The sequence below is a fragment of the Passer domesticus genome, chromosome 6 (assembly GCF_036417665.1).
Source record: "Passer domesticus isolate bPasDom1 chromosome 6, bPasDom1.hap1, whole genome shotgun sequence".
Lineage (NCBI taxonomy): Eukaryota > Metazoa > Chordata > Aves > Passeriformes > Passeridae > Passer > Passer domesticus.
In genome coordinates this window covers 5,595,458-5,667,060 of record NC_087479.1, presented here as the reverse complement: position 1 = coordinate 5,667,060, position 71,603 = coordinate 5,595,458, and the positions used below count along the sequence as shown (strand labels likewise).

The following is a 71,603-nucleotide window of genomic DNA, read 5'->3' as shown; positions in this document are numbered from 1 at the left end:
GTAGATGGTAAACTAGAGACATTGCACTTATTTTTGCCGGCGTAAGCTGCATCTGTACCAGTCAGTCAAACAGGGCCAGGTGTGGAGTTGTACACTGGAATATGGTCATCCACATTTTCAATCTCTTTCTGAGGTTCCTGGTATGGCTTTGCACACAAGCGTTGTCCCCAGGAATGTGGGGCATGTCTGAGGGACATCAGCAACACACACAGTCCAGGTCAGTCCAGCTGATCTCAGTACTAGAAAGCTCAAAGATTGCTTTACTTGCTAGCAAAGACGGAGCAAAGGTGGTTACACAAGTCTTTGCAGCTGTTTAGATAAGTGAAGTGTAACTGTGAGTAAATCATTCTCTCCTCCTCTCCCCTCCTTACACCTCACTGTTTGCTCCCTCAGAAAAAAAAAAAGAAAAAAAAATAGATAGAAAAATGTCTTATAACAACAGAGCACCACAGAAAAATACAAAATAGCAATACAAAATACACATGGGTAAGATAATGCTTGTTCAGACAGCCAGGACAAAAATAGGAGCATCCTCTGGCACAGAAGATGGTTCCTGGGTGTTGGTCAGTGACTTTCCACCTTGTACCTGGTGTGATATTTGTGTTTGAAGCAGTAAAACCCTGCAGCGATCCCAGCCACCTGCAGCTCCACTTGGCCCTGCCCTTCTTCCCAATTTCACATCCATGACTTTTCAATTTGATTATAAACTGCTTGGCTTTGGGTCTTGTTTGCAAAGTGCTGTGTGAGCATTCACTGACACCTGCATTAACTGTATTTGTTTTAAAAAGGCACATTACTTTCAAAGGACAATGTTTGCCTCCAGCCAAAGAATTCCTGCACATCAAGTCTCCCCCCCCACCCCGACCCAACAGGATATTTTATTGTGACTGAAGTGATCCAGATGTGTCCTTCACATAAGGGTGAACTCAAGCCAGGTCTGCCTGAGACCTGCACATTCCTCCAGACCACTCTATTTTGATTTCTCTTCCTGTTTATTGACATTAAAAGTGCTTTTACTCAGAGAAATAATAAAAAGAGAAATCCAGAAAAACTTCAGCCTTGTTTGCAGGAGATGGGCCATCTCTATGAAGATAAGATTTGTTTATTATGAAGGGACAGTGATGGAACCCAGAGTCCTTGAGTCATATTATCCATTTCCTTTTTATAACATACTTTTTTTTGGTTTACATTAGGTGACTTAATCACCTGTGTTTATTTAAATAACAGAAATAGAGAACATGTTCAGGTAAATTGAAGAAAATCCCATTTCATGATAATAGTATTTTGTTTGTGTGACATTTCTTCTACATAATTCTTTATGATTATTCAAAAGAAACATTAGAAAAAGTCAAGATAGAAGTTGTTAATTCTGTTTTGCTTTAAAGGAACAGCCTTCTTGCTTTCTTGCTACAGAACAAACCATCTTCTCATGGTGAAGAGGCAGAGAATATCATTGTTATTTACACTCTGATTCTTAGGTCCCTGTTTTGTGTCTATCAGCCTGGGGTGGTTTTTCCAAGGTCACCAAATTTAATGGAAAGGTTCATAATCCATTTCCACATCTGGATTTTTATATATGTATATATCTCCACATATGTGTATATATACAATATTTATTCCATTTAAATCTGCTGTGATGATTCTAGAAGGGCTTTTTGTTTTCTGTGTGGGCTCTCTCAGTGCACTAGAACTGAAAGGATTCCTCAAAGGGAACAGGCAAAACTTTCTCTCTTGCAACATTGAATATTGAGAGTGAGGGGCAGGAGGAGAAAAAGGAGTATTTCCAACAGGCTGATTCTTCAGAGTGTTGCCTCACTAGCCACCTGCAATAGTCAGCAGAAAAAAACTCCACCATGGAGTTCCCCGGGGTGGCCAGGGAACATAAGCTGGGAGCCTCCTCTAAATCCTGCACTGAAAGAAGTTTTCTTCATCTCCTGACACGGAGATGGAGTAACTTAAGGAGCTGCTTGTGGAGGGAATGTCTTCCAAAAAAAAGATACTTCAAGGAATCATCCTTTAGTAGATCTTAGCCAATGACAGAATTATATAATTAAAATTTCTTTCCTGACTGCCATTTTTTTTTCCTTAATAATTAGTACTACTTTTTGGACAGCCTCTTAATAGTTCCTAAAACAGCTACTGTCCCTTCCTTTTCATAGGTGTATTCTGCTTCGGCTTTAATAGATAAGTAAAATAAAGTGGGCTGTTTTGGGTTTTTTACGCTGATATTGTTCACAACTCCAGCACAAATCTGGGACGGGGTTTGCTCTCTGGCTTAGGCCCCCTCTGCTGGTCTTCCCAAAGCAAAACACAAAATACCAGGGATTTTTCATTACCAATGAACCTTTCTAAGAGAAAATTCCAGATTTCTCTTTCTTAACCTTTTACTATCAGAGATTAAATCACAAAGAAGATCAGCTTTGGGGCTGTGAACTCAGCATAGGGGCAGTTTTTTAAATGAATTCAAGAAAATAATTGCATAATCAAGCATGTGAACCTGTGGAATTTCTCAGGCAAAAAGTCCAAAAGTGAACATGGCCTAAAAAGCCGATCCCAGCCTGATCTGGCTCTTAGCAGCACCCTGTGATTGGCATTTTAATGAAGATATTATGTAAGGAGCTCGAGAAGCATAGGCTGCTGGGGATGGGGTTTTGCTGTGCACCTCAGCTAACAAAATCCAGAGGCTGCAGTCCTGCTTAGACAGCAATATTTGAAGGAGATAAACAGGTAAGGAGGTGGCAAAATATTAACACCCACTCCAGCAGCACTGTAAAACAGAGATGAGATTATCTGGGGAAATCCCTGGATCTCAGAGAAGTGAATTGAAGCTCAGTGCTTTCTTAACCAGGTGAAGGGCAGGACACGCTGGCACTGGGACAAGGGAAGTTTGGTGCACCTGGTGTTCCAGGAGTTCCTTTCTGCTACCCAAAACAAAGGAAAAGAAGCTCCAAGACTGCTGTAACTAGTACCAACACCTAAAAATGTTTCCTGCATTGCCCAGGATCAGGCAGAAAAGGGTGGTAGCACAGGCATCAACCCAAAGACGTTCAGAAGAGTCACAAAAGACAGTAAGGTTTATTTTGCATGGGTTTGCAGGATTTTTAATTATGTTTAAAAGCATTTCACATGTCACAGCAACAGCCAAGACCCTGGCCATGGGTATTTAAATCAAAGCTCTTTAAGCAGCCTCCTGTTACCTGCCCTGGGTAAGTAAATTCATGAATGTATTGGAGAAAGTGCAGTGGAGGCCAGCCAAGGTGGAGAGACGTAGAGAGCTGTCATTGCTCAGCTGTAAGGGCAGAGGGACAAGGCAAGGTTTTATTGCTGCCTTCAATCACAGACTCTTTTCAGAGATACACAGTGATAAGAGACAACACAAATTATAACACAGGAAATTCTGGTGGGAAACAAAAACAAATGCCCAGTCAGGTGAGATTTCCATTCTCAAAGATATTTGGGTTGGATGTTAGGAAAAGGTTCTTCATCCAGAGGGTGGCTGGCACAGAACAAGCTCCCCAGGGCAGTGGTCACAGCACCAAGGCTGACAGAGATCAGGGAGGGTTTGGACAATGCTCTCAGGCACCGGGTGGGATTCCTGGGGTTGTTCTGTGCAGGGTCAGGATGTGGATTCCATGATCCTCCCAACCCAGGATATGCCAAGATTCTATGGCTCAGCTGGACAAAAACCTAAGCAACTCCTCACTGGACCCGCTTTGAGCCAGGAATTGAACCAGGTGACTCCAGAAGTTCCTTCCAACCAAAAATATTCCATGATTTTATGGTAAGTGACTACTGGATCATTAATCCAGCTTAACCTGATGGAAGTTACTTTGACAGTTCTAATGAGTGAATAAGAAATTTAAACCCAATCCAGACTCACTGAAGTCAGTGAGGGAATCTTGTGCTTAACTTGAAAAGCACTGGATCAACTTCAATGCTTTTAGGCTTCATGTTCAGAAAAGATACTTTAAACTTTAGCTTTGTAGGTGACACTAGAAATTGCTGCTTTTTTTTTAACTATGAGTTTCTCAATAGGATGTCTCTGCAGTTAGATGAGAACTGCCCTTCTTTGAGAAGTCACAAATCCTGCCCAGAGGGTCACCAGCAGAGCAGGAGTTTGCTCAGTGTTCTGTGTGGGTGTAACTCCACTTTTCAGTTTTGCACTTGCAGGAAAATTCCCATTTGCCAGGTGTTGTTGGTAATGAGCCTCTTGTCTAACGTGGGTTCAGCTCAGGTCAACTGCTGCTTTCGTGTTGAGACACTGTCTATAATAATTGAAATTTATGTCATAGAATGGCAATCCTGTGACCTCTGTAGAGTGAGCTAATGGTTCCAATCCTTTTTCCAGCAGACTGCTGTGAATTAACATGGCCACTGCTTTCCCTTTTTCACCTCATCATTTTTCTTTGTAAGACAAGCTTTTCCACTCTTCCTTCCTTATCTTGTCTCTTACAAGAGATCCTATTATTTATCTTCAACATGAAACAGAGGAAAAAACACAAGGGAGTAATTACAACACAATAAATGTCAAGTACTAGCCAATTATTTTGATTATTCCTATGAAGGTTAAAAATTCTTATAAAAGAAAAAAAAGCCAATGACTTTGTTAAAACATAGTGAATGCCTTTACACACACAAAGAGAATGGAAACATAGATTTATCTTAATAAATATGGGAGCCATATACTACAAAGACAGAAAACAAGCAAGGAAACATACTTGTTTCAAATCCTTAAAAGAAATCGCATTCACAATCCCTCAAGAAGAAGCTGTCCTAATCCCTTGGATTAACTGAAATTTCCTGAGAAGGAAGGATACTTTTCTGGTTAGGGTGGAGACTTGGATTATCTCCAAGTAGCATCCATGTTTTGAGCAATGCTCTGATATGAAGCTGCACCTCAAATGTTCTCCAAAAGAATGTATGCTAATGTGACCTGCAATACAGATCTTCCTTTCCTGATACCTCTGGGATTAAAATGCACAACGAGCACTTTCTTTTCATAATGGCCCCTGTTGTTTTGCTAATATTTTATTATGCACCACCCCCAACAAAACAGAACACCGTCACTGCAGGGTGAGGGTTGTCATAAAATGCTAAGAATCTAAACTGCTGCTTGTTTTGCTTTCCTAAGAAAGCCAACACATGGAACTTGTGATCTCATATCCATTTTTACCATGTCCCTTATGCCAGCAAACATGAAACAATGTCTTTACTTCTTAGTCATACCCTTTCAGCACCTATGTAATGAAACTAAATTTAAACTTTGGTTATCCTGTCAAATAAAAAAAAAAAAAAGGTCATAGGTGGCAAAAATCCAGCTCCAGACCAGGATTATCCTGTCAATCTGGGACTCTCCAGAATCCTTGGTACTGTGGAAAACTTATTTTTCAAAATACTGAGTAATGTTTAGATTTTAAACATCTCCCTGCCTTGGTTATTTGACTCGGAGATGTTGCTTTTAGCTTAATTTAACTGTTTAATTGACACCAAAAAAAACCAAAACATCTGCTCAGCTGTGTCCCAGACAACTGATTAAAGGCATTTATGTGAATGAACGTAGCAAAGCATAAGTTGTGTGTGGCTGTACAAAGAAGATGACTACACATTAAGAGAAGAAAAGGACTAGTAAGACAAAAGGGGAAAAAAGGGAGTTTACACAATATAAATCTTATCCTTTCATCCAAACTAATCTCCCTCACATCTGGAAATTTTAATCTTTATCAAATTTCAGAGTCTCTTGCCTGGATGTTAATAATCATAAACCCCTTAAGAGCATCATAAGACTCTCGATGACTCAGGATGAAGTATTCTTACGCATCGTCAGTCTCTCATGTAATTTCAGCCGTGATTGCTAAGCTAATTCTTAGGTTAAACAACCGGCAATTGTGGGCAGGCCCATTACAACCGGCTGGCTAAGAGTGGTTTTACAACGCGCTAATGACTGGGGATTGATCCTGCGACGCCGAGGTCAGTGGCAGCTTTGTCACCGGCTCCAGCGGGGACACCCTGCACGGACCAGGAGCAAACAAAACCAGAAACTTCTCTCACATTTTGGAAAGAGAAGAGAGTCTAATAAACAGAATAGGCGAAAGCCTGGCTGATAAAGTGTTCTGGGTGTTCTCCACAACTGTAGCAAAAGAAGGTCTTATCAAGAGAATCAGACTTTGAGAAATGGAATACCAAGGCATAAGCATTTCTGGGTGTCCAGTGATGAAGATTAAATGAAGTGTATCCCTGTATGCTGGAAGGAACTGTGGAAGGTATCCCTGCTGGAGCCCTGGTGTGTACTAATCTGCCCCAGCCTTTTAAATACTTCAAATCAACTTATGCTGCCTCCTAATGTGGCTTTAAGCTGATTGATGGTTTCTGTGCTGCGGAGGAGCACAGATGGTCCCAGAGAGACCATATGCATTGTACTGCTGAGAAACTGGTGGAGAGCTCAGCGACAGGGGCCAGGATGGATTGGCACAGCCAGCCAAGCCATGCCAGCACTCCTTCAGACATCAAACGTGGTTATTTCGTCCCTTTCTCCATAACAAGTTCAGGACACACACAGGCTTTCTAGCAAGGCTTTTCTATTTCAACTACCAAGGCAGTAGAGATTCTAAAGGGAGGGGGGAAAAAAAATTACTGTTTAAAACTTTTTCTTCTTTCCCCCCATTTTTAATTTTCTTTAAACTTCCTGTACACTATCCTGATATTCTTTTTTAATTTCCCCATGTCACAGAAAAAGAAAATTTTTCTAGGCACTGGGTCTTCAGTGACCTTTTGCTACAGATAGAAGGAACCATGTGAAATGCAGGTGCTTTGCAGATGAGCTCTGAAAACCTCCATAAATTGCATTTCTCTTTCTGAGCTGCCTGGATTTTTGTCATCTTTGGACTTTTGAAGAAATTGGGAGATGCCATGCTTTCCCCATATTTCATATACAAAAAAGAGAAAACTGGAGGGATGAGCCTTCCCCAATATTTTAGAATATTAATAATATTTTATATAATAATTTACATTAATGGTAAATATATTACCTTTATTCTCCTTTTAACATTTTACTAATTTATAATATAAATTTTATATGCTTGCATTTTATATTATTTATTTTGTAATGCTTATGTTTATTATGCTTTATATTTTTCTTGTGATTATTTTACAAGCTTTGTATTTTTATTATGTTTCTACATTAAATATGTTTTATACTAATTTTCAGCATAAAAGGATTTTGCTTCTGTTGATATTTTGCTCTTTACTGTACTTTGTTTTTGCTGCTTTTCTTGAATTATAGGTTACACCCATCAGCAAATTCTCCCTGGAAAAATAAAACTCATGACTGAGCATCACTTGCTTTCTCTTACAGCTAAAATAAGAAAACCACATTGTGATGCCCTAATGACTTTGTACCTAATTTTGTAGTTTGAAAATTACCAGCATTTGGTTTTTAAATGAGGTCATAACTGTTGTTTTTAAAAGCGATCAGCAGAGCATGGATCTGGTCTCAGAGGCAACAAAGTATGGCAGCTTGGGAAGCACTTTTCAAAAGCCCAGCAGAAAGAGAATTAAATCAAAAGTGCTGCATTTCAGGAATGCAAAATGTTTGTATGTGATGACCAAAATCTTTGTGACATCCTTCAGATCAGTTCAGGCTGGATGCAGGATCCACCCTAGGTGTGTGCTTTTGATGATTTAAACATCATGTGATTATTAATCATCACCACAGTGCCAGCATTTTCTGGAGTTCCCAAAGGCACAGCTGCCTGAGCAGATCCCTACGGGTGCCATCGCACCAGGGTGCTGCAGGAATAGCACCAGGAAGATGGAAAGCCTGCAGGGTAATCCAAAAATAGGTGCAGCCCCCTGGAGAAGGGATGGGGAAGGTCATCAGTACTTCCCAAGCCAAACATAAAGTTATGGCAACATGCCACTATTACAGGTCACACATATCATTATTATGAAGATTTCTGTAGATGACCTCTAAGCATCTCTAAGATTGAAGGTAATTAATTAATTTTAGCTATCTAAAAATTAAGGATCAAGTCTAAGTAGTCATTTTGGCTTCTTCTGAACTCACAGAAACTACAGAAGAGAAAAAAAGTTACCTTCAAAGGACTCACCCAACCTGCTCCAGGCACTGGCAAAAACATGACAGTAATGATCACCTGTCTCCTTCCACCAAACCAAGGCAACCTGGACAACAGCTTGATTATACAGCTAATATTTAGATGAGTATTACCAGGTGATACAAATCCTTTTCCAAACAAAACCCCACAGTTTACCAACTTTTTAGGCTGCAGAGTAATTTGAAATGTATTATTTCCCACCTACATCAGATATTCATGGCAGACCGTAAAAGAGAGGAGGAAGGGGGATAGTAAGTAAGGGAAGCTGAAATTAAGGTTTAGATGAGAGACATTCAGATTTTTTCTCTGAGAAGTCAAGAAATCTAAATGGTGCAATACAACAGTTCACAGTTACAACAGTGATCCTCCACCTCTACTCTGCCCTAGTGAGGCCACATGTGGAGCTCTGTGTTCAATTCTGGTCTCCCCAGTTCAAGAAAGACAAGGAGCTACTGGAGAGGGTCCAGCAGAGGCCACAAAGATGATCAAGATCGTGGAGCATCCCTCTTATGAGGAGAGATGAGGGAGCTGGGCCTGTTTAGTTCAGAGGAGACTGAGGGGGGATCTCATCAAGGCATACAAATATCTCAAAGGTGGATGCCATGAGGATGGTACCAGATTCTTTTTGGTGGTGCCCAGAGACAGGATGAGGAGAAAAGACCATGAACAACAAGGCTCACCACCACATGAGGAAGAACTTCTCACACTGACAGTGGCAGAGCACTGGAGCAAGCTGCCCAGGAAGGTTGTGGAGTGTCCCTCTCTGGAGACATTCCAGCCCACCTGGATGCATTCCTGTGTCACTGCTCCAGGTGACCCTGCCCTGGCAGGGGTTTGGACTGGCTGATCTTCAGAGGTTCTTTCCAACCTGGCTGTTCCATGATTCTGTAATCCTGTGATTCTGTGATATTGGTATTTCAAGTCCCTTGTTTGAGGAAAACAGACAAAACTGTGATATTTCATTAAACACCTTACAATAAAAGAAGTTTAATCACTGGTATTAAACAAGGAAGAGTTAAAAGGAGTGTTGGGCAATGGAGCAGGCAGAGATTACAGCAGGCTCGTACAGAATATGGCCCCTGCAATGGAAGCTGATTCCAAAGTGCAGTTACACTGCCATGTGACCCCAGTAGCAACTGTGGTCCCATTTTCTCTTTTTATGGGAAATGATGTCATTGGGAACAGCTTCATCGGGCTAAGTGTGGAATTTTCTAAATCGAGTTTTAAGGAATAGACAGGACAAAGTCATCCTCCTGCCTGCAATAACTGAGTGTGCATTGGTGACAAAAAGCTGTTTATTTAGATACACAGGGGTTTATGGGTTTTTTTTAGAAATACTCTTGGCAATTACCATCCATCTAAAGACTTTTAAAAAGCTGTAACAGGAAACAGAATTAAAATTGTCCAAAATAATATTTTCCAAAAATAGGCTGGGGAGCAGCATATAATTTTAAATATGACTATAATGCTAAAAGAATTTTCTTGTTCCAAACAGTGAAATATAATCCTTCTCAATAACTCATAAATGATTTATGATACAGAGTTGAGTTTCACAATGGTTCTTGTTACTGTGGTGCTAATGAGTGTGGTGACTACAGGTCCCAGCCATCTGTATCACAACTTGATGTACAGCTAAAGAGAAAATAAATAGTTGTATGCTGGGAGATATAGTCTTATCAACTACAAATACATTTAGTAGAGGGATATTATATACACAGATGTTTTATCCTAATTACAAGTGATGCTTGAATTTCTTGCAAATACTTATATTAACATTGGCAATGCAACTAAATAAAAGTTATGCTTTAAGACAATGTTGTAGTAATTTGACTTAGTCCAATTTCCCCTGAAAAGTGTATAAATAGCAAATGAGAGCAGCAAACTCTCTGCTGTCATTACATTCTTGCAGCTCAAAATGAGGGCATCGCCAAAAAGATATGGGGCCATGTTTTCATTCAGTTTTATTTAAAAAAAAAAAAACACTCAAAACGCAGATGTAGGTAACATGGAATCTAAATGAAAACCATGATTGTATATAATTTGAAGTGCTAGGAGAGCTTTATTAAAGTGGAAAAGAGGGGTGAAAAATTAAATGGAGGTGATAAAGAAACATGGCACATGCCTGCAGGAACAACTCTGCAATCTTGGGAAGGGTTAGAGCTTGCATTTAAATATCTCTAAAGGTCTGTTTCCACCAACAAATTTCATTTAACTATAAAAGCCTGAAATTTCTAAACTAAATGCCCTTAATAGTTACCAGAAGACTGAGCAGTGCTTGGTATCATGATAAGGATCATGATCAGGCTGAATACATTGAGATTGGGTCCAAACATTCCATCCAGCCACAGGCAGCAATGGGAAATGGAGATTCTGCAATCATACCAAAACATGGTTAGTTCATCTGGCACAGGAAAGCCATAGAGGAATGAGGTTTGGTTGTATTTTTCACAACTCTTCTATCTCTCTTGGCAGGGTTTTGCTGTAAACTGCCCTGAGTCACTGATGAACTGCTCTAATGGTTGTCAACAGTAGGAACACAACCTGCAATTGGAGGCCTCTCCAAATTGGAGGTCCCCCCCTCCTTGCCCTCTCCAAATGTTCGGTTTAGGGAATGCTCTGGTTTGGAATGGACCTTAAAGACCATCCAGTTCAACCTCCTGCCATGAGCAGGGACACCTTCCACTACACCAGGTTGCTTCAAGCCCTATCCAACCTGGTCTGGGACTTGCAGGAATGGGGCAGCCACAGTTTCTGTGGGCAACCTGTGCCATGGCCTCAGCACCCTCACAGTAAAGAATTTCTTTGTAATTTCCGATCTAAAACTACTCTCATTTTAAAGCCATTAACATATGGCTGTTTGCTGTGATTACTGTTCAAGATGGAAACTAGCTGGACAACCTTGCCAAGCACCCACTTCACCTTTCCCAGTCCTCAGCATCTCTGCCTCTGTGTTCAATTCCTCCTTCACATCCTCAGAGCTACCTAATGTGGATTCCTAATCCTCCCCTTGAAGCACTCCTCCTGGCACCCACTCCGCCTCAGAAATCCCCAGCCACAAGGTTTAACCCTGGCTTGCTGGAATCAGCCATTCCTCCAATAATCAGCCCCTCTCATCGCAGCCTCCTTGAGGTCTTCCTCCCCTCCTTGAAACAAGAGGGGTTTGTCTAAAAGCTTCTCCTCTCCATTTGTTCCCCGCAGGCTGATGGGGGAGTCGCTTCATGAACACATTTCTATGTGTTCATGTCTTTTGTCCACAGGCCAGCGTTCATCAAAGGGGGCTGAAACCCGCGGATTATTAAACCCATTATGCGTTCATTACTGGTAATCCGCTGCTGGTTTCGACAGCGGTTGTGCTTCCAGCGGGAAATCCCGCGGGGATTCTGTGTGAGTCCCTCAGGAGCAGAGGACAGGGTCACAAGCTCTGCCAGGTTGGACATCAGGAGAGATTTATTCACATAAAGGGTGATTAGACATTGGAACGGGCTGCCCAGGGAGGTGGTGGAATCGCCGTCCCTGGAGGTGTTTAGGGAACGACTGGACACGGCACTCAGTGGCTGACACGGTGGTGTTGGACTCGATGGTCCCAGAGAGCTTTTCCAACCTAAATGATTCTGTGATTCAGGGAGAGAAGCTGATCCCGCCAGCGCCTCGGGACCCACTGTGCGCGCCATCGTCCTCAGGTGGGCTGAGCTGCTGCCGCCACCGCACCGGGACCGGGATCCGGATTGGAACCGGAACAGGACCGGGATGGGATGCGGATCGAGATGCGGATCGAGATGCGGATCGAGATGCGGATCGAGATGCGGATCGAGATGTGGCTCGGGAGGGGAGCACTCCCCTCCGCTCTCGCGCCAGCCTCTCGCCCTCAGGGGCCGGGGCGGGGCCGATGACGTCACCGCCCCGCGCGGCGCGGCGCGGGACCCGGGGCGGAGGGTGATGTAATACCCGTAACGGCCCTGCTCCGTCCGACATCCGGGTACCCTGCCGGGGTGCTGCTTTTTTTTTTTTTTTCCGCCTTATTTATTTTTTTAACTTTTTCTTTTTTTTTTTTTATCTGAAAAGCTCAATTTTCCGCGTTTCTGGGCTGTTTTAATTATTTGAGGGGTTTTTTTTTTGCTCTTTTTTTTTTTTTTCCAAACGGGGGAGGGAGGCGGCGGGGAGGGAAAGGGCGCGGGGGCGCGCGCGCGCGCTCCCGCCTCCCCTCCCCTGCGGCGTGCGCGCCTGCGCAGAGGGGCGGCGGCGGCGGCAGCGCAGTGCGAGCGTGTCCGTGTGTCCGCCCGTCCGTCCGTCCGTCCGCGGCCGGCGCTCCGCGCGGCGCTGCGCGGGTGGGCGCGGAGCAGCTCCGGCGGGGGACGGGGACGGGGGGGGGCGCCGGCGGCGGCGGCGGCGAGATGAGCGCTGGGCTCCCCCTGGGCACTGAGCCGCCCTGTGAATGAGCTGAGGCGAGGCCGCCAGCCGGGTGCCCCCCTCCTTCTCCTCCTCCTCCTCCTCCTCTCCTCCTCCTTGTCCCCCCCTGCTCCCCCGCGCACCGCCGGGAGCGCGGCCCTGCCCGCAGAGCCGGCGCCGAGGCCGCGGCCGGGGGGGTAAGTGTCGCTGCGCAGTGCGGGGCCGGGCGGGCTGAGGGGGCGGCGGGGCCCCGGGGGCTGTAAACAACCGGGGGCGGCGGAGCGCGGGAGCTCGGCGCCATCCCCGGCGGCACGGCTGCGAGCGGGTCGGGGGGCCGGAGGGAGGGAGGGAGGTGGATGGGGAATGGGGAAGGGGACGCGGGGAGCGGTCCCGCTGGGATGTGCCGCTGCCGGGAGCCCCCCGCATTGCAGGCGCCTGCTGAGGGCGGCGGTGTCCCCGCAGCCCCCCGGGCACGGCGGGAGGAGGGTGAGCAGGGCCTGGCTCAGGTAGGAGCAGCAGCTTTCCCTTTCTCCCTGCCCCCCCTCCTTTCCTCGCCCAGAGTTCATTTAATAAAGGCTATAAACAGCCTCCTCTCCCATCGCCACCCTATCGCTCGGGGCACGGCGCTGCCTGGGAGGGAAAAAAAATAAAACCAAAAATAAAAAAAAAAGAAACAACAACACGCATCTATTTATAAAGCACCCCACCCTGGTGAGGGTCGGAGCATCAAGCGCTCCCCAAATAGTGACATTGTGAGGCAGCGGGCGGCTTTCCCTCGCCAACGCCTTTCGGGCGTTTAAAGTTTGTGAGAGATTTCGGTGCCTTTGAAAACAATGTCGTGAGCAAAGGTTGCGCTGACGGTCTGTGATCTGTCACGGCGTGCGTGGTAAAAGTCCCTGGAAGAAAATGCTGTCCTCGGTGAGAAAGTTGTGCGGCGATGTGCTGGGTAATTGGTGTGAAATGCCAGAGGTTCTAACCTTTTTGTTACCTTAGATTGTATTCTAGTAGCTGTGATACAACAGCTTGACGGTTTCAGGAGAATTGATTTTGCAGACATCTGTTCGATATGTATTTGTATTTATTTGGTACGGCTAAAATATTTCTTCTTAGTGTTGCCATGTGGATGGCAAAATTTTGTGGGTACAGAACTAATGTCTAAGTTTACAGTAGCACTTGGGAAAAGCTAAATTTTTTGGAGCTATATCTTCTGTCAAATGGAAAAGTGCTGTGCACTGGGGTGGCCTCTGTAGTAACCTTAAAGTTTCATGTCCTTAAGGTATTTCATCCAAAGGAAATTTTTATTTTGTTAAGCAGAAGGCAGTTTTAGATCATGAGAGCAGTAGCTGGAAAGAAGGTAGGTGATATGTTTTCCTTAGACTGTGATATTTAGCATCAGGGTAAGCAGAATCAATTTATGAAGTAGAAGTTCTAATTCTTGTGATTCTAGGAAATGAATTTCCAAATAGGAGCCCTTGTAGCACTTTGCTGAGCCGTTTCAGTGATTAGGTGGCTGGAGCAGATTTTGTGAAGTACTGGTGGAATTAGGGCTGGATGGCTCCTGTTACTCAGGACCCTGAGTGCATTGCCAAATGACCAAGAATTGTGCAATTTCTACCCACATTTCTTCTCTGATAGCTTCCCATCTGTTGCTATTCATAGTTTCTTCTGTGAAAAACATCAGAGAAAACGTGGGCCAGGGAAGTTTTGCACTCTACCTCTCCAGTCACAGCAGTGTTCAAAGGGAAGGTGTTACAGGACAGCAGCATTAGCTGCTCCTAAGGTTTTCACTCCCAGGCCTTTCTGGGTCTCCCTTTTGTACATGACACTGGGCTACAAGACTTGCTGATGCATTTTGCCAGTTATTGATGTTTCCTCACAGAGATCTTTGTTAAAATCCTGGGATGAACATGGAGGGAGTTTGTCTGGCTGGCTCTCCTCTGGCACAGCCATGTTCTTCTCATACACAAGCAAGGCCTGGCTCTGGTTTGCAGGTCTAGTCCTCTGCTCCTCGGTGGTTGTCAGGTAAATCTCTCCCCTGGAGGTGCAGTAGAAAACTTTACCTGTTTTCCAAGTATTTCCTTAACTGTCTCCAGGTATGCTCAGGATACTTTTGTTGAAAGCGAGGAGAGATGGAAATGCCAAATGACTGGTGAAGCTTGCAGGTCCAAACAAGCAGAACTCACTCAGAGCAATTTGAATTAAAGCAGAATACTAAAAAGTTGGTTTTGTTTTTTTTTTTTTTTTCCCTATAAAATCAAGCTGGTTGCTTCTTATCTGGAGTGCAGCTTATACAGTGGAGTTGAGTCATTCTTGCTGAGATAGCATTTTGAGAACTGTCGTTAAAATGCTTAGATATTTAACTCTGGCACAGTATAATTTGCAAACTTATGTAACTGGTATGTTTTTGAATGCAGCTGTCAATAAGAGATCTTGCACTTTTCGTTTTTAGTGGAACTAGGGAATCTAAAGCAGCTGCTTTTACAAGATGACCTAAATATAAATAATTCAAGAATAGCGTATTTCTTACTAAAATGTTGACATTGCTATTGGCTTAATTTTTATGTGTTCAGGTCAATTCTGATGTACAAAATACTTACGTAATTGGCTAAGCAGAACAGCATTGCAATTAAGTGATGGAATGATGCAGGTTGTGCTAATAAATAAACAAGTTTTAGAATGGGAAGTACTGTAAAATAACTGCTTTCATTTTACCTTTGCAAACCAGAGACATTTTAAAGACTTGAATAGTAGTAATGTTTGAAGTCAAGACAATAGTGGTTTATCATAGTTAAATCTGAGCCAAACTGCATTTATTCTTACTATAGCATATGGACCTTTGTAATTTTTCCTCCTCTTTTCTCATAAATCGTACTTCAGTTTTAGTTTTTTATTTAAAAAAATTATGTATCATCTGTTTCTTTCTAAATGATGCAGCTTGTAGTCTTATTTGTTATTTTGGAAATTAGTCTGTTTTTGGATAATACTTGGTTGCTGAACTCTTACTGATCTCTGTAGTTTTAATCACATGATCCAAATTTCAGTTTAGAATAGTAGGATAAGAAATAAACTTCTGTTACATTTACACATGCTTAACTACAGTCCTCTTCATTCAATGAGTGGCAAATGCAAAGTATCAAGTCTGTGTATACGATATGTAATCCCTGAAAAAATGACAGCGTTCTTAGGATATTTGGAAGATCCAGGGAACGTGCATAAATGTACATTTTATGGCATTTTATGTGCATTCCATTCACCAGCGCGAAAAAATATTTTTAAGGGAGGATTCATATATTTGAGCCATGATGTGGTGCAGATCACAGTGGAGATAACGTTTCCTGCTTGGAGCTTCCTTATGTTGCTCTCTGTCTGTGAAGGAACAATTCAGCATTTAATAAGATTTAGTATTTCTAGAGTAAATCACTTGACTCTTAAGACTGGGAAGAATGTTTAGGCTAAGGGAATTGTAATCAGGGCAGGAGGAGAAAGCAAGGGTGATGCCATGGGAGTGAACAGGCTGATTTTTGTTCCTGGGTAGAGGCAGTAACCACTGGGTGTTACTGGTGCTAAGCTACTGCTGCAAGGTCTGCTTTTCTGTATTTGCGTGCTAAACTCTGGTCTGTGTTAAGCCACATACTGAGTTACAGATTTCTGTCAAGTTGCTATCTTTTTTCTTATTTATTTTGTTTGCGTTTAAACACAAGTACCAGTACAATTCACTAATGGATATTTCAGCTGCCTGTTGGAGTCTGCAGAACAGAGTGTGTTTATAAATACATGAAACAGTTGCTCAGATTTTTTTTAACAGCTCTTCTCGAAAGGTGTTTATATGTGACTAAAACAACAGAATAAAAACTTCTTTCACTGTCAGACAGTTCCAATGAAGTACACTTCTACTGTTTGGAGTGTAAACTTTATAGCAGTTTATATGTATCTATATGTATCAAAAGAGCATCTAAGAGTGCCATGAAGGAAAAAGCAAAACTGGCTAACCATGTTTCAATATTGAAACGTAGAGAAATGCAGCTTACAGAGAGAGGAAAAAGTACATTAGCCTCTTCATTGCTAGCAGGTTATTTCTCAAAAGTAAGAATATTTTAGTAGATAAAAAAGTCTCTAAAGTCTTCTAAGATAATAATTTACAAACCTAACAAACTCAAGTGTGACATGACTTGTATTTTGATAGCTGCAGTTTAAATAAAGCAAAGCACTTCAGTGTGCTTGTGGTGATACACCATGTGCAGCTGAATTATGTGGGACTACTCAGATTTGTGATGTTGCTCTCATCTTCAATGCCTTGCTGGATTGTGACCTAGAGAATGAAATGTACTCTCATGTTTGGGTCTCAGCTGTAATGTGAAGGATTTTCTGTGTCTATGTGTACAATTCATTTTTACTGCCAACTGTCCTTGTCATCTGAAATTCAAATGGCAGCCTGTATTCTTCTTGACCATATGTCATAGCTATTTGTCCATTAAGTTCTGTGGCATTTTTTCCTTAGAAATGCTCTAAAATGCAGTAGCTACGAGAACTGTGTAAACTGTGCCTGAGCTCTTTGTGTTTGGAGATGAGTTTAAGGAATTCTCCAGCTGTTAAGTAAAACCCAGTCTTTGGAAAGGAGTGCAGAATGTGGAAAAATGTGGGCGGTTAAGCAGCTAGCATTAAATTGTAGGAAAATTTAATGAAGAAAGAATCAGTTGCTGTCAGTAAATAATTTTCTAGTTCCCTCAGTCAATTACAGTAAGTATTTGGACAGACCCTTGTTAAAAATCAACTGCTGCTGCTCTCTGTAAAAAGCCATTCTGAGGCTGCAGAGCAAGGCCCTGTAAGCTTAGGAAACGCTGGCATTAGCCCTGCTTTGATTTTTGAAGAGCAGGTGAATTCAGCATTGTCCTCATTAAGTGACCAGGATGTTTAGAGCTGTCACGAACTCTGGTTTGGAGTGAGAGGAGCACCTTTACTCCTTGTTTATCATGGGCAAATCACCTCTCTGCTGGTAGTGATAGAAGTGAACTTGGCAATCAGTGTGCCCTCAGAGGAAAGCTTCTGTCTGCATAAAAGGCTAAGGACAAGGGTTGTTTTTTTCAGTGGTTTCTTTTTTATATTTTATGTAGTCTTGAGTGAAAAATCTGTTTTATTGCAGCAGTCATCCTCTGTCCTTGTTCTTTTAATGAGATAGGAATGCTGGGGACGTGAGGGCAAAATAGCTTTGTAAATAAAAGCTCTGTCTGTGTACAAATGAGCAAACTCCAGCTTTTCCTAAGCTTTGAGGATTTAACTTCCAGGTCTTAATGTGCTTCTGGCATAGTTTTGATGTCATTTCCTTGCAAGCAAAGCCAGGTTCCAGCTGTAACTTCAGAACATTTCCTATTTTATTGCCATTTTAGTCCCGTGTGTAGTCATCAGGTTTCAAGTCTCTGCTGTATGCTGCATTTCCTATATCCTTACCAGAATAGTGTTAATGTTGCTGAGATTAGAACCCCACAAATGTTTTCATGTGAAGTGAAGGGTCTGGGAAACTGCTTGTGTCTTATTTCATAATATTGAGTGCTTGACTAAACAGGAAGTTTTGGGGCCTCCATGCAAACATCAACTTCTAATTATTGGGCACACGCATACTGGTTGTGTTTTCTCAAAATCGTTTATTTTTATTTTACTCCCAAGCTCTGTCTGTATAAACTTTATTTTCACTTGGGTTTCATTCAGCCATATTGTTAAAATAAATTGCTCATAAGACAAACCATAAACAGTTGACTGCTGCTTCTTGTTGAAGTTAGGAAGATCTGAAGTTGGAAAGCTTTAAATAATTAGTTTTTAAAAGGAGCAGTGACATTGGTGAGGAACTGGAAACAGAGGAGAAATTAAGGAGCAGATAGAGGAATGATTCCATGTGTTCAGCTTTCTTGAACTATTTAGGACTGTATTAACTAAATTGTTAAGATGTTTGTGGTGAGGTTATCAGTGGAACCATACAGCAGAGGGATGGTGGGGTTCTGTAAAAATTTGTACACATTGCCACAGGCAACAAACAATATCAACTGTTAAAAAATGGCAGTTTCCTGAACTGAGAGTGGCTGTGTGAGTATAATTTTCCCCCTTTATTTCAGGAATAGTTCAGTTAATACAGTTGCTGTTTTGTTGTTTTTTAAATTATTGTTATTCGAGCCTCCCTTTGTTTTTGGAGTCTCAGAGAATAATCCCACTGGGACCTTTTTCCATGGAGCATCTTTTTCCTGGATTATTTTAACACTTAGCTAAAACACTGACAAAGACAAATTGGCAGTAGCTTGACTTCAGGTGCATTTGAACAACCAGAACAATCATGGACAAAACCCATTCTGGTCTAGAGGCTTTTTACCCAATATCTTCACTCTTTTGGGTAGGGGCAGGATGGGCTAGGACTCCCCAGTTGTCTTGATTTTTCTGAATAGATTTAGTTGAACTTGATAAAAAAAGTAAATGCTTTTTGTTTGGTTAGGTTTGGTTTTTTCCTTTGACACAGAAATGGCAGGGGAATTATGTGAGCCTTCCTCTAAAGAAAACATTACTCTGTGAATCTTTAACTTTCTTTTTTGTGGCAGGTATTGTTTGATTGGTAAAACTGACAGTAAATGAAGATATTGAGGCTTCAAGCTGTAAATAAAATATAAAAAAAATAGAGAAAAGGAGGATTTTAGCTATTATTTGAATAATTTGATATGTTCAGATTTGTTAAATTCTTGCACTCTGAGTGGCTTGTACTCAAATAGGAATTTTCAATTAGGCCCACAGTGTTTAGGAGTGGGGAAATGATCTGCAGTGATGAGAAATGACAGTGGCAGGGCACTCGTGGTATTACAAATACTGGAAAAAATTGTAATTCAACTTTTATGACTTACTATAGCTCCATTCTTCTGGGTTGTCTCTTTCTGTTTCCTTCTCACCCATATTTTCTTTGTGGTGAAACTTGCTGTGTGCAGTTCTGTTGGAATGACTGTGTAGCACTGTGTACTCCTTCTGTCATGAGCAGCTTGGTTGGAATCCTTAAATTCACTTGTTTGCCTTGCTCTTTCAAAAAATTTGAATCTTACTGCATCTCATTGATATAGGAACTGAAGCAAGGCCTGTCTTTCTCCCAAATTCTGTCTTACACAGACTGCAGCTTCCTTGGATCTTCCAGTTCTTTTTTTCTGTTGTTTCAGTGGGGCTCTGAATTTTGGCTGGAGCCTGCAGGAATTTCTGCACTGTTAACAAAGCAGTTGTCTAAGCTTTTTGTCTAAAATGGGTGCCTTTTGTTTATACTCCAACACTTCTAAGTAATAATTCTTTGGAAAATGAAGTATAACCAGAGAGGTGCTGAACTCAGCAGCAGCATGGACATGTTTTCTGCTTATTAATGCTTTCAAGCAAGGACCTTGGCGTTTTCATTCTCATGCTGTTCAGACAGCAGCACATGAATTTATGCAGAGCTACCTCATTGATTTTCATAGTTCTTGTTAGTGCCATTTTGGTTGTCTACATAGTTTTTCATAGTGATTGGGCTGCTCATACTTTGATGCTGCTGTGGTTTTTTCTCTTATGCCTTCCCACTTCTAATTTGTAGTACAGATATTTAGAAAGAAGCAAGAATTCTGTCTGGGCCAATAAATACTCACTTAATGGTGTTCTGAGGGTGCCAGTCGTGTTAGGATCCTGATGAGTGACTGGCACTCACGAGTGCAAATTGTATCTCCTCTCAGAATCAGTGTAGTGGTTTTTAATTCCCAGCAGTACTCTTGGTGATTCTGGAAAGAACATTTCTTCCATAACTGACCAGATTACAAAATTAACTCCATAAAGAATTCTTGAAATTACATCACCATCTTTCAAACTTCTGAAGGAACAATTTGTTAGAGGTGAATTATCTGTTTCAATGTCCAAGGCTTCCTTTTGCAAAAATCAGATTACACGTGTCTCTGCTGGAGAGAGTTTGAACCTCAGCCAAAATACACTCATATTGAGAAGCTTCTCATTTAACCTTGGAACAGGTTTAGTTGTCTGCAGGAAAGGTAGGTAGGAGCAGAAAATAATGTTTTAAGAAGAAGCTGAAACATGTTGTTGGAGGGAGGGTGTTAACTCAGAAATGGTTACCTTCTGTGTTCCAGAAGGCTTTAATAATCCTCTCCTAAATCCTACCTGCCCTGCCATACTCACGTGGGATAAAATATTTTGCTGCTTAGTACAGGGAGGCATTTGGAAAGGCTGTCAGCTCCTAGCAAGGAGAAGGGATTTTAAGCAGAAGTTATGTTTAAAAAAACAATTCTCCAAACAACTTAGCTCAGTGAAATGGCAGTGCCTGTGGACCAGCTGTTAAGAGGTCAGAGCTCATAGATGTTTGTATCAGAGGTGCAGTGATTTAGTATTTTCTGCTGTGCTGTGAAGTTGTAATAGCCATCACTGTTGCATATTAATTCCTAGAAGAGAAGGAGGGTAAGTTGGGGAAATTTGGAATAGTTCATACTTTCCTTCATACACACAGTTAACTTGCTTCCTCTGTTGTTTTGTTTTTTGGTTGTTTTTTTTATTTTTAGTCTGCCACAAGCCATACCTCCTACATCTGTTCTAAACCAAAAGTTCTTAATGTTATTAGAAATTTTCTTACCCATATGGGTAGTTTATATTCTTCCTTTTGCAGTTGTCATACTGAAATAGAACACACACTACAGGTGCATCCCCAAGAAACAAATGTTCTGGTGGGGAAATGGTGGGTTAGTCTGTGTTTATTGAAATAGCCCCAGTTCTGTATTTTATTTTACTTCTTTTACATAAACGGTTCATGTCTCCTAGCTGCCATATATTCCTGTGTCTGAAAGTACACGTTCAGAAACATCAACTGTAATTTTTTGGTGTTTTATTAATGTTTCAAAGCATGAGTGCCAGAACTCAGTCATATAGCCTCCAATAGCTTTTAAATAGTTTCATTGGCAAGAAGCTTTTTCATGACTTCATTCAGCCCATGACTGTGGTGTAATTATGTCTCCTCATCTGCGTGTTCTGTTTTATTTTAGTCATTCTTCCGATCCCTGGGATGTTCTCTGACATGTTGTTTGTTAAAATTAATTGATTTGGGGCATCCAGTATGTACTGTCAGTTTTTCATTCACCAGGCTGTAACTTCTGAAAATGTTTCCACGTTTGCACAATTACTTGCTGTCTGCTACTGCATCCAGCCTGCTTAAGGCAGAGGGAAAAGTACTGCAGATCAGGCTGGAGTTGAAGTGAACAAACACCCTTTTTCTAGTCAGCAGCAGTCTGTATAATTTGGTGACTTGCTCTGTGTCCTGTAGTTCAAGTAAAGGTTGTAATCTTTCTCTATGGTCTTCATTACAACACACAGGGTGTAGTGTCACTGAGAGAATTGTTCCAGGAAATTGGAGTGTGGGGGTATTTCTCAACTCAGAACAAGTGCCTGTGACTTCAGTGTGGTTCATGTAAGCAGCTTATCCTAGTGGAAGGAATACAGCTTGAACATTGTTTAAAAAGGATTATTAATTTACGTATTGTTCAAGTGAAAGTTTCAGATGGGGGTGGTTACTTTTCTGGGACAAAATGATCACATCTTTGTCCAAATTCCTTGGAAAAATAAATTTGTGTTTCTGTAGGGGTATGTGGAATTGCATTAACTGTCTTTTGTGAACAATTTAGGGCTTATCTTCATTTGAACCTTCAGGCAAATGAACATGCAAATAGCAAACCAGTAAAATTTATTTTCCTGTGTAGCAGAAAGCATTACAGTTGTGCTGCCTGGATAGCACAATTTGAGGAACAAATGAAGGGGCAAAGAGATTTCATGCATTCCAGTGGTGTATCTGTGGTTGTCCCTGGTTGTCCATGGCCTGGTATACTAATTACCCTCCTTTTTCTTTGCCACTCTGTTCTCCAGTTGCATCTACTTTCAAGGAGTTTAGAGTTTAGCTACTGACTCTTTGGCATGCTCCATTCATTATTTCAGTTTTGTTTCTAATGCTGCAGTCCTTTGAATTTTGGCACTCTTTGTGTTTTATCCAAGACCTTGTTATTTGTGTTGATTTTTCTAGGCTGTGCACAGTATTCTTACTTTTCTGTCTGGAAACTTAACTTGAGTTTTCTGTGCACTTGCTGGAGAGGCTGTCCTTCAGTTTGACCTCCACAAAATCAGAGCTTCAGAAATTGTGGTTAAAATGCACTTGTAGATGCAGAGATGCACCCCCTGCACATTCACTTCTGTTCACAGGGGTCCATTTTCACATCTAGTTTTGTTCAGATGCCTCTCTTCTTCAGAGCCAAAACTCAGAAACTTTGACTGCAGAAAGCTCTTGTCTTTTGGGACCTAAAACTAATGGAAGTCACTGATTTGGAAATGGTGATCCAAGAATCATCTTAGATTAAAATTGAAGCTTGCTCAGCTGATGGCTGTGCAGTTGTAGCACCAGATGATGTGTGAGAATCACCATTTATGAAAAAGATGTTGCACCTCTGGCCTTTTTACAAGGCAGCACCCTTACAGTCCTGTTCAGAATGGTCCTGCTTTAAGAGAAAAAAAAGGTGGTGTATTTTGCCCCTAAACTTCATGATTAAAGTGCCTTTTCTCTTACTTTGCCTTTAATAGGAAGAATGTCTGTCTCCTTCAGTACATATGTGCATCATTCAAGCCTTCCAAAAGTTGAGGCTTCCAGGATAGAGGACTGGTTCTGTCTCCTGCCATGAGACTGCATTTTTGTGACATGGTTGTAGAAATGTGTGACTGGATTAATTCTTTGGAGAATTAAGATCATAAAATGAGGGCTTCTCTTAAGAAAGATGAGTAAAGACATGAAGAGAGGCTGAGTTAAGCCATGTTCAGGATCTGGTTTTTGTGTTGCACTCATTGCACGCAGTGTGTTCTGGGTCTGTGTTTTTACATAACAAAGTCATGCTGTAACTTGGGCACTTACACTGCTATAGGTTAATCAGATTTGCATACAGAGTTATGTGCTTAACCAAAGGTGTCATTCCAACTCAGTCACTGTGGTGCACAGAGCACCTCATCAAAGAATGACAAATGTGCTCATAATTTAGGTAGACACCGGTGTGTGAAAGATGTTTCCATAGATATGAACTCAAAAACAGGTCTGAAAGGTATTTTTAGCAGGAAGGAGGAATGGCTTTCTTATGTCAGCATTTCTCTGTGTGTGTCCATACCTTCTTGTAAACCTTAAGATTCTTTTTGTTCATAGCTAAGACTCATGAAATTCTTTAGGTTTTAATTACACATTAAGGATATGGGGGGAGAAGTGGCAGGTAGTCTCCAATTCATCAGAATTCATAGATGGGTGAGTTGTAACTGAAACTTTCTGAATGAGAAGGGGAATTCTGGGAAAAAACCTAAAGATCTGGCACATTGATCCTATCCACAAGTAAACAATGCTTTTTCTGCAGATGCAGTGAAGGTTTTGAAAACCTGGCCTATTCTGCAGGTTTACACTGCTATTCTGGTAAAAGTCTGGTTAGCTGGAATATGGCAGGGAAGACAAGTGCAGTCTGTTATTGCAGTTTGCAGAGGGGGATCACTTCCTGCTGTGATTTCTGAAGGAGTTGTTCCATGGCCACTGTGGTTTTCCTTTTGCCCAGCTGTATTCTCATCCATGGTGGGCAGCTCTCACTCCTGAAGAATCCTGGATCAACATCTCCCCTACAAAGCTTAGCTTCAAAGACCTCCAGCTTTCAGGTTGCCTTCTGGGAAGGGATAAGGCAATTTGGTACTTCAATGGAGAGTGATTTGTTAACTCAGAAGGTGTGCTGGCAGTTCTGTAGTTGTTAGAACTTCACACAGATTGTCTGTACATATTTCTAATTTGCATGATAAACTACTGAGCAGTACAAACAGTTTACAAAGCACAGCTCTGAATGTTGTGTGCATACTAAGGTGAGAGATTAGGAGAAAAATGGCCCTTTTTAGTCCAGATTTCGACAGAGTTTGTGGTCAGTGTAACTGTACCCTGCTCTTAATGTTTTTCTGTTTTATTTTAAATACAGCAGTAATGTCAAATATTTTACAGAAGGATATTTTCTAGGGTAGTTTCTGCTTTTTGAGCTTTAAATTAAGGTGAAAAAGTTGAATATCTGCATTCTGTTTAATGATTTCCTCAACAAAAAGAACATTCACTGTTAAACTCTGCTCCTATCATAGAATGAATAAAAAGTGTTATTCAGCAAAATAATTACCCATGTAATTTATAGCAGCATTCTGTAATTATTTTGATCACTCTGACTTCACTAGAGTTGCATGTGAAGATAAAAAAGTCTTAAGTCGTATTTTTTTCCTAGCAACTGCAGTAATGTGAACCTCCTGCATGTGCTTGGGACACAGGACACACGGTGCACACTCTGTTTTGTTGGTTAGTTACAGCTTGCTTGGGCATCAATATTTTGTGTTCACTTGAGAAGAGCCAGAACTCCAGAGCAGGGTTTAGGGCGAGGGGAAGCAGAGGTGAATTGCTGCTGCCATCCCCCTACAGCTGAAGTATGTGTTTTGTTTTTGTTAGCAAGGTATGTGAGCCAAAGAGTGCATAACCAGTCCCCATGCCTCACATTTGAATCACTGTTGTGGTGAGATCAAATATAAACATTTCTTGACTGTTTATTTTAACACAGATGTTTCAGAAAGGTTGACAGTGGTTGGAAGAGACAGTGTGAAGAGCTTTGTTGGATATATGGTGTCACTAATGGCTGGTGCTGTACTGCAATAAAAGCATGTTATAAAAATGTGATGTTGTCACTTAGAAAACTGGTCCAATATTCCATGGTCATGCTAAACATGTCTGAAACCCCTGGTGTACTGAAACCCCTGGTGTACTGATTTTTCTGCTAGTGCAGCTGTTAGTTGGGGCCTCAGGTAAAATCTGTTTCTGAGGTTCTTTTCACAGCTAATTTTTGTCCACAGTCTTCAAACAGAAAAGCTCATAGTTTTGTTCCATTACTTTGTATTGTATAACAGTGATTTGCAGACTCTTTTGATGCTTCCCAAGGCATAATTTGCAAGTATGCAAAATGTGTGTGACCCATTTTGTATGATTTTTTTAATAATGAATGCACAGATACAGTGATGTGGATTAGAAGGGTGGGTTGGATGGTTAGGGTGTGAAAGCCATGAAGATAAACCAGTCAGTTTACACTGCCTGCAAATACAACTCTTACTCTCTGAAGCATGAATATTTGCTCATCACATCCCAAGGAGGAGGTGAAGGAGGAGAGGTGCAGTGTATGGGTCTGGCTTGAATCTTGATTCACACAAGAACATACAATACGTGTGATGTTATTTCCAAACAGATTTCCTCAGACTTGTCAGGGGCAGTTGTCTTTCAGTGAAGCATGAATACATGAGGGTTTTAAGTACATCTGCAGCACAGACATCTGAGAAGCTGCTGCGTAATTTAACCGAAAAATCTAAGGATGAGCTTTCACAAGATGGCTGAGCCAAACTAATGGCTTGCTGCTGCCTAAAGGGACAGCTGCTCTGTTCCTTCCCAGTCCTGCTGCTAGTTTATCCATGTTGCTTTTTCCTTTCTGCAGACTCTGGCATCCTCTTGGTCATTCTTATAATTTATCTGTGTAAAAAAAGCCAAATAACAACCGAACCCAAAAAACCCTGAAATGCTCTTCTTAAAAAAAAAAAACCCAAACGAATCAGTTTGCTTTCATTTCCCCATCACTCCCAGAAAAGCAATGTTAGCAGGAATTTGTGGCCAGCAGGTAGGGATCTAGGGAATGCCAGTGTCCTGGAAACATTGAACTCTTTCATGGCTCAGTAGTTGCAGGGAACAGCCATTCAGATGTGTGCCAGTTAACAAGTCCTCTTTGAAACTGGTTTCATACATAGTTCTATTAGAGGCTTTTGTCAGAACCATGAATGACAGTGAACATAAATTTTTCAAGTAAAACAGCTGAAGATACAAAAATATGAAAAATGCAGTTCAGCTAGTAGTAGTGTCCTTGTTTCAGTTAGATGAAAGCAATGCAAATTTGACTGGAGACACAGAAAAATCGGCTTTATAGCTGTGTATTTTGGGCATCTTAACACGACTTGTACCATTATTTAATATCTTCCAACAGGATATTTAGACCGGGCATTTAAGAAATATCTTAATAATCCTTGTTTTTTTCCTTTGTAGAACTGAAGGAAGGTCACCATGGGAGCATTTTTAGACAAGCCAAAGATGGAGAAGCATAACGCCCAGGGGCAGGGGAACGGGCTGCGTTACGGGCTGAGCAGCATGCAGGGCTGGCGCGTGGAAATGGAGGATGCACACACGGCTGTGATTGGTTTGCCAAATGGACTTGATGGATGGTCCTTTTTTGCTGTCTATGATGGGCACGCTGGATCCCAGGTTGCCAAGTACTGCTGTGAGCATTTATTAGATCACATCACGAGCAACCAGGATTTTAAAGGGCCAGATGGGCCACCATCTGTGGAAAGTGTAAAGAGCGGCATCAGAACAGGTTTTCTGCAAATTGATGAACACATGAGAGTCATCTCCGAGAAGAAGCATGGCGCAGACAGAAGTGGGTCAACAGCTGTGGGTGTCATGATTTCTCCCCAACACACGTACTTCATCAACTGTGGAGACTCCAGAGGTTTGCTCTGTCGAAACAGGAAGGTTCACTTCTTCACACAGGATCACAAACCAAGTAACCCGCTGGAGAAGGAGCGTATACAGAATGCAGGTGGCTCCGTAATGATTCAGCGTGTGAATGGCTCCCTTGCTGTTTCACGGGCACTTGGGGACTTTGATTACAAATGTGTCCATGGGAAAGGTCCTACAGAACAGCTGGTCTCACCCGAGCCTGAAGTTTATGAAATTGAGAGATCAGAAGAAGATGATCAGTTCATCATCCTGGCGTGCGACGGTATCTGGGATGTTATGGGAAATGAAGAGCTGTGTGACTTTGTAAGATCCAGACTTGAAGTCACTGATGACCTTGAGAAAGTTTGCAATGAGATAGTTGACACCTGCTTGTACAAGGTAGCCAGACTTGAGAGAAGGAGTTTACTGTGCTTTCCCTATTAGAAGTTTATGAGCAAGCTAATAATAACTTTGCTTCCAGTCTATAAATATTCAGTGGTTTATGGTAACATGACTTTGACAGTGATGACCATGTTTCCTACAAAAATGGTGATAGAAGGGAATGAAAACACAACAGAAACAATGTTTTTCTGGGTGGTTTTGGTTAATTAAGAGGTTATAATAATGTACAGGTACACTGTGATCAGTGGAAAACTAGAAGCTAATGGGAATTTATGGGCAAGCTAAAGATAATAACTGCCCTTTTCTGTTTCATAATGTACTTTACAAAACCTCAGCTCTTAAGACTTAATCAGGCTAGAGAGTATATTTCCCCTTCCTAATCTTTCCCTGCTTCCTTGGGCACATAGTATTAACATTACTGTCATATTTACATCAAGATACATGCAGAATCAATGAATCTTGACTTCATATTTTGAAGACCTGGCTTCCTAAGTTAGTTTTTATTTTGGTTTAATTACTGTATTTCTTACTCACTGTTGTGTGATACAGCTCTGAAATCAGCTCTAGTAGATAACTTGAAACTATTTGGTTTAACAAAACTATGTAACTTTGTCTGCATTAACTTCTACTTTGTATTAATAAGTTGCAGTGTGATGCAGTTACTGAGTTGCAGAGCTTGATACTTATTTTGCAAAGGTAAACTGGAAGTCATAAAGCAAAAAAGCCAACTTTTTTCTAAAGAAACAAGGCAACATCCCTGCTCTTCCCACGTGGCTAACAGGATCATTTCCCTTCTAGAAAATTGTAATTCCTTTCCAACACCTTGGCAGATTGATAATGGTTATATTTTTGTTTACTATTTTTCTTTGGCAGTCCTAAAAGCAAATACCAGGAAAGGAACAGTGGCTTGTGAATGCTGTAAGCTTTGCAGGAGCCAACTGTCAGCACCTCCCCATACCCATATACTGCTGTTTTGCACACTGGCTTGTTCTTGATCTTGCTGACATGAGTGGAGTTAATTAGTGTTAAAAGTTAAGCCTGTGGATGCATGTTTGTAGGCCAAAGCACAGGGGTATTGAAAGTAAACCAAACAGTTACTTTGCGTAAGCAGAATGTGTTTGTATTTTTAAATATTCAAGTATTGGGGTTAATTTATTTGGAGTTTTAAATGTAAACATTTTTTGCAAAGTTCTGAGTACCTTACAGCTGGTTTTCTAACAAATTCTATCACTTGCAACTTTTCATGTTTTAAATGAAAAGGAGAAGAAAAAAACCTAATAGCTGTGATTTTCAGTGGAATTACTGTCTGAATTAAGCACCTTCCTGATTAGTGCTTTTGTGCAGTAATGGTTTTGTTCACCCATTCAGCTGTTTTCCCAAAATGATTGGATGGCACTTAAAAAAGATGGAACACAACTTTGTAATTATATATCACTCATTAATAATGTCAGTTTTTAGATGACAATGGGGTGTCTTTAACTGGCTCCATGTAGTCTTCAGACCATAAAAGTGGAAAAAACCATGACTGAAGAGTTGTACCAAATGAATGGGCCTGGAATTCTGTAAGGGGTACAGGGAGATTAATTCTAATGCTAATATTAATCCATTATAGTGAAAGTTGGATTCTGATACCATATGATTTGTGAATTTCTGTATTTCAAATGCTTTGATGTGTGTTTAGCCTGGTGTGTATACATTTCTCAAATCATTTTTTCTTTTCCACCAGGGAAGTCGAGACAACATGAGTGTGATATTGATCTGTTTTCCGAATGCACCAAAGGTATCGCCAGAGGCGGTGAAAAGAGAGGCAGAGTTGGACAAGTACCTGGAAAGCAGAGTAGAAGGTGGATCATTTAAAAAAAAATAAGTAACTTTGTTTCTAAACAGACCCCTGGCCCCCTTCCCCTTCCAACAACTAAACCCTTAACACATACAGGCTTTTTAATAGACCTTCAAGTGCCATTGGCCATCCTGTGTAGCTCTGAGAAAGGCACTCATATATGTCCTGAAAAAGTTCTGCTACAAAAGTGCAGCAGCCTGTAGCCCTGAAAATTATTCAGGATGGCAGAGAATTCATTTATGCCCAATGTTCTTCCTGAGTCTGTTGACAGCACTAACTTCAGACCAGTGAATCCTGGTTCCTGTTACGTGGAGTTAAAGAAAATAATCAGAATGTCTTACAAAGTGTCTGTGAAGATGGTAATTTGAGTGCCATTTATAGTTAAGTACAAATCAGTTAGCTGTGATACTTTATTATCCAGTAATAGTTGCAACTTGATTACTTTAATCTTTAAGCACCCGCTTACATATTTACTTATTTGAAAGTACTTCAGAAATTTGTCAAAGCTAATCTTTAAGCATTCATGACAAACAAAAGCTGGGAACTCATCTTACTCTGATAGTAACTTAAAAATTTTTCTTTAAATTTGTATTTCAGGAGTTCTTAAACTTTAAATTGAAACTGCGAGTCTGGGGCTTTTTGGATCACATAAAATATATTTTAAATCAATTAGATTAAAAATAATTTCTGATTAAAACTGCATTTATAGTGCCTTTTGATATTTAAAACCAACTACATCTTGGAGTTTGTTTCTGAAATCTAAGACATGCTGTATGCATTATTTGCATAGGTTAAGTCTATTTTTGAAGTGGGCTCCTCTATGTGTTACAAGTCTAGTTATGTGTGTGTATACTCCCAAGAATCCTTAATAGCACAGGGCACGATAGGCAGAGTTCTCCACAACCATGGTAGCAGTGATTAGTAAGTTAGAGGAGTACATTATGCACTTTTTTCCTCCTTAACTTGCATGATGGTAACACAGTGCAGCTCCAGAAATTTCACAGAGAACTTGCCTGCATGGGAATTTTGGGCTCAGACAAATCCATTTTTAAAGCACTTACAACTTGTGTAGGTGCTCCTGCAGAAAGTACCACGTTTTTCAAAGGCTTCACTCGCCAGGTCTCAGCAAACTGCATCTGTTCTGCCCCTGAGCAAATGCCCAGGCAGACATTTCTGTGTAGTAATCTCCACACTTGCTGAGAGGAGAGGTTGGTGCACAGTGAGTGCTGGTGTGAATCTCCCTGCCAGCGTGGCAGGAATGTCCCAGTGCAGTCACACTGCGGGAGGGAAGTGTCAGCAGAGCAGGGAGCAGCTTTGCACCAGGCCTGTGAGGAGCTCGCTGTGTGTGCCCACCCACAGAGCTGGGGAAGAACAAGTGTGCTGTGCATCCACACATTGATTCACAGCGTGGCAATTCTCCTTAGCTGGGCAAGTGCTGCCTTCTTATCTTAGGTATTGTGTCTGAGCTCAGACAAACCCACGACCCAGAATATGAAAATATGATGAAGCCAAGGCTGCATCTTCAGCTGGCCTCATGGTACCCCAGGAATGTTACAGTGAGGAAAGCTGGCATTTTTGTACAGCTGCCTCATTTTGTAAAGGAACAGCCTAAACACTGGACCTGCACGTGGTTATGGTACATACAAGGAATTTGGCTGCTGGTACTTTGCATTTATACAAATAAGAAATTTGCAGGAATGATCAAAGTGTGATAATTGCATAGAGGCAGAAGGATTCTGTATGTAGTTATAAAGCACTTTAATACTAATTGAATGGGATGATGTCTGAACAACTTGAGGAAATATATTGTACTTCCTCTCAAGGGTCTTTGCTTAATATCTAGAGTTATCCTCAACCTTTTGTCTGTTGTTGCACAAAAATATTATTTAACTGAATGAATATTTAGTAAACACTACTCAACCCAGCAGTGATATGTATCAGCTGTTTGCAGAATTTGGCCTTTTAGGACTTATGCATGAGGAAAGTTGAAAGGCCTGAACTAAGACAGAATTTCAAGAACAGGAGTTGATAACTCTGTTATATTTAATATATAATTCATTAATTAATGTGCCATTGCATTGTTTCTGAAGTAAGTGGATAATGCCTTATTGACTAGTAAGGTAGGACTGCTGCAGCATCTGAAACTTTACACACTACAGTGAATAATCTTTCTCTTATATTAGGATACTATAAGAGTGGCAGTGCTTAACTTTAAAAGCCTGATTTTTGGCTGAAGGAACTAAAAAACATAAAGAGTACTTTTAGAATGATCTTACTAATCTGTAATATCAATTTAATTTAAAATTAATTAAATGGAAACTTGGTCAAAATGCATATTACATATTTTTATGCATTTCAGTACTCAGTGAAGTCCAACAGATAATGAGAGTCGATCCTTTCTAATGTGCTTTTTTTCTGGTTGTATTTTTATCCCCTTGGCCCAGAATATACCTTTATACTGTTAAAAACTAGTGCAAATTTTAAAACTGAATAGGATTTAATAACAATGGTCATCTTGAATAAGGAGAGATGATTCAGATCTTAAAAAATGTAGAAACTTTTCTACTTACTATGTCACTTAAGACTCTCCTGATGTCTTTGTGGTCCAGATTTGTAGCTGCAACAAATAATGGAAGAAGCAGCAAGTGTGGAGAAGCATCCTTGTGCCAATACTTGCAATAAATCAATGTTACTTCTAAAGTATCATGTGAACTTCATGGTAGAAGTAATCAGTCATTCCAAAATGTGTTGCTATTATTTGCACTAATATGTGTTATCAATGTGTTGACTCTAAAAAGAAACTTGTCTAAGCTTTTTTTTTCTGTTCTTTTTTTTTTTTTACGTAAAACCATTCCATAATAGATATTCCCTGCAATATTTATACCTATGTAGAGATAAATAATTTTAAATTAGCTGTTATATGTTCCTTCCCTAATTTTCACATAAACAAAGTTCTGGCTTTTTCTTAAACTTTGTATGGAATTCCCATTTTTGAATCCTTTCTTTTAGGGTTGTAAGTACATTTTTCCAGTGCTTGATGCCATGAAAATGTGTAGAAGGTTTAAAAGTAAATTAAAGACTGGGGGGAGGGTCAAGGTGTATTGAAACAAGATAATTCCAATAAATTAAACACAGCTAGCAGACCGACTCCATTTGTTGTGTCTTCAGTGTTCATTCAGTCTGTATCTCTAGTTTTATCAAAATATAAATGTATTCATTTAGTGGAGACTGTATGTTAAATGTACTGCAGTTACAGGTTGTGAAACTGTGTAGTATAGGTCAACTATAAATTCCTTATTTTTGTACAGCAGAACTTTAGAACTAGCACAATGTAGCATATTCTAGATGTTCAAAATTGCACAATAAAGGAACTTGGCAAACCAAATCTGAGATCTTGGCTTCTTATTCAGATTTAAGATTCATAGATTATTTCTTTGCTAAATGTAAGATGGTAAAATGAACTTTGGCTGTAGATTTTGAGGAAATGGCAAATTTTTGAGGTGTCTCTGGTGTGCAGTGTCGTGTGTTCAAAATTTAGGTTTTGAAGTGAACAGCTTAAAGTTTTGTGCTGCAGAGTTTTGATTCTGGTTGAGGGCTAGGCAGTGTTTCCACTATACCTTGCAAATAATTTACACAGCCTGACTGCAAAACAGAGCTGATGGTTTTTGTAAACACACACAGCCCTGAAAAACCATTGCATACACAAAAAGTAATTCACAATTGTTTTTTAGGTTTGGTTTTGTTTTGTTTTGTTTTGTTTTGACTAAAAAGGACTGGATACATTTTGGTTTTAAAAACTTTCAATGTGCCTTATCTCACAAATTATAAAATGGAAACTTGGTATGTTCTTCTGGAATTTAGGGCAAAATCTGAATGCTTGAGTATTTTGCAAAAGTGGTACTGATGAATTCCAAACTGTGCAAATGCTTTATTACATGAAGAATAGTGTGCATGTACATCCATGCATGTATAGATGTGCACATATGTACACATTGTTGTATGCATGTTGCAGTATTCACTTGAGGATGAAAAGCACCAGGTCTTAATAATTCACATTTTCTGCAGTTTCTGAGAGGTCATGTTTACAGAGAAATGAATGAGATGCATTTTAAAAAATGTTCTTGTTCTTTAAATTTCATGAAATACCTATTTAAGGAGTGACTCTTCAGGGGTGGTATGATCTTTAGTGTCTTGAATTCAAATAAAACTGTGTGCTTTTGACTTGAGGAGAAAAGTGAAAAAAGCAAACACAAAAAAAAACCTCATAAAAACCACCAAACCAACCAGGCCTAAGAACAAAATTAAAGGATTAATGTCTTGACAAATGTGGCTGTGGCTACAATACAGATGCTCTTCACCCAGAAACTGGAGTGGATCAGCTTTAAGTTTCTGCCCTGAATTGAAATATCTCCTGAGTTGAGAATGAAACTGTCAATTAGATGTGATGTCCCTGGCTTTTAATTAATGTGTAATAGTCCTTAAAATTTGCATGTTGCTGTAATGCAGTGAGGTACAAGTATTGGTTAATACACATACAGCCAAGGGAATTACTTCTGACATGTCTAACCTTTTATTTCCTGAAAATACTATGTTTTCTGTGATGGCAATAGTATTTTATCTTGTGTTGCAGTGATAAAACTGGTGTTAATATCTGCCCCATGCCTTGGGCACATTGTGGGAAGATATTACATCTTCTGTCTAATGTATAGCAGGAAAGCCATTAAAGATTTTTTTTCCCCACTGTTACTAGATAGCTGTGTATTTCTAAAACCAAGTCAGCATGTGAACAGCAGTAAATCTGTGTCAAATGTGTTACAGGTTTTTACTTATGGAAGCAAAATTAACAATTACCATGTTGAGTACGGTCTGTCGCTTTAATTTTTTTTTAATTTATTCATTTTTAATGTTAAGCTGCCTTTTTATAAAACTGAGTGTTTCAATCTTTTGAAGTTAAATTTGGACTGCACTTACAAAAAAAGTACTTCTGATTCCCAGAGATCATAAAGAAGCAGGGTGAAGGAGTGCCAGACTTAGTCCACGTGATGCGTACGTTAGCAACTGAGAGCATCCCAAACCTCCCGCCGGGGGGGGAGTTGGCAAGCAAGTGAGTTCACATCAGTGTCCGTGTGGGGTTTGATTTAAATCACATTTAACTGCAAGGCCACTCTTAAAAAAGTTGGGGGGCAGGGAGGGAGGAAGGGCACAGGACAAAAGGTGATGATCTGTTCTCCAGTTCTTATTACTCAGTTGTTCTGGATGAAAAGGACAAGCCTAAGAATGGAGTTGACTATGAATCATTGCAAAAAATTAAATGTCAAACTGTAGTTTTGGGAAGGAATGAGGGGTTTTTAAGGGTGGCCTGAGTGTCTGTTTTTTGTAATTAACTGGGGTTTCTGGGGGGGATGTTACATTTGAACATGTGAAAATAATGCCCTGACTTTAATTACTTGGGTTGAAGTGTTGCACATTACAACAAGAAGTGATATGCATAAAATGTTTTGCTTGGCAGCTTTCTTTTCTTGTCTGTAGCCATGTTGTAATTGCTTAAAAATTTGCTTTTGTTCCTCTCTGCTTGTGACAAATCTGAAAGCAAGATAGAAATCTATCAAAAAAGAAAAGTGGGAAGTCAAATTTGTAGCTTTATACAGCTGACTTTGTCCTTGAAGGGTTCAGTGGTGATGCTCTGTGGTTTCCCAAATATTCAGTCTTTAAGGAAGCAATGTGCTCAGTTTATTTGCACCCCAAAAGATGTGCTTTTTGATTCAAAAGATTGTTCATGAGCCTGTGCTGTGTTAAAAAGGATTGGGCACATATGATACAGAGTATTTTTGACCTTTCAGAGTCTGATTTTTGTATTATTACACCAAAGCATCAGAACTTTAGACACAAAACTGAATAAATTATAAAATTAAAAATTCAACAAATTATGAAGGGATAAATGGAATAAATTATAAAGAGATAACTGTAAAGATGGCTTCTAGAAAACAGTATTGTTCTTATAGGAGCTGTTTGACTAGGAGAAGAAGAGATGGCAATTTAAAGTATAATAGCATCTATTTAGGATGGGCTGCTGTACTGTTGGAGTATGAGTGAGTCAGTTACTCATGAAATGCAGCATACAAATTGATTTTTCTTCATCTCCTTTGGCTGGAAGTAGCATCATGGCTGTGAAGAAATGCTGAAGTGATGTGACTGCAGGATTCTGTGTCTCAGTGATGCTAGTTTGAATAGGGACATGGAGAAATATTGATTTAATTGGATGTTTATGTAACTTAAAGCACTGTTGCCAATTTGGAAGGAAAATAATGCTTTTCAAGAAACCTGCCTGTATTTAGAATCAGAGATACCTATTTCTTGAAAGATATGGGAAACTTTCCAATCCATCTATGTAATGTACCTTGTGTGTAATTGATTGATTTTATTGCTTTAAATCCAACCTCTTCTTTCATGCCCTATAACCGTTCACTCTGATGTTTATACATGGTAGTTCCTGACTCTTCAGTGTTGCAGGATGATTACAAAGCCTGTCATCTGCTTTTTCCTTCTCTTGCACTCCTTTGTGATTGCTCTGCATGCATTCATCAGCAGTTTAAAGGTTGCCCTTTGTAGTTTGTTTTGCATGGCATCCAAAAGAAAGTTGCATTTAAAGTCCAATATGTAATTTCTATTTTTTACTTCCCTCTTTCCTTCCTGTTCTCCCTTCAAAGTTTTTTCCTTATATACTGGGAAAGGCATAGGCAGCTTCTTCCTTCGATCTCACATTGGCCTGTTTTGTTTTTTGGGGTTTTTTATTACCTGTTTTCAAGGGTTTTTTTGACTCTCAGCTTTTCACCCTATGTTAAAAGAAATAAATAAAAATAATGTTGCTTATTTGCATGTTAATTGCAAATGTATTCATATTTTATCAATCTATTTCTTATCAATTTTCTATCACTATTAGAAAAGTCAAGAATCTCAGAGATGAAGGTTCATTTCAAGCTATCTCTAAATATGCTAAGCAGGGGCCTTTTAAAAAGGAGGTGACTGTCAAAATGCTTGAATAGATTTTTTTGTATTTTTTATCAGACAAAATTTATCTCATTCTGAAGATACAGTACACAAACCTGCAAAATTCTTTTTTTGTTGTTGTTGGGTTTTTTGAGGAAAAAATTGCAGGAAAGTATTGGCCATGTGGTCACTGTGGAAGAGTACTGTTCTAGAACTATTTTTTTCATGTTTGCACATGGAAAGTACATTTTAGGACGTAACACAAACAAAAATGTACTTCAGAATATAACTTTTTTTTTGTCCAGAAAATAACACAACACTGTTCCCCTGTGGAAGTAATACATAGTACATGCCATAGTGCATGAGGCACTACTGCAGTGGTTTTTGGGCACACGAATGACAAGGACATTCAGTGTCCACTGAGGTTTCTGCTGCCCTTTTTGAAAGGGAAGACCTGACTGTCAAGTTGTGCCCTTGTCCTGCTGAACTCCAAGGGATATTCAGCCTTGTTTGTCTTGAGCCTAAAGGTTTTTAAGGATTTTTAAATTTTTTAAAAGGTTTTAAAGTGCTAACTTACAGTAAAAATGTTTCTCTGAATTTGGAATCTTCTAAAGTTTGCATTTAAATTAAAATTGGGAATTTGTCTTGGGGGGGAAAAAAAGAAAAACACAGCCTTAAAATCTTGTGGGTTTTTTGTTTTTTTTGCTCTAGACGGAGTGTGATTGAAGCTGTGTATAACAGACTGAACCCCTACAGGAATGATGATGCTGTAAGTATCTTTTCTCTTACATTCTCCTTCTCCCCACCCCAATTATTTGAGCTGTTTTGCAAAGATATTGTAAATTTCTGTTAAAGACCCTTTCCCCCAAGAAAGGAATAACAGTGTTGTGCTTTTTGGACTGTGTTTTGTAATTGTTTTCTGCTGATCATCATCTCAGCCCTCAGTAGGGTTGATTCATTTGTCCTCTGGAATTTCATTATTTCAGTCCTGCTTGGGTTTCCAAGTGCTGCCAAATGGTGGAAAGAGTCATGGGGGGCTTTTTTTCCCATTCTTTATAGGAGACATTTTCTTCTAAATATCAAGGCTAAAAATGCTATATCTAAAGGTTAAATGGATGTGTTAAGAATATATTAGTTTACCAAATGGACTGTGTAAACACTTTTATTCTTAAGCATAGAACATCTTACAGCAAGCAAACACTTTGGGTTCTTATATGTCAGTGCTGAAAGAGACATAAATCCACTGTCAGGTTGAGGGGAAGAAAAACCAAACAGTGAGCATGAACATGATCCCAGTGGCAGTTTGATCACCAGAAACAACATTCTGTCACTGAAAATAGTGTCTCATAGAGCAGTTAAACTGATCCTTTAAGTATCAGCAGAAATTTCTTCCGTGCTTGGATGTGACAGAAGTGAAATGCAGCCAGACATAAAGATTGTGCGTTGGCCTTACAACTGTGCACTAGTTTTATTTGGCAGCCTTCATTCTATTTTTAGCATTAAAATTCCTAAATAGGGGCTGAAAGAGGATGCTTTACCTTCAAAATACATTCTGTAGTATGTAACTGTTCTACAAACCTATAGTACACAAACTTTGTGATCATGTTGGCAACTGGGATACAGAAATTTGCATATGGAATAGTTGGCAAGCAGCTCCTGCATTTTTACTCATGCTGCTTTTAGTCTTCATTCTTGAAACAACCATTTTGCTCTTTCATATAATTGCTCTCCTTTGCTACTTCTGGTCTTGAAGGAAAAGCTGGAGGTGGTACTTTTGCAAAGGGCAATCTCAGTTTGTGGTTTTTTTAAGTACACCTCCGTGCCAACTGTTCCTCTCTGGTTTGCAATGGATTCTGTGAGCAAGTTTGAATGAAGGGTGCATATCTTCAGTGCTAAGAAATTATCATGTGTGGCATTGCTAGAGACTTAATTAGCTTCTTTCCTCTCCAAGGAGTCACTAAGGCAGTGCTTTTCAACAGAAGTAATATTTCTACCTCCTGCAGCCTCAGTAATGATGGGGAGGTGTAGCTGTGGAAGCACCAGGATGAGCTGTTGTAAAAGCCCATCCTGCCCCTTAATTGCTTATGGAAAAGGAGCAGGTGATGCTGAAACAACCAAAAGTGGTGCACAGGAGCAGTTTGCTCTGCCTCTGTGCTGCTGATCGAGCTGTTACTTCAGCTGCAGAGCTGTGGCCCCACTTGCTCATGGTTAACCTGTGAGCCCACTTGATGAGGTGGAGAAAGCTGAATGCAGAGCAGTGTAAGCAAGGGAAAAGGAAACAGGCTGACACAAAGGCAAATGGATTAAAAAACACTTGGTAAAATTAAATACTGGTTAAACCAGGGATTGGTTAAACATTTGTCTGGCTTGTGGTAGTTATACAAAATCTGCTGTTGCCTGTGGGTCTAAATGGAATGAATTTTTGGGACACTCAGGTATTGGATAGGTTGAAATACCAAGTAGTGTGACCATACAATTATGATTTGGAGCACAGCATGTCTCTACTTTCAATTTTTTTGTTACATACATTTATTTTTTCCCCCTTGCAGTTTTATTACCATCCAAAATTACGATTTTCTTCAGTTGCCTAAACTACACTTCTGTAACCTTAAATTAAAAGTGTTAAAATAGCTCTGAGTTATAACAGGGTGTCACTTGATGTCTGTATCTTCCCATGCAGCAAGGGAGGGCTGAGAAAACAAAAGATGATAATGGTGATAACACATGACATGAGCACATCCTGCTCTTTTCTCACACCTGTGAGCTGAGAGTATCCATTTTGTATTATTTCTAACTACTCAGGAAATAGCTAGAAAGGCTCTGGAAATGCTTTTGAGTAACATGCCTAGGATCTTATTTTCAGGATTGATTAAACACTTGGTCATATTTTGAAATTTCTTGATTCTGATGTTTTGTTAATTAAGAATATGTGGGGTTTAGATACTTTTTAAAAGCTGTTTCTGAAAGGGGAGAAAAAAGAGACTCCTGAAATGATTTAAGTCTTTACCCTTTTCAGTCTGGATTATCCAGAAACTGCCGCAAGGATGGGCACTCCAGACTTTAAAGGGTTCCTTCTTTTTTCTTTAAGGATTCTGCCTCAACTGATGATATGTGGTAAAACTGCTCATCTAGCTGTGGAGTTCACGTTTCATCCTGCAAATGAAAGTGCAGCCCAACCTCAGTGACCCTTCTTAACATCCATCCTCAACCTTAATTAAAGAAGGGAATATGATGTGTTGGTGAGAGTGACTACAGCAGTACAACATCTAGCCCAGGAACTGATCTTTTTTGTAAAACAGACTTCTGTAAACGTGATTTCAAACCATAAATTCATGTTGTAAATCAGACTCCAGCAATTTATGTTGTATGATTTTGTTTTTGTAAAGTGCAATTGTCTTTGTACAAATGCTCATATTTAATTATGAACCGCTTTAAATCACTATAAAGGTTAGAAGAAATGTTTTGGCTTGTGTGATGCAACAATATATATCCCTTTTAAAAATCATGTTGTGGTTTTGGATTGCAAGGAGCAGCAGCCTAGCCAGCTAGGTGCTCAAGAGGTGCACAAAACTGTTAAAGATAACTTTTTGGTTTATATGAAAGCTGAACTCATGGGCAACCTACCAGAAATTGCAGTGTGTGAATTTCGCTTGGCAATGGAAAAGTAACTTAGGAGTAGTGCACATTCTTCAACAAACAGACATAGTTTTCTTGGATGCACTCCTGCTCTCACATTGAGTTGAAGGGATTTGTGATTTTGAGTTCAGTGGGACTTAAATCATGCCCTATTAACAGTATCCTGTTCATACATGTACCAATCTTGGAATTAGAACCTTGGTTCTTTGCACCTCTTTTTTCATTAACCCTTACCTGAAACTACTAATCACTGAGCACGAAGACAACTTTCTACATAAAGTAGGAGTCTGCAGCATTTTTACAATCCTGATTGGCTGGGTCTGCTGCTGTTCCAAGAAAAATACTCTTGAATTCCATTTTATCAATAAAGCTTGATTTAACAAACAAGACATTTACCCATAAATGTGTAATTCCTTCTTTTCCTGCCTTTTAAAATGTCAGTGCCATTGTAAATGATATTTTACTTGTGGAAGAATATTTTTCTTAATTGGTAGCCCATTTTTAAAATGGGAAGGATTTTGATTATTGCCCAAGACATAGCCATATGCTAGAGGATGATGTGGGATTAATCCGTTACCCTATTTTTTACAAATGTGGGGTTTTTCAGGCTTTTTGGTGTTGTTTTTTTTTTTTTCCCCTCCCTACTGAAGATGTGCATTGGTTTGAATTTGCCTACTGTTTGATAAAAATACATTTGTCAAAGCCTGACAATCTTTAACATTTTATGGTGTGTGTTTTTAATTGACCCACTTACTTAGAATGAGAGACTAGTGGTTAAACAGTACTTGTGATTTGAGGTATAGCATGTTGACAATATTTAACTGTTTGTTGTTTAAAATTCTAATTTAAAATTTTATAAGATAATAAACTAATTTGATTTAAGCTTAGCTTTCTCCCATTGAGCATACGAAAATTAAGTTTTCAAGTCAGTCGTGTTTGCAAAACTGCTGTTTTGTGCACCTTGTATTGTCTTTTTGGTTGAGAATATTGTATTTAATATGTAGTTTACTCATTTAGTAGGCAGATTCCTCAAAAGGAAAATCAGTAAAACAAGTAGATTGTAACATTTACTGCAGTTAAACAGAATCAGAACTTGGTGTATAATTACTTTTTGATAGGAAAATGTAGTACAATGCATTTTGCTATATTTGTCTTTCCCTAACTTTGACATATACATATTTGTATATATAGCCTTAAAACTAATGCAGAGTTAGGGAACACTGAACAGTGAAAAAGTAACTTATAGTGTCTTGGAACTAAGTATAGTATATACCAGCAAACTTTTCTTTTATCCCTCTTGTCTATGTGGGGTGCTTAAACGTAACTTCATTGTATTCAGTTTGTAATCTGTTCAAGCATGAATGAAGAAAACATAAGCACTATTTGTATTTATAAATTTATAGCAATTTTTGGTTAAAGAACCAGTTCCTTACCTACCTATGAATAAATGCTTAAAATGTCTAATTTTGTTGTAGAGTGCAAAACTATAATGATGTTAAGTTATAGCTTCACAGGCACCTAATTAACGAGCATATTTAATAATACATGGTGTATTAGTGCAAAAAGCTAAACTTAATTTAGGACTAGGCAGATAAAGTTCTGTCTTTTTTTTCATAGAGACTAAAGTTTAGTTTTGGAAACTGCAAAACCTTGAACTGGACTGTGGAACCTTTGAGTTTTAAACTTTAAAAATCGGAAGCAAAACTGTGGTGTGAAAAGCCATACTTCAAACCATAATCACTTAAACTGTCTCAGTGACAAAGGAGATTTTTGAAGCCTCTTCTGACGAGGTCTCCTGAAGGTTAGAAAGGAAAGAATTCTGCTGTTGCTACAGGCAATGTGAGTAGGTTTGAGGGTAGTGGCAGAAAGCCCGTTTCAGGCCTTTCTCTCTCCCGCCTACGTTCAGCGTTGTGATGAGCTCAGAGCACTGAATTGTGATGTATGCATAAACACTGCCATTTTAGATACAGACTTTGATTACAGAATAAACGAGTTGAGTATATAAAGCATCCTAGAAAAGAGGCAAGCTGTACTTTTTTCACTGCTCTGAAAAGAAAAAAGGCACTTTTGCACCTTTGTGCATCTCCTTCTTGCACCAGAAACTTTTTTTTTTAAATGCTAAAAACATTAGCACCTCAGGGGCAAGGCAGCAATTTTTATTTTGAAATATTGTGTGCTATTTATTTCCCTCTTGGAAAAAGATTCATGTGTGACAAAAATGAAAATTGTGTGATGTTAACAGATGTATTTTTAAATACATGTTCAAATAGGATGGTCCCGATTTGCTTGTTTTTAAAAGGAAATGACATTTGTAAAGCTACTTTGCTTCGTATGCCATGCAACTTTGTTTTCCTTCTACATTTGACAGCTTCACTGGCTACAGTTTCTGTGAGTTTTGTTATAGTCAGATTAAATGTTTGGCTGATCGTTCTGGGAGAATACCTGTAACTGCTTTATAGACAACTGTTCCAAATAATTCTCGCTAATTCAGCATTGAAAATATGTTCAAGACAGAGGCTTCTAAAATGTGCTTTAAACCAATGTTGGGTGAACTCAATGCAGTGACATTAAGTAGGATCCTAGGTTTGCAAGGCTTTGTAAATCCTTTGTATCCATAGAGTCCCCAGTACTTGTGCTGGGGCAGGAACAGAGCCTGAGCCTTTCAGCTGGGCTTGCTCTCAGCTGGCCCAGGAGCAGCAGCACCACAGCCTTGAGGCACAGCCATCACTCAGTTAAAATTTGAGCTGGAGTCAGAATGGGAGAGAGGAATTTCATCAGCCGTGGTTGCAGTGCTCTGAACTGCGGCAGGCGTAGGTTGTGGCAGCTAGGTGCCTGGTGAATACTGAGCAGCAGATGAGTCATGGGAGCACTTACTTGAGAGATCCTGAGTTCCTGCAGGTGCCAAAGCTGATCTTTTCAACATTCATTTGTAGCAAACTGACTTCAATGTCCATTACATTATTTATTGCAAAGCTGGTGCTGTCACTAGATAGGTTCATGTCTGAGCCATTTTGCTCAGTTCAAGAGTTGGAAGCTTGAGATGATTTAACAAAATTAGGGATCAGTTTTCACTTCAGTTGATTCCCTGATAAGAATCCCGCCTTAATTTTATACACTGGGATAGGAGCCACTTCCTATTGCATTCCATTTTTAGTAGTTTATGGTCTGAGGATATGGTTTCATGATCTTAGGCCAAGACTAAACCATTGCTCCTAGTTTGCCCCTACTGCCTTTTTTTTTGTGCCAGTGCTTGTCCTTAAGTGGGTGTGCAGTTAGGAGGAAAAAAAACCTATTTTCTTGAGCTGGGTGAATTGATATCCAGCTGTGGGCTGCTGGTGCTAGGGAAAAATCAAGAGTGGGGAGACAGGACTGAGAGCAAAGGAATGCTTGCCCCACCCCTCCCTCCTGCCACAGTTTGGGAAACCACACCCAGATAAATGATGGCTCTGTAGGGAGCATCAAAGCCTTTGCAGATCTTTCCCCACTTGAGACAAACATTTTACTTTGATAAACATTTCTTTTCTTTAAACTGGAACCATCAAACTTCAGTCTCAATGTCTTGTGTGTGAGTTCTGTGCTGACAACCTTCCTCTGTGTTTGCATTCTCTGGAGGTTTGGAGCTCTGTCCTGTGGGAGAGACAGCATGGCTGCCACAATTAGGTTAATGATATGGTTCTTACAGCTTACCTTAGTTCAATGTACATCAGGATTTCATCATGCCAAGATGTTCACCTCCATCTCTGCCTGCACCTTCTTGAACTGCTTTTGTGCACCAGTGACTTGGTGTGTTTCAGTTCCTTGGGATTTAAACTTGGCCATGTCTGAAAGGGGCTCACCTTTAGGAAAGCCAGTGCCCTTTTCCTCATCCTTTGGCAAATGCAGTATTTGATCCAAACCTGAGACAGCAAAAGTGTAGAGCTACAGGGCTGTACCTGACATTCTTGTGTAGAAAATGAATTGTTGCTTGGTGCCAAGCTTTACCAGCTGTGAAAATAATGTCTCCTAGATGATGAGTGTGGCTCCTTGTTGCTACAAGTACCCGTGTCTGAGGTGATCATACCTGAGCCTTTATACCCAGTTCAGGGTGTAAACTCCCCATCTGGCTAGAGAGGTTTTTTGACTCTCTAAGTGGTGAAAAGAGGCTCCAGACGTGAATTTCCAGGATGCTGTAGCACAAATAAATGAATGTGATTCCTGCTATAAGCTGTAAGAAAGGAGCAGAATTTAAAAGTATCAATCTGTGGCTAAATAATTTTGACTGACCTGTCTGATATACTGATCAGAGACTCCAGTCTTTTGTGAGCTTTTTCTCTGGAGTGCTTGCACAGTCTGCAGCTTTCTGCAGACCCAGGTGTGCACATCTGAAGCACTCTGTGGCCTTATTTTGCTTTATAACATTACTTTATAAATGAGGTAGCAGCCACCTGGGCTGTGGCACATGTTTTACGGGGGTCAGGAAGCTGGAGGAAAACTTGAAGCTTCTCTTTAATGTCATGGACCACTAAATGCATTCAAGTAGAAAAAAAATAGACATGTTAAAAGTTGAGTTTACATTGTCTCCCATTGACAATTTGTTTCTAGAAAAATGACAGGTGTTTTCACCATTTGCTTAATATGTGAAAAAAAATGTCTGGAGCTTTAATCTCCTGATTGTGTCAGAGTTGTTGGCTTGTAGTTACTTGGGCTTTGTGCATATCCCTCATTTTCTCTGTGTTTTTGTTTGGTGTTCCTTTTGAGCAGCAGTAATACAGATCTTTCTTTTCCTCATCTCTTGTACACATTCTTCTAAAGTCTTTGCTTCAATGCTAAGGGGACAGGAGTAATACTGATGTCTTAGGAAAGTCTTTTGGGAGAGGTTTGCTTTAAATGCAGTGACCACAAAACCCCCCAACTTTTGCACCACGGAAGCTGGGGAAGTGGGTTTAACTTAAAAAATGCCTTTCATAGAACCAAAAAAATCTGAAAGTGTCAAAATTTGGGTAGAAGTGGGATGACAGGTCAGATTTCTAGAGTGATTTATGCATAGCCAGATTTTTACACATAATTTGAACTGATTCCTGCCCAAGTACTTTTAAAAATATCACTAGGCACCTGCTTTCTTATTTTTTCTTTTTTTTTCCAAAATGGGATGAATAAAACCAATGGTGCTCACTACTGTGTGACCAGCCATTTATCTGAGGGGTGGGTGCTGTGTCAGGCAGTACCACTTTCCTTCAGGATCATGACTTCAGCACTTCTCAGCTTGCTCAGTAACACCCAGGCAAAGCTGAAATTCCTTTTTGCTTCCTTGAAGCGTTGGCTCTGAAGAGCTTGGTGGGAATGTGGGGTTTATCCAGGTGGACAGGACTCCCCATGTGTGTTGTGAGGAGGCCTCTGAGGCCTCTGAGGCCTCTGAGTTGAAGGAGCTGCCATTGTTATTTATTTTGAGAAGTAGCTTCAGGAATAATGGGGAAACAGACTGGCAGGTCCTCAAACATTCAATACTTTTATTCTGTTGATGCCTGTAGAGCAAGGTCCAGAGTTTCAATTCAGCTGTTACTGAATTCCAGCCAGTCTGAGCAGTGCAAATACTGGGTACCCAGTTTCATTTTCACTGTTGGGATTTCAGGCTGGATCACAACTGTTCACACTGCAGGGGAAAATTAGAGTCAGATAGGCTTGGGAAAGTCAGGCACAAACTTAACTTTACATCCTGCTGACGCTGATGGAGCTTTTGCTCACAACATACAAATTCTGCACGTGTTGTTGCAGCCTTGACTATCCCACTTCTCTTGTTATGAAAAACAAATGTAATCTTTATTCAGTTTAGGTTTTGAAAAGTCTTTCAAAGCCAAAGGGAAGACAGTGGTAGTGTTAAAGCAAAATGTTTGGTTAATCTGAGATAATTTCTTAATTCTTTAGATATCTAAGAATTTTTGCTTTTAAAACCTCAGAAGAGCACAGTTTAAGAGGTTTGATCTTTGATGCAGTGCTTTTAGCTGCAAACAAATGAAATCCAAAATGACATATCCAGGATGGAAAGACAATGAGACCTTGAAAATGTAGGAATAAATGTCCTGAATTTACATAGAATTATATCCATGTCCAGTGATGGACTCCTGAAAGGTTGGAACTAGATGATCTTTAAGGCTCTTCCAACCCAGACCGTTCAATGGACCATTCTGTGAAAGGATCTTTGACAGTGTTTTTATAGGGGAACTTTTTATTCCTGCTGAGTGATGCCAGACTGAGAAGTCTGCTGCAATTTGGAATTTCCAGCCCCTTAAATTGGAAACTGGGCAATTGCACACCAGTGCTGGGATGCTGTTACCCCACGTTCCCCAGGTTAATGCCCTGCAGCCTGTGGAGTTGGGGTTTCCCAGCCTGTTCTCGCTGATGACCTTGGGCACCAAGAGTTAATTGTATTTATTAACCAGATCTAACTCTTCAGTGCCAGGAATCCACTTTTTGGAGCAGGTGCTGAATTATGCAAATGTTCTTGGCAAATGGTGCCAGGTATTTCACTGCTTGGAAAACTCAATTACTCGTGACCAAGAGTTGATAGGAGACAAAAGCTGAGGTTCTCCCAGCCAGGGAGTGCTGCATATCTGAAAAGTGTGACCTTTGACTTCCAGGACCAGCTGTTTGATAAATCTTTATAAGCAGAGATGTTGGGCTCTAGCATCTGTCTTGTTCCTAAGACCACGTACAAACATGCTGAATTAGAGAGTTTTCACCTGTCTTCTCACAGAATTGACTCCACACCCTACCATAAGAGTCTCGTTTGTAGTGACATGCTGTGCCTGTCTTTTTAGAAAATTCATGACCTCTTTATATCTATTTTGTGGAAAGTGTAACTTTTTTCATTGATGACCTGTATAAATGTGTGTTACGAATGGAGAGATTTAAGCTTGAAAAGCATGTTTGCAGATTACACAGCTTCATTATGGAATTTATAAATTTAACAGAGTAATATACAAGAGCATAACTATTTTCCTTAAGTAGAATGTATAACAATATATAATAAATTATTCTCCACGTAGTTCACCCACTATTTACAGTTTTACACAATTCAAACTGTGTGTTTACAGAAAGTTCAATAAATGTATATTTTGTACTATGTACAGATTCCTGGTCCCAAAGAAAATGTGTGAACTTAGTTTCTAACTTAACTTTTGAGATTGTACTCTTTTTTTCTTTTTTTTTCTTTTTTTTTTTCTTTTTTTTGGTTTGGAATCAGTTGAACAAACTGCGTTATGCCTGTCGATGGTGGAGGCTTGCATTGGAGTAAACGGGAATTGGAAATATTTCTAATCTACAAAAGTGATTCCACTAAATAAAACAGGCAATTACATCGTGTGTGTGTATTTGAGTGCTACATCAACCATCCTCACATCTCTTTTATTGTCCCTGATTTACAAACTTTCCAGGCCTCCTTCAGTTTTCTGGCTCAAAGGAGTTAGATTAGAATGAAATACTGAGGGCTTATCGTGATCACTTTTTAGTTACAATTATTAAACTCCCTCCTTTTTGCTGTTTTTTCCCTTTCATGTTGAAATTCCAAGATAAAGCTGCATGTGCTTGGCTCCAGCCCCAGCATTCCCCAGAGGCCACCTGGTCTGGGGCTTTCAAGAGAACTAGGGATGGATTAGGATGCCCAACTTCTGGAATAATACATGACACAAAATATATTTGTATCTTTTGCCCTGATTCAGATTCAGTACTGTAAAATAAAAGCTAGACCTTTGTAATATAATTTCTAAGAATTCAAGGATGCTAAAGGCTAATATAAATATGGTTTTAGCCTTTATGATTTGAAGGAAAAATGAGCCTGGATGTAACCAGCTCACATTTGTCATCTGTGGAAATCTTTTATAGACAGAGCTGGCAGGATTTTGATGTGGATTAAATAAATTAAACCTGGGGAGGGGGCAGGAGGGGATTCTGCTGTCACCTGAGACCTGGAGCAAACTTGTCTGTTAAAGGAACTTAAAGATTCAGCCCCATTCCTTTAAGGATTAAAACTCAGAACCACTGCATTGTCTAGCAAAAGAAAAGAGTATTTTCTGTGGATTTAAAAAAAAATGGAATTGCAATGATAAGATTGACTATTAGCCTTGGTTCACATTAATGGAGCAGACATGGGAGACAAAATATATCCCTATGTTTTCCAGTTCAAAGTGTATAAAAAGATTGGTTTATCCTATCTAACTGAAAATATGCATTTTAATATATTTTTCCTCAAAGCCAAAGAATAATATACCTCTGAATAGCATTGTTGGTTTGTTTAAATGGGTTTTTTCAGTCCTGACATGTTATAATAAATTTGAATGCCGTCCAGGCTGTTTAGATAGAAATATTAGCCAACTGCAGATGTTCATCGTGGCTGAATTTCATGAGGCTGCATTTATGTGAGCTAATTTAAAAGAGGAAGACCCCTGAAGCCTGGTTAAGTCATTTAACTTCAGTTTTAGTCTTCAGCAATTTTTAAGAATATAGGAGATTATTCTAACAACTTCTGAAGGAACAGAGGTGAATTTAGTAAAAAGTAGATCTTACATTTCCTGAAGGTTTGACTTGATCTCAGAGGTCTTTTCCAACCTTCATAATTTCTGTGATAGAAATGACTAAGACAATTATCCCTGCAAATACACACACCCAGGAGAGGCTCTGGGCCTTGGGTGAACGTGGTGCTGGGCTCTCATTTGTGATCTTGCAGAGCTGGAAGTTCACCAATATAATGAGAATTCCTATATTGATGAAGTTAATTTGTACATACCAATTTTAGTGCAAATTTTCCAGTGTTTTTACAGGAAGTGGGAGAGCTTAAAATTATCTGCAGCCTTTCAAAGGTCCTGCTTAGCCACAGCTGTGGGAGAGATTTATTCTCTTTTCACAATTAGCAGCTTTTTTTCTGGGGTATGTGCTCTACTTGAAGAAAATGCCTACTACAGGTTTTTAATCTTATTAAACAGGACTGAAAACTTTGTGACCTACAACTTACTTGTCTGGAATTAAGGGTTTGCTGAACAGACATTTAAAACAGGGAGTTTATTTGAACAGTAGGGCAGACATGAAGGAAATAGAATTATCTCTGTGTTTTCTTGCCCTTACCTCTGCTCCTTTGCAACAGGAGTGTTTGTGGTGTCCTGCTGATCTCTTTATAGGTTTCACCTTGCTGAAGCTGCACCAGGGCTCTTCCCTCTGACTCTGGACAGAACACCAGAGTTTGTCCTGGCCCGTGAGCACCAAGTGGAACTCAGTGAGAGCACTCACCTTCCTCTGAAATTTGAGTCCTGTCCCACACTATAAGAAAGTAGCAAAACAATTCAAGGTGTATTACAAGCATGCAATAAAACATTTTTTAAAAGGCTTTTAAGGAAACAAAACATTTTCTGGTCTGTTTTTAAAACAACCTGTGGAGTCTCTGGACCAAGAGGAATAGGATTATTTGAACAAGTCTATCTTCCAAGTCCTTTGAGCTGTGGGGCTTTTTTTTCCCCTGCATTTCCCTCTTATCCAAATTATCTTTTCCAAAATGCCAGAAGCCTTTTGAAGTATTATTTTAAAAGAGTAATTTCTTCTTCTGGTGACCATCCCTGTCAGGGCTGCAGGAGGAGTCTGTTACCTGAAGAACATGAAGTGACACTGTCAGCTTAAATCAGCCTTAATCCTGAGAATGTTTTAGCTCATGTAAGTATCTGGAAGTGTGCACTTCAGAGTGGTTTTTGGATCTTTGTATTTCTAGTTGTTACAAAGTTGTTTTGGTGTTTTTTTATTTGTGAGTTTTTAATGCTCACCTGCAGCTGTCTCAGCAGACTGTATATGACTGGAATAGGAAAGCAAGTGAAGCCACCCCCCCAGCTGGTTGTTGTTAACTCCCAGTAAAGAACTGGAGACTGGTCAGATGTCAGGAATCAGTTTCAGGGAGAAAATAAAACCAAAGCAGAAGGCTGATTTAGAAGGCTTTTAGCGATAGTAATGTCAATTAAATGTGCAGCATGAATTAAAATAATGTAAATATTTAATTGCAGAAATGTATTAACTTAATGCTTTTACACTCTTAAAGCTCATGGGAATTTCAGTATGAAAACTTTATTGTTCTGTAAGGAAATACTGACAGATGCCAGCCCAATGGGCCCTGTTTCAGATATTGGGCTGAGAGTCTCAGTTTGCCTGCACCCAAAAACCTCAGCATGGGCATGAGTTCAGTGCCAGAATAAACCTGCCCCAGGCCACAGCCCAGCTTTTATTGTCAAATAGCCAATACAGAGCTTTCATGTTAGCATTTGATAAGGGGTGTACTCACCTTATCACCTGGCTTCTAGATAGACTGTAGCCTTTAGCCTGATTTTTATATTTCCTTTACCCAGGGATCAGCTGGGTCTTGTCCTGTGGCCAGAGCCTCTTGTCTGTGGCAGAGCCTCTTGCCCTGCGTGCAGTGAAGCACGTTCCTCTTGCCACCTCTCCTGTGCACCTGACCCCTTTGATTTTTTCCCCTTGTCCATCTCTTTTTGGCCTGAAGCTGCCAGACTATTCTGTAGAAGCCTGAAAATCCCTTCCATGTTGGGAATTGTGTCCCCTTTGGATCTTCTCTGCATTTTCCTGGAATATAAATAGTTCTAGGAATAGCATCACTCTGCATGGCCCCCCCTGGCTGCACCCTCCCTCAGGTGGCTGTGGAGAGTGAGAATGTTCTCCCCTGTTCTCTGCAGGCTGGACCCTCTCTCTCAGGCTTTGAGGCACTGCTACAAAGCCAAACTGAGTTTCCTGCAGGCAGGTATCTCTCACCATGGTGTGAGCACCCCTCCCAGCTGTGTGGGCAGGCTGTGCCCGTTCCCCTGGCTGGATCCCTGCTGGCAGAGCCTGCGGTGTGTGCTGAGCATCCATCCCCAGCTGGGCCAGGCAGCTCCTCGCGTGCTCAGGAGTAAAACCCTTCAGATGTTTGTGTGCCACGGAGCTCACAACTCATTTCCTCTGCTGCTTCTGCCGCTCTGGGGGATTTTCTGAGAGAAGAAAGAGAAACAACAGAAGACACAGTTGCACAGTCTGTGTTAGCTGACGCAAAAAAGATTAATGGAGCTGCTTCTGACCCTTTTTGATTTTTTTTTTTTTTAATTTTAGCACTGCTTGACTTCAAAAGTTTTTTGCACAATTTCCTGGAAAATGTTTGTCTGGTGAACTGGTGCTGCTGTATCATGTTCTCAGTGTTTGAAGAGTGTGTGGTTTTCAGTGATGTAATCCCTGTGCTCCAATTTACGACTTCTGTGGAAGTAATACTCTCCAACCTGGTTCTCAATTCATTGGATCATAGAATCATTTACATTGGAAAAGATCTCTAAGGTCATCAAGTCCAGCTGTTAACCCAGCACTGCCAAGGCCACCACTAACCCATGTCCCCAAGTGCCACATCACACATCTTTTAAACACCCCTGGTGTTGGTGACTCCACTCGTTCCCTGGGCAGCCAAATTTAAATCTCACCTGGCACAACTTGAGGCCATTTCCCCTTGTCCTGTCCCTTGTTCCCTGGGAGCAGAGCCTGAGCCCCACCTGGCTCCACCCTCCTGTCAGGAGCTGTGCAGAGCCAGAAGGTCCCTCCTGAGCCTCCTTTTCTCCAGGCTGAGCCCCTTCAGTGCCCTCAGCTGCTCCTCATCAGATTTGTGTTCCAAACCCTTCCCCAGCTCTGTTCCCTTCCCTGGACAAACTCCAGCCCCTCAATGTCCTTCTTGTCCTGAAGGGGCCCAAAAGTGACCCAAAGATTTGAGGTGCAGCACTGATGGAGAGAGCAGCCTCAATGCAGGGCACTGAACCAAAAACTTCACCAGTTCTCTCTCTAATGAGGATGATGGAAGCAATTATCAGAAGCGGAGTATCTGCCCACCAGTAACTCAACTAAACTCATTTTTCTGTGTCTGTTGGGAGCATCAAGAGTCTGAGAGTTGCCACTTCTTTGCTACCATTCTATTCTGCCCAGAGGATGATTCTGGGTCTCTCCTGTGTCCGACTGTTCTGCTCCCTGGCACCAAACCTCATCTGAGTGTGCTGGTCACAGCTTTCACTGGCTGAGCAGAGCAGCTGTAACTGGGCAGGAGTCACAAATCCTCTAAGTGTAAAAAAGCAGACACGGAAATTGGACATACCAGCTGAAACTCACCCCATTTCACCAGTCCCAGTTCTCCTGTACTTGTAGCCAGAGAAAACCTTAAGACAACGGCACAGGGCAGCCCAAGCCTTCAGGCCAGCTGTCTCTTTTGACATGTATTTCACTAGGCAGTTGTAGTTCCCGAATTAAACACATTCTTTGTCTATTACATCCTGACCCCCAGCACAGCTGGTGATGTTTTCCCAAAGGAGAAGAGGAAAACTGGGGTTCATCTATTTTGATCTCATGGAAATGGAATATTTTTGCAAAGAAAGCCCACGTTTTCATCTCCTGTCTGAGGAAGAGTGGCTGGGAGGGGCTGTTCCCATCATTGTCCCCTTTTCCTTGCCACCACGAGGATCTTGGGCTGGGACCCTGGTCTGTAGGAGCTCAGGGGAGACGTGGCTGTTTTCTGTTGCCGTGCAGGGAGAGGGTCATTGACTCCATTCAGCTGAAGGCCTTCTGTAATCGATTTTCAAAACAGTCTGAGGTCGTTGCGCACTGTGCCCTACGGCGTCGCAAGGATTTGTACATTGTGTGCTTTGACCTGATTCTTTTTCCCCTCTCTCCCAGCATCCTGAGGTAGATCTGCCTTGCTTTGTTGTCCCTAGCACGCGTCTGGAGGGGGTGGGGTGGCAGTGATTTGATTTGATTTTTTAATTAATGCCTAGAAATGTGCATGCAGCATCAGCTTTTGACTTTCCACCGCCCAGCCTTTGGTGTCATTGCCCTGAAGTGCAGCCCTGGTGGAGCCTTTTGCTCAATGTCTGGGCCTGCTCTGGAGCACATTGACAACAAATATTTATGAAGCCACAAGCCATGGGCTTCTAAGATTTAAAAAATATATAAATTTCTAGTCATGCTGCTAAGTTCATTGCAAGACCCAGAGATACATCTTTGTTTTGTGTAGATCCTTGGTCTCAGCCAATTAACTGAGCCTCCAGGAGAGCTTTCTTTGTCATTGCAGTCAGCTCAGAATATTTTAATTTGATACCTGGAGCAGTTAAAATGTTTATATGGATCTGCCCATACATGTGGCTGGTGCTGTACAGTCAGGCATAAACAGGAGATACCAACCCCAGCAGAAATTTAGAAACAAAAGAACTTCACTCAACATTAAGTGTAGGGAAAAATTTGTGGTGAAAAGCACCTTAGAGCAGCAAAACATGATGATGTTATTTCTCTAGATTAAATGTTAATTAGTTAGATTAATATTTGCACATATTGCATACTTATGGCTAATATTTGATTAAAGCATGAAAGTAGGATAAATACTGCTTTTAATAAAATTTGGCAAACAAGCTCAGCCCTGTATAAATGTCAAATACAGTCTGTGTTTAAATGAAGTCACTGCTGTCAAAAACAGACATAAAAAGTCTCAAGACATTACCCAAGCAAATCCATGCCTACGTTCCAGCCTCATTTAGGAGCACAATCTCTAATTGCAGAAGTGCTTTTGAAAACTGTATTAGGAATTTTCTCCACTGGCAAATCAGCGATTTTCTTTGCAGAAGCAAACAATGGAGAAGTGACCTAAATACACACAATTATGCAGGAGATTTTGCTTTGGGGCACAAAATGGAATTGTAGGCCGGGTATGAAAGTTAATTTGAATTTCAGAGTGAGTCCCAACTGTTGCAGAAGGGAGAGTCAAAGGAAACTGTATTTGAGGGGTTTTTCCAGCCAGCTGTGAACGCTGAACTTCCCTGCAGTAATCTCCTGTGTATAAACTTGTAAATGCTTGTGGAGCAGCCTCTCTCTCACTGCTGAAGTTTTCTCACCCCTTTCCCTCTGTGTGCTCTCAGGGAGGTGTCCTAGAAGAGGATGGCCTTGTTCTCCTGGTTAGTGGGGAATGCTGGATCTGGGATGCTGCCACAGGGTCTGGCTGCTGCAGAACTGAGCAGTAGAAAAAGCAGCTGATGTGAAGTCAAGGTCCAGACATCCCAGCAGTAGAAAACTGCAGAGAAATCTGAGGGTCAGGGTGCTGTTCTTGCCTTCTCTTTCTCTTTGCAGACAGGGTATGATTTCCAGAAAAAAAGAGAGAAAAGGCAATGAAAACCAAAACAGTCCTGTGTAATCAATGGGAAGAGGCCAGAACTGTCTGTTCATCTCAGCTGATTATAAAGCAGAAAAGTAGCAGAGGAAATGAAACAGAAAATTGAAATAGAAAAACTAACAGAAAAATTATAGAAAAACAGATAGAATTAATAAAAATTAATAGAAAATCAAATGTAATAAATAAAAAATTAATAGACAATCCAAAGCTGGTGGTCTCCTATTTTTATGCAGGCTAAACCTGTAGGCTCTGATAAAAACAAACAAAAAAAAACAAAAAACAAAAAACAAAAAAAAAAAAACAAAAAAAAAAAAAAAAAAACAAAAAAAAAAAAAAAACAAAAAAAAAAAAAAACACAACCAAAAAAAACCACCTTGCATTTTCAGTGTTCTCAGAAAATCAGCATGTTGCAATATGGTAAAGCCACACCTGTGGTCTGCAGTGCTTCTTACTGAATTTTACTGAGCAAATTCCTTCACTCAGAGATGTCAAAGCCTTTCCACGGGAACCATGTCTCCAATTCTGCTCCTGGGCTGGAAAAATCCTCTTCTGGGAGAGCCAGGCAGAGCGAGGCAGTGGGGTGGGACAAGTAGACAGGTTGTTTTCATGTCTGGGATCCAGGTGAACCTGAAAACTCCAGGAATGCTGCAGTGCAGCCTCTTACCCATTTCTGTGCTTAGGAAAACCTCCAAGGGTCATTGTGGGCTGAGCTGGGCAATCCATGGAGAAATGGGCAAAAACCTGGTGGGGGCTTCCTGCAGCTTTGGAGGGAGGAGGTGGAGGTGGAGGAAGGAGGGACAGATCTTCATTTGGCCCAGAGAGAAACCAAACTGGGAAGATTCCCATATTGGGGTCTCCACTGTGCATGTGCTCATGCCTTAATTTCTTTAGAAATAATTACACTTGGCTCCACTTTGTCCTACAGTTCATACAGATGGGGAATATAAAAAAGTGGTGATGTAATGTCTCCTTTAAAAATATCTGCCCACTTCCTCCTCCAGCCCATGGGTCAGAGGGAGCCATGGAAAAGAGGACATTCCTCCTGCCTCTGTCTGATTCTGGCCTTGATAGGGCTCAGACCAATGTTGCTTCAATTAATTTATTTTCTTTTATAACACATGTTTCAAAGCACTTCAAAAGCTGGATTCCCTAATCTTTGGGAGATCAGCATGAGTCAGAAGCATCTGCAGGAGGAGCAGGAAGGTGCCTGAGCTGAGTTTTCCAGAGCCAGCAGCGGGCACGCTCCTGTCAGGGGGAGCAGAGCTCTGGCAGGGGTAACTCAGGGGCTGCAGGAGGAGGCTGTGCTGGGCTCTGCAGAGCCCAGAGCTGCTCTCCTCCTCTGCTGTGAGCTGCTGCCTCAGGGACATTCAGAGAAAGCAGCTTCAGCACTGCTGCCCTCCCCTGGATCACAGCACCATGGAATTATCAGATGGTTTGGCTTGGAAGGGACCTTAAAGATCATCCAGTTCCACCCCTCCTGTCATGGGCAGGGACACCTTCCACTATCCCAGGCGGCTCCAAGCCAGCCTTGAGCATTCCCAGGGATGGAGCAGCCACAGCTTCTCTGGGCAATCTGTGCCAGGGCCTCTCCACGCTCACAGGCAAGAATTCCTTCCTAATATCCCATGTAAACCTACTGACTTTCAGCTTAAGGCCATTGGGATTTTTGTTGGGATTTTTCTCGGAGGGAAAGACAGGACACACCTTTGATTCAGGTAGGTGCAAAGAAATCTCACGTGCAGTAGAATGGCCAGGCTGGGTGGGCCCTGAGCAACCTGGTCTAGTGGAAGATGTCCCTGCCCAAGGCAGGAGTTGGAGATGATCTTTAAGGTCCCTTCAACATAAACCACTTGTGATTCTGTGTGCCACAAAGCCAGGGCCAACAGGGGAGCACCTCACCCCTTCACCCCTGGTTCATCCATGCCTGGACTTGCTGCATCAAAGCAAATCAAAGGACAGAGCTGCAAGCCTAAATCGTCTCAGTTCTCACTTTCCTGTGATTATCATTGTCACTGTTAATTTGTTTTACAGCAGAGCCCGGGGGCGCCAGTCATGGATCAGCCCTGGCTGAGGAGAGCTCCTGCCACAGAACAAAGGGATGGCTCCTGCCCCGTGTGGGTGCAACAGGCGAATTCCACGAGCTTCTGTGAAACAAAGAGGGAGCAGGAGGCACCCAGGGAGCACCCAGAGATGGGAAACCCTGCTGGCAGGGGCTGGGGAGGTGTGGGAAATAGTAAAGGTAAAATGATTGGCATGGGTTGGGCTCGATCATCTTTCAGGTCTATTCCAACCTAGTCATTCTATGAATTCTGTGAATTCTGTGAAATCTGTGAATTCTGTGATTTAATAGTAAAGGCAAGATGACAGCGAGGAGGGAGAGGTTCTTTCATTTCATTTTAGTGGCACAATTTTCTTAATCTGGGTCTTCCAACACTGACATGTGAACAGTCTAAGAAGGGTTGAGAAACAAATCTCCTCCTTTAAGGGGCACGATTTGTGTCAGATCAGGGAGGTGAACGCTGCCTGGGCTGAACACCCTCCATCAGCAGCACCCTACCAGCCACAAACATCAGAGGGTTATGTCCAAAAAGGAGACAGAGGAGCCCTTTTACTGTATTCCAATAAAGGGAGAGGCCATGGGGCATTCCCCTGGAATCTCTTAAATTTTGGAGGACGCAGCCTCCCTTTTTATCCCAATTTCCCAGCTGCATTTCCTTTCTCTCTTTCCCCATTCGCTGAGGTACTTGAGAGGTACAGACTTCCCAATATGCCTCATACTAGAGATTTCCCTCTAATATATAACCTTTTAATTTTATTAACCTTTTAATTTTTAATTCTTATGGAATTTAGGGGTTTTCCCCATTGTTTCTTTCATCTTTCAATGTCTAATTTCATTTATCAGCAAACCTAAAGTTTATTTGTAAAAGCAAATATCTTTTTCCATTCATCAATCAGTGCAATCCTTCCCATTGTTTCTTTTATCTCCCAGTGCTAGTTTTATCTACCAGCAGACCCACAGCTTGTTTGTAGAGACAAATCTGTCGTTCCTCTTGTTATAAATGAATACCCCAATTTAATAATTAAGGAAATGTATCAAATTATCAAAATATAAATTTGGAATAAGCCACAAGCATTTCCACTCTGAGCCAGGCTATCAGAGTCGGGGAGACTCAGGATTTGGCCTCTATTGCACCAAAGTCCCCGTGGGTCTCCAGAGGTAATTTCTAAGGGGTCTGTTTTACACAGGCTTTTTTATACAGTTTTTTGGGCTCTGGAAGGGGTTATTCTTTAATATATTATTTCATTTCCCGGAGCCGGATAATTGCTGGAATCCTGTCAGGTGAAAACTTTCCGGGATAAACTCCTGATGAAGCCTATCAAAATGCCTCCTGCTGGGGTCTTGTCAGCCGAGAGAAATCCCTTGGAATATACATCTCTGGAGACAGTCTCCTTCCTGGGGTTTGAATCTTTATCACTTGGTTGGTTACTGCTTGTTGCCACCACCGGTTTTAGTACACAAAATGCTGTGGTTTTTCATTTCATTTAGCACGAATTATTTTATAACATATATTACACTCTCGCTACCAGCTGAAATACTGCAGTAATACAAATTTGAGCAGGACTGGCAGTGTTTGCCCGCAGTGATGGCAGGGGGGCAGTGGTCAGTGAGGTGGCAGGCAGCTGTGGCTGCTGCAGGTGTGGCTGCCTGCCAGCCCTGCTGTCACACTCGGGCTTTTCCCTGTCCCCAGAGATCCTGCAGGCAGCTCTGCGGGTCACCTGGCAGGAGGCGGGGAGCGCTAACTCCCTTTGTTCCCCCGCTAAATTCCATTTCCCTCCCCTTTGTGCCGAGCCCCAGGTCCATGCAGCTCTAGGGACAAAGCCTTGGGGGAGGCTGGCAAATCGCAATCCCTCCCTGGTGAATGGCCACGGGCCGGGATGGGCTGGAGCGATGCACCTGGGGCCGGTAATTACGGGCTTGAGATGCGGGGAAGGGCTGAAGGCGAGCCAGAGGCCAGGTGGTTGCTGTGGATGGCAAAGGAAGGACTTTTCCCGCTGGAAGAACAAATGGACCGCTCAGGAGCCTGCTGGTGAAGGAATGATTCATCTTTTCTCTTTTCCTCCTCCTTCTTTCCTTGACTTTTGGGGGGTTTTGTTCATCCTCTGCTACCTACCCCTTTTGTTTGCATTCCTAGAGCAACAACTGGAGGTAGGAAACCCCACAGTGGCTTATTCCAGCTGAGACTGAATTTCAAACAACCTGTGCCTTAGTTTCCACCCAGACCCCTTTGATCTGCAAACTGGCTGAATGACTGAAGCAGGAATTTGCTTCACCGGCCACCCAAGCTGGATTTCTTGGACCTGCAGCAGCTGTGTGGCACTAAACTAATGCTGTAAGTGATGGTGGTGATCCTCTGCCTGCCAGAGGTGTGCAGTGCTGCTGAGCTCACCACGGTCAAAGCTCTCTTTTGGCAATTCTTTGTCCTTTCTGCCACTGCAAAAATCAAATGAGCTCGCATGGCTGAAATACGAACTAGAGAAACATCTTGAGCTGGGAGAGTAACACTGTGCTCTTCCTTTTGAGAAGGAAAGGAGGGTGGGATTTCCAGGGGGCTCTGCATAAACACTGGGGCTTGGAAATGTTCATCCAAGTTTAGTCTCTCATCCCCACACAGGTGGGAAGAATCAGAGAATCAGGGAATGGTTTAGGTTGGAAGGAACCTTAAAGATGCCCTGGCAGGGGTTGCCAGGGAAGCTGTAGTTGCTCCATCCCTGGGAGAGTTCCAGGCCAGGCTGGGTGGTGCCTGGTTTGGTGGAAGGTGTCCCTGTCCATGGCAGAGGAGTTGGAACAAGATGATGGAATCATCCACAGCTTCTCTGGGCAACCTGTGCCAGGGCCTCACCACCCTCACAGGGAAGAATTTTTTCCCAGCATCCCATCTAACACTGTTTTCTATCAGTGTGAAGCCATTCACTGCTGTGCTACCCCTCCATGGCTTTTTAAACAGTCCCTCTGCACCTCTCCTGGAGCCAGTTTAGGCACTGGAAGGGGTTTAACGTGTCCCTGGAACATTTTCTTCTCCAGGCTGACCAGCCCCAGCTCCCTCAGCCTGTCTGCAGATCCAAGGGCAGATCCAGCCCTTGGCTCCCCTTTGTGGCCTCCCTGGACAATGATGTCCCTGTACTCACTGCTCTCCAGTCCTGGGACTTGTGCTGCAGTGAGCAACCCCTCTTCTTCCCAAATGTTGTTTTTCAGTCATACCAATTCAATAATACGTGTATTAAAAGAGAAGAATCCTTGGGCACCAATCCTGCATCTCCAGAAGAGACTACAAAGAGCTGTTGGTTTACTTCCATGCTGCTTCCAGCCACAATGATCCAGGGAAAGGCATCCTGAGGCCAAACACAAAAAGCTGGGTTGGTTTCCCAGTGCTGGAATATTGTAAGGGCTGGCAAACAAGTCTCCCTGCATGGATCTTGGGGAAATCTGCTGGTGCTGCTGGCTTTTCAAGGTGGATTTTTTGACCCTGAAATGAGCATGATGGAACAGGTATTGTGGAGATAAGACTGATGATGGGAGGTAACCCAGCCCTTTAGGAGGGATTATTTATGACTCCCTAAACCAGAGAAAGATAAACTCTGAAACAAACCCCTTAATTTTTTATCTTGTCTTCTTTTCTTCATGTACTTAATTTTCCAAATTTTATTATAAAGCACCTGAACAACAATAGTCAGTGTACATTTTACCACTGTGTGTGACTTTTTTTGTTTTATCCACTTCTTTATCTATTATAGCTCTTCCCTCTCCCTCCCCCTTCCCCTCTCCCCCAGTAATCACCATAACTGGGGGAAAGAGTCAGGATTCTGGCAAAACCTGTTTCTGACTGAGCAAGTGAAATCCTGCCCCCACTGACACCAGGGGCACATTCACTTTGCCCTTGTTGAGGCCAGAGTTTCAACTCTTATTTTTGTTGATCATTTTGGAGAGGCCATCAGGGAAGAAAAGAGGAAAAGAAGAATTCGATTAAGAAGGACCTCTTGCCCCAGAGCAGGTGTAGGAGCACACACAGGCTGAGGAGATAAATGTGAGAGAGCAGCTAAACATGAACCATCCGTGGATGCTTTTTGTGAAACATCCACCTCCACAATGCTGCAATTTCAAAAAAATAGAACTATTTCAAAGGCAAAATAAATCCCATTTAAATGCATTTCATTGCTTTCCACGTATTAAAAAGTCTGGGGGAGCAGAGGGGCTGGGGGAACCCTGGCCATTTCCCTGCTCCGATGTTATTTAGCTCTTGTCATGCTCTGTTTATTCTCGTGGCCATTACGAGCCCCTAATGCGGCACCACAGCCCGGGCAGGGCTCTCCCCGGGGCTGGGGATCTCATGTCAGGAGGGTACGATCCAATTCACATTCAGATGGAGACATTAAATCTTTTTACTCCCCGCCTTGTCAGGAGAAGCCGATCTCTGCGCGGGGAGAACGCCCCAGCCCATAAACAGCATTTTGTGTGCTCGCTGATACAGAAGGGATTGTCGCTAAACCTTTCAGGCATTGTTGTCAAGGTCAATAATACTGATCTGGTTTAGCACAACAAGGAGGTGGGAAGGGGAATTCTGTCAAGATATGACCTTTAAAAGACCTCGTCTTCGGAGAATCAAAATTAAAAAAAAAAATTGTGGGAAGGATGTTATTTTGGTACCTTTGGGCTTATCTGAGCTGGGAGTAATTATCCACGCTAGCAAGAGAACAGCTTGAGAAATTGCATGAGCCATCCAATGAGGCAACCAGGGCACTAATGTGGTGAGTTCACCTAAGGATGTTTAAACTTCATTTTTCCAGTGGTCATTTTTAGCAACATTCATAGAATCATGGAGTAATTAAGGTTGGAAAAGACCTTTAAAATTGTTGAGTCCAACCATTAACACAGCACCACTGTGTTCACCACAAAACCACGTCCCCAAGTGCCACATCCACACATTTTTTTGAGCCCTTCCAGGGATGGTGATTCTACCACAGTCTTGAGAACACTGTTCCAATGCCCAACTTCCTTTTCAGTCATAAATTTTTTCCTAACATGTATTTCAAACCTCCCCTGGTGCAAGCTGAGGCCCCTTCCATCCCTCCTGCCCCTGGTAACCTTTCCCTTTAGTAGGATACAGCAATGGAACATCCAGCTGCCCTCACCCTTCCCTCCTGCCCCAGGTTGCCCTACACTTCAGTTCTGCAGGTTTTAAACCAACCAGCTGCCCTGCACAGCCCCTGGGTCTCCAGTGGTGACATGAAGAATTTGTTGGGGTCACACACAAGTCTGCAAGTTGGACAAAGTCCTCAGCCACAGAGGAGGCAAAGCAGAGGCAAAGCCAGGAGTTGGACTTTGGTGATCCTTGTGGATCTCTTCCAGTTCAGGATACTCTGATCCTGTCACTCTGTGAGATATGGATCAGGACAAGACTTCACAACCTTTCTTTAGGCACCCACTTTCCTCACTGCTTTTCCTCCCTTTATCAGAATGATAACTGGGGATGGGTTACATGTCTTAAATCACTTGGCAGTGAATCACACATCCAGCACCTACAAACATTACCAGCAAAAAGATGTGACATGCAAAATTACCAGGCTGGTTATCCTTACCTGGGGAGAGCTGTAGGTAAGAGGAAAACAAATGTGTAGAACAAGCAGTTTTTCCAGCCAGCATAAATAAGTTGTTGCCTACTTTGCTCCAGGGAGCTAATTTTTCATGTGCCACCAACACTGGCTTTTTTGCTTGACTTGATCTGTATTGTGGCATATGCACAAGCCCTTCTCCCTTACATTTGTTACATTTGTTTTTGGCCAGTATAAATACATCTCTGGAAGTCTGGAGAGAGTCTAAAGGTGCTTTGTGCATTGTTTGAAAAAGCTGGGTTTGTGTGGAGTGCTCAGAGCCTCCATCCTGCAGCCTGCAAGCAGAAATCCCACCTGATCTGGGTTTAGTGTTTGCTTCAACAGCAGCCCACCCCATTTGCCTTGGCTGCTCCCTTCCAGGCTCATCCTCAGCAGCAGCAGAGGCAAACACAGGTCTCATGTCCCTAGTGACCAGACAGAGGATTAAAGCAACTGTTCCCAGAAGTTCATTTTTAAGGAGTTTCCCAGAGAGGTAGCACATAACACTTTAAACTGACTTTAAATGTGAGCAGTGCTGGGGCTTCAGAAGTGCTGGCAGAATCCATCTAGTAGGAGATGGAATTTCACCGTCCCAGAGTTACTGGGAGCAGCTCTGTCTTTGTCTCATCTGCACACAAACTGAGAGAGTTTTTTCTGAGCAGTTCCCCTGTTCTGGCTGTCCCAAGGTCTCCCAAGGTCAGGTGGGGCATGGCTGAGCATGGAACTCCCTCAGAGTGTGAAAATTTGTGCAAAAATGGAGTTTTAGCCAATATTTTGTCTGGAAATTATCAATTTTCTGCCAGTTGTATCTGACATCAGGGATGGCAATGATTTGATTCCTGCTCAGATGACAGGAGCTTTGGGAGACTGAAGCCAGTGAGGACCTTCCCTGTTGCATGAGGAGCAAAGTCCTACTTTATCAGAGTTCTCCTGAGTGGAGAATTCCCTCCCACTTCCCCATCTCATGGTATAATTGGGAGACACTGAGTATGCAGGGCTCTGTCTGCTGAGAAATTTGTCATTTTGCACAGTTAGGCAGTACTGAATGTTTCCAGCAAGAAACTGGCTCAAAATTCCTGTGCCATCCCTGAATGTGAGGCTGAATTTAATTTCCATCTCAAGTCCTTTGCTCTTGGTCACTTAAACATCTGGAAAATCTGGACTCAAACTCATTTCTACTTTACAGCTCTTCACCTTGGCTTATCCCAGCAACAAAATCCCTGGCCCAGGACTGTCCCGTGCAAGGTTCAGTTCTGGGCTGTCCTGTGAAATTCCTCTGTCTTACCTTCTGAAGCAGGGCAATGACAGAATTCAATTGGAAAGTATTTCTTGGGTCGCTGAGCTGAACTTCCCACCGTGGGGACCCAAGTCCTGTAATCCCTTTGACAGACAAAGGCACACACAGGAGTGCAGTGGCTTTTAGTCTGGTTGGATTATCTCCTGGAGTGTAAATGCACAGACATATAAATGGATGACTCAGTCAGAGCAGTGAGTAAGCACAAGATAGCAGCATTTCCATAGCTTGGGGAAGTCCAGACTTTGTGTGTGCTGTTTGGTGTCAGCTGAGATGAAAAATGGTGGGTTTAGCTAAAATACATCAGCACAGGAACATGGCTTTTCATAAAGCAGGCAAGCACAGGCAGTGCTGCCTAACAGAAATATTCCATCAACCCTGTGCATTATACTTTCAAAAGAGGGACCATATGTACAATTATATGATAAAGTTTAACAGAATCTGTGAGTTCTGCCAGCGTCCTGAACCATGAAAGCTGCAGATATTTATAAATGTCAGCAAGATCTCCAGTGAAACCGTCACGCTGGTATTTACTTCAGGACTTCATTACTATTTATTAATGTATAAGATCATAGATTTGAAAGTATAAATAGATGGAGGAATTTTCTGTGGACAGCAAAAGCATGATTTGGAACATATCTGTCTGGGAGGCAAGTGGGATATCTGATGCAGAGGAAACATTAAACAAAGGCTTTTTCTTGGAAATCTTTTTATACCCTCTAGTTCAGTTTATATTTCCACCATCACAAGCAAGGCCCAAGCACAGGCAAGGAGGAATTACATAACTTCTGTTTATATTTCTGTTATTTCAGTTGATGCATTTAGAACATCTTGATAAATTAATCATGACTCATGGTCCAATTCACAAAAGTTTGTTGGCCAGTTTGTATTCCTGTATTTACAGAACCCAAAACATGATGCACTTATATTTGGGACTCTCAGCAAGTCCTCCCTGTGTTGAACAAACCCATGCCCTAAAACACCTGCTCACAGAGGGCTATGAACCAGGAATTGAGTGGTAAGAAAGGAATTACCTTGGGTTTATGCAAAATTAAATATTTGCCTTTTCAGGGAAGCCTCTTCCTCACTGATGTGTCCTTCCTGCCCCATATTTGCTAAATAAACCCATGGTGATGGTTGTGTCACTGAGAGAATTACACTTCAGATCTTGCCATGCTCGAATGCATCTGGGTGTGTCGTTGGGGTTTTGAACAGTGAGATATCTTCTGCAAATTTTCTTAAATCAAACGAAAAATTGCAGTAGCATTGATCTCAGATCCAAAATTATCCTTGCCTTTTTTTCCTCTGCTGCTCATTACCCACATGTTCCTGAAGGGATGCTCTCTTACTCTCATGGAATTTCCACCTTAGCCACTGGTGTGCATCAGTCCTTCTGATCATCTGTCCCCAGAAGTAAATAAGGTTCAGCTTCAAAAAGTGCAAAAGAACTTGTCATTTTTCTCTCCAGGTTTCCAGCTGCTTTAGCTCCTTCAGATTATCTCCCTGACCTCACTGTCAGTTCTCATGAATTCTCCAGGGCCCCAGGAGCAGCAGCAGCAGGCTGTGACATTGCAGCGCAGTGCCACCGCTGCCCCTGCCCCCACGCCAGCCCCTGCCTTCCCACCCCACCACTGCCACTGCAGGAGGCTCCTGGAGGCTGGGAGAAGCTGGGCACTGCCCCACCACGGGCTCTGGGGGTGTTTGTCCTGCTCAGCTTCACATCCCATGGCATCCTGTGGTGGATGGTGTCAGCTCACAACCATCTGCACCTCTCAGAAGGGGCAGAGAAATTGCACACAGCTCCTTAGTTTGCCATGGCCAGCAGGTCCCAGCAACCTGCTCATCAGCACTGATCTCCTCAAGACTAAAGTTACCCATTTGCAGCCACCAGAGACAACCCTCAGCCATTAAATTAGAATCACAGACTCAAAGGGTTTGGGCTGGAAAGGACTTTAAACATCACCTTGTTCCAACCCCCCTGCCTTGGGCAGGGACACCCTCCACTCTCCCTTCAGGCACTTGCCTGAACCTGTCAGGGCATTCTTTGTTTGCAGAGGAGATGTTTTTGTGAGGGAGGAGAAATGTTCTAGACAGTTCAAATCCATTACTCTGCCACTTCCCGTGCAGCAGGTCCTGTGACAGGATGTGAACTGAGGGTGCTTGAAATTTAAAAGGTAAAGGTGGTGCCAGGTCCCATCCAACTCGACCTTGAAGGCTCCCAGGAATGCAGCAGCCACAAATTCTGTGGACAGCCTGGTGGAAAGTGTCCCTGCCCTTGACAGGGGTTGGAATGAGAGGATCTTTGAGGTTCCTTCCAACCCAAAGCATTCTACCATAGTGTGACACACAGCTCTGAGCACGAGAGCTCAGCAGCCTCCCCAAGTAAAGGAGGGAGAAATATTTAACTTCAAAATGTCTTGGCCAAGATGAGTATCTAATGAGTAAACAAATAATCACTGCTTGAAATATTTCAGAGAGTTGTAAATCATATTGATGCAATTAAGCTCTTCATAAAAGCCATTTTGCCAGTAGTAATATTAAACATTTTTATTTCTATGAGAATTTTTCATTTTAAGATTCCTTAACTTTAAGGAAAATTGCATCAATGAAGTTCGAGGAAAACAAAGGCTTCCCACTTCAAGTTAAACACAAGATTAAATTAAAACTATAAATCACATTTGCAGCTTAATGAAACCCTGGTTTTTTTTAATAAATGCAGGCTGCAATCTGAGCGGATGGAAGGGATGGGAAGAGGATCAGGCCCTAATTCTCCTTTGGTCCAAGGGCTGAGCAGGAGTAGCTCCATCAGCTTCCCACAGGACAGACACCTGCAGCCCCTGGCCCACTGGTGATGAAGCCAAGCATGATTTAAGAAGGTGAAGGTGCTGGAGGGAGGTGTTTGGGACAGGGGTGTGCAGCAGCAGAAGGAAGAATGGATGCTCCCTTCTGGATGTGAAAGGAGAGGCTGGATTGCAAAGGGTGTTTGGAGAACAAAGCTCTGCACAGGTCAGCGGAGCAGCAGAGTGTAGTCTTGAATGATTTAATCATTATTAGCATCACACCCATCTCAGGCTGGTCTGACTCAGCTGGAGCAGAGCGCTCTCCAGGGCCTGTGTGAACACAGCTTGTGGTGCTCTGCAGCCATTAGCATGTACAGTTATTAATATCAGCTCTTGTTTTCAATTATGAGTGGTAATAAAGCATCTTTATTGCTCTACCAACTACAAACCCAAGTGTTAGCTCTTTCCTGAGATCAGTAGTGCTGCCTACAAGTGACAGGTGACTTTGGGCTGACCTTGGGCTTGGGACAAGCATTTCAGTGCCAAAGATGCATCCAAGAGGTAAACAATGGGAATGCTGCTGCAAAGCTTGTTCTGAGCTGTCAGGTTTCCACCAAGGGACAAAGTTTCTATGCACCCTTTTTAAATTTTTAAAAATAAAACAAATGGAAAAATACTGTAATGTGGGCATGTTGGCTTGTCTCAAATTGTATTGAGTGCAAATATCTTAAATATAGAGTTGTAAATAGGGTCATGGCACCCAGCAAGGAGGCTGTGGAGTGTTTAACATGCTACTTTATTCAAATCAGCAAGTCCCATTAGAGTACATTACCATAATGTCTTCTGTCAGAGCCTTCCCCTCCTTGCTTTGGCTCAGACACTCAGCTGCTGCTGGCAGGAGGTATTAAGGATTCTCTCTCACTTAAAGGTACCAGCAGCACCAATTATTTCCATCTCAGCTGTGCTGGGGTGGGACTCGAGCCCTGCTCACTGCAGTTCAGGCCCTGATGGCTCTGAAACCCAGACCATGAAAGCTGAAATACAAACCAGCCACCTCCTCTAGGTGTTGCCACAGCAGTCCTGAGCCATAAAAGACCATTTTGTCTGTAGGTGTTGTGTTTAACCACGAGCAGAGGAAATGCATCACCTGCCAGAGATGCTTTTGTGGCAGATTATAATCAAGGGCTTTGACATGGGGTGAGAACCAGGAGGCAAAATGGAGAAAGATCAAATACGACCTTCACCTGAACTGAATTTATCTGTTTCCAACCAAATGCAGACAGATTTTGTTTTAGTGATTAATGTTTGGGGGCATTTTTATAATTTTTTTTTGCAAATAAACAACTGGAAGTATCTTAAAAGGCCTGAATTTTGGGAGGGGTGGTCATAGAAAGCCACATCCCTGTGTTGTCCTGTCAGCTCAGAAAGCTCCAACTGCTGCAAAGAACCTTTTATCAAAAGGGTATAATAACAAATATAAGTATTTCCAAACATACAAACCTAAAGCAAAAATCATCCTAGGTTTTCCCCAACTTTGAACAAATTAATGATTGTGGTTGCTTAAGTAATAGCTCTCAAAATAAAATCCTGATGCTTCTATTTGAAGTGGTTTCAATATCAGATTTCACTGTTAAGCTGATATTACTAAATAAGGCAGAAAAGCATTATTTACGCATTAAAATAATGAAAAGCCACATCAAATTTGCATCAGTTTCCAATAATCTCAGCCATTAGGGTGCTGCCTCTTCCCAAATGTTTGTGCTGTTCCACCGTAGCCACCAACTGGAAGATCAGGTTTAGGCAAACTGAGTGAAAATCAGTGGAAATCAGTCATATTGCACAGCTCTGTAGCAGGTGTGAGCAGATTTAATTATCTCATGCACCTCTGAAATTCGAGGGAAATTGCAAATCCCACAGTCATCTTTCTAGCACACGCTTCCTACCTATTTGGTACATGCTGTACCCTATTAATTAAACAGCAGGGATTAAAAAATTGACCTGTTGGAGCAAATCCAGAGGCCACGAGGATGCACAGAGGGCTGGAACTCCTCTGCACACAGGCTGAGAGCTGAGGGTGTTCACCTGGGGAAGAAAAGGCTCTGGGAAGACCTTAAAGCCTCTTCCAGAGCCTAAAGGGGATCCAGGAGAGCTGGAGGGACTTTGGACAAGGGCGTGGAGTGGCAGGACAAGGGGGAATGGATTCACACTGATAGAGGACAGGGTTAGATTAGATTTTAGGAAGAAATTCTTCTCTGTGAGGGTGGTGAGGCTGTGGCACAGGTTGCCCAGAGAAGCTGTGGAATCTCCATCCCTGGCAGTGTTCAGGGCCACGTTGGATGGGACTTGGAGCAACCTGGGATAGTGGAAGGTGTTCCTGGACACCTTCAGGGTGGAACTGGATGATGTTTAACGTTTCTTCCAACCCAAAACATTCCGTGATTCTCTGAGTCCATGAAAAAGCCACATTTTTCAAAAGACGAGATTAGCGTAGGAGGGCTTTAAATTATAGGATTTTTATTCATCTTTTCATAATTAAACACGCGCCTTTGGAAGCTGCAATCCATTTCCTGCCATTATTATGTGCAGCGTTGCTGCAGAGGCACAGACAAGCAGTGCAGATGGGCTCCTATTAATAGCAGCTCGCCTGCAGCGTCCCGGCGAAGCTGGGGTGGCTTCATCCGAAGGGATTTCCGAAGGGATCCTTGCAAGCCGCAGAACTCAACACAAGAGGGCTCCAGCTCCTTTTGTCAGGGAAAAAAATAAAAAAAATAAAAGGAAATCTGTGAGAAGAGCGCAGCGAGGCTGAGAGGAGCAGCGAGCAGCGCCGAGCGCGGTGGCAAAGCTGGCAGGACATGCCGTGTGTGTGCCCGGGGGTTTTCCAGGGAACACCTGGAAAAACCAAAGCGTGAGAGCCTCTGGGACACGGAATGAAAGTGTGTAGAGTGTGAGAGCCTGGGGTTTGTTCTCTAGAACGGCACTGGTCAGGAGAGGCTGGCCCCGGCTGCCCCACTCCGTGCCCTCCCCTCAGCGCTGCCCCAGCCATGAGGGCGCTGCCAGGGCCCGGCCCCACGGCCCCACAGCAGCGGCCTTTGGCCTCTCTGGGACCGGCTCCCCGGCTCAGGAAGACGCGGAATCCCTCTGTGGAAATGGGGTGCTGCTCAGCAGTGGCTGAGGGTGCGCCCAGGTGTGTGACAAAGCCGCTGGCACCGGGGCTGTGGCAGCCGGCCCTGTCCCTGTGCTGCTCCTCAGACCCTGGGGACAGCTCTGGGCTCCTCGGTACATTGAGGTGTCCAGAGAAGGGAATGGAGCTGGGGAAGGGTCTGGAGCACCAGGAGAGGCTGAAGGAGCTGGAAAGGGGCTCAGCCTCGAGAAAAGGAGGCTCAGGAGGAACCTTCTCACTCTGCACAGCTCCTGACAGGAGGGGACAGCCAGGGGGATCAGGCTCTGCTCCCAGGGTACAAACAACAGGACAAGAAAAAACAGCCTCAAGTTGTACCAGGATAGTTTTACTTTGGATATTAGGAGTAATTTTTTCACTGAAGGTTTGTCAATCACTGGCACAGCTGCCCAGGGCAGTGGTGGAGTCACCATCCCTGGAGGGATTTAAAATTTGTGTGGATGTGGCACCTGGGGACATGGGTTAGTGGTGGCCTTAGCAATGCCAGGTTAATGGCTCGGCTCAGTAGCCTTAGAGGTCTTTACCAAATAAAACAATTCTGCAGTTCTGTGATTCTGAATTTACTAGAGTGGACTTCAGAGGAAGCAAGGAAAGACATTGTCATCCATGTCTGAAAATAGCCCACAACAGAAGGAAGGAAACGGATGTCAGTCATTTCTGCTGCTCATCTCTCATTTCCCCCTGGAAAATTTTATTCCACATTCATTACAAGGTAAATCTGCTTTCTGGAGGAGATATTTAGAGCCTTCCACTGCTTTTCTGTGCTCTAAAATATTTCAACGAAATGTTTTAACTGATACCAGCATTTAAACTATTCCGCTTGTGGTTTGTTTCTAGCCTGTGTGTCCAGGACAAAAAACATCCCATGGAAGTGCTGCATTCCAGCCAGGAAACTCAGTGCACCCAGTGGGGAAAAAAAGGAGCATTTCCCTCTGTGTTTGCTGGCAGCTGAGGGAGTTGTCTGCAAAAGGTTTGATTGGGCTGAAAACTGTAGTGAGTTGGAATGAAATGAGCAGGGATAATAATAATAATAATAATAATAATAATAATAATAATAATAATAATAATAATAATAATAAGAAGAAGAAGAAGAAGAAGAAGATGATGATGAAGATGAAGAAGAAGATAAAGAAGATAATTATGTATTAATTATTAATTTGAAGCACTGCATTACACATGACCATAGTACTTAGAAGAACACAGAGCTGGACTCATGCTCACTGTTGCATTTCAGGCAACACAGATTTTAAATGCTTTCTGAATATTCTCAACCATGAGAAAAGCCCCAGTTCCACTTGTATTTGAATGAGCTCTCTAAGTTTTCTTAATTATCACTCAGCTGTGTTCAGTGCTTTGCCTCTTTATGGTCTGTATTCTGCACACCCTCAGCACCAGAACTTGTCCCTGGAAGGTGAAATCTCTGCCACCTCCTGCTGTCTCCATTGCAGGAATCATCTTCTTGCCCTTAACAGAGCTTCCCAAACCCTTTCCTGTGACTCTGAACCTTCAGTTCACAGAAAAACCCAGAGAAGTGGGGGGGGAGGGCTGAGGGAAGGGCCTCTCGCCCCAGATGCATCCCCCTGACATGATTCAATGTAGAGATGAGTGTTGGCACGAGGCAGTGGATATTGTCAGGACTTTAACATGCTTTTTACAAGGAGGCAAGCCCCGTGTCTCTGGTGGGAGGGGTGATGTGCACTTAGCAGGTTGCTGGTATCATGACATGGACATGTACACATGGAGCTTGCATGGCTGAGCGTGTTGTGTCACAGGCCATCTCCTCATCTGTGCAAGCAGCTGCAGAGCCACTTCACCGTCAGACCCATTAGCACTTCATTCCTTAAGAGCTTAATCTTGCAATCCTTCCTACTGCTGGTAGCCCTTACTCACGTGAGCAAGCAGATCTTCCACTTCAGCCCTTGTAGCCTGTAAGCTGCTCCCTGTTCCTAGAAAATCCTCGGCTTTCCAGCCACAGTGTTGTTGCTGTCATGTTCTTTACAGCTGTAATATTTATTCCCTAAAAGCTGCCTCATCCCATCCACTCTGGCCTGGCTCTTCAATGGAGATGTGGCACAGAGCCTGCAGGCTTCAGTCCCGTGGGCTCGGGGGCTTTGTGCAAGGAGCTGCATCCTGTGAAGTGCTGAACATCTTTGTCAGGTCCTGGCAGGGCTAAGCACGGGCCTGTGGAAACCCAGGGACAGGAATATTTCTCTGTCTACTCTGGGGTGTCCTGACCTCCAGGGGAGCACTGATTCTGACCCTCATTCATGGAGAAAGTTTCCTAGACTTCAAGATAGACTGGAATGCACAGAAGTGTGAAATAGATTATAGAGAGTGGTGCAGGTGTATCACTTGGTGAGAAATTGAGGTTTTGGGATTTTTAGTATGTTGTGGATGGAAGCAAGATGGAGGGCACAGGGTGTTGTCCTGGGTTTCTTCTTCATGCTTCCTCTTCCTTCTTCTTCAGGGGTTTGGGTGGCATTTTGTAATTGGGCAGAAAAGTCAACATTGAGTGCTCTTTGGGATCAGTTATTGGGTTAAAACGGGAAATAATCGAGGTGTCAGTT

General features: G+C 41.9%; 1 protein-coding gene and 1 long non-coding RNA gene across 3 annotated transcripts; both read left to right on the top strand.

Annotated features, from left to right (window-relative positions):
• Positions 1-12,332: 12,332 nt before the first annotated feature.
• PPM1A (protein phosphatase, Mg2+/Mn2+ dependent 1A) lies at positions 12,333-47,291 on the top strand. 2 transcript variants are annotated; one of them, XM_064422967.1, is made up of 6 exons: positions 12,333-12,694; positions 26,641-27,492; positions 29,222-29,339; positions 34,331-34,439; positions 37,034-37,091; positions 39,339-47,291. In XM_064422967.1, exons 2-6 carry the CDS (start codon positions 26,659-26,661, stop codon positions 39,384-39,386), a joined length of 1,167 nt encoding a protein of 388 aa, XP_064279037.1. In that variant the 5' UTR covers positions 12,333-12,694; positions 26,641-26,658; the 3' UTR covers positions 39,387-47,291. The 2 variants fall into 2 exon arrangements, with proteins under 2 accessions (XP_064279037.1, XP_064279038.1); XM_064422968.1 differs by having other exon boundaries at positions 12,334-12,694; positions 39,411-47,291.
• A 21,191-nt stretch (positions 47,292-68,482) lies between these two features.
• On the top strand, positions 68,483-70,046 carry LOC135302030 (uncharacterized). The gene is made up of 3 exons (XR_010363716.1): positions 68,483-68,791; positions 69,604-69,748; positions 69,874-70,046. It is a non-coding gene; the product is annotated as an uncharacterized LOC135302030 (long non-coding RNA).
• Positions 70,047-71,603: the final 1,557 nt, after the last annotated feature.

What these genes read in the sequence shown, in the direction of transcription:
- PPM1A (XM_064422967.1), top strand. Translation starts at nt 26,659, where the DNA reads ATGGGAGCATTTTTAGACAAGCCAAAGATGGAGAAGCATAACGCCCAG. An exon ending in TTGACACCTGCTTGTACAAG is followed by an intron (nt 27,493 to 29,221) that starts GTAGCCAGACTT and finishes CTTTTCCACCAG; the next exon opens with GGAAGTCGAGACAACATGAG. An exon ending in CCTACAGGAATGATGATGCT is followed by an intron (nt 37,092 to 39,338) that starts GTAAGTATCTTT and finishes TACCCTTTTCAG; the next exon opens with TCTGGATTATCCAGAAACTG.